The following is a 72,089-nucleotide window of genomic DNA, read 5'->3' as shown; positions in this document are numbered from 1 at the left end:
CAGTATATATATTAGGAAATATAAAAAGTGTATGCACTCTTGCAATTAAGATAGCATGGATGGATAAAAAGTGACTATCTCCAGGAATGGGGTCCTGAAGTCACAGGTAAGTGTTCTATCCAGTGCTCCATGCGCTGGAGCCTTTGCTGCATGTGAGGACATCCAACACTTCCTGGTTGTGTTTTTCTCAGGGTGCATGCGTACATTCACCAGATCCTGGCTTTGTGAAACAACCGAATGTGGTGCCAAGAAAGATTATAACGTGACTGCTGCGCATTTCGCACAGCTGGGCTCATTCACAATTTCGTGTGTCTCTTAAATACCCCTTCGGGCAAATAAAGTGAGATTAATTAGTAGTCAATTTCATAGGTTTAACAACACACAAATAATGACACATAAGTAGATATATTAAACAACAGATGTAAAATATGTTGATAGCACCGTTATCTAAATTGTATTGCATTAATGCATGTAATGAATTGTGTAAAAAGTATATAAAAAAAAACAAACTAAAACAAATATATATACATTATCAACCCTTCCATTATATATATATTTATAATGGAAGGGTTGATAATGTAAATAAAAAAACGGAGCGGGGTTGAGGGGAAAAAAACATAGAAGGAGTTGATGAGGAGGAACAATATTGTGGGAACTATTAGTTGATTGGATATATGCGAAAACTATGGATAACATGTGGGTATGTGGTAATATCTCCATTACAATGATAATACATTTGATGGAATTTGTTAATACTCAGGCAGCATGGCATGAGTTATCACTGCTATGCAGATGATACTCAAATCTACTTGTCCTTTGCACCACGTACGTTATCAGACTTGAATATATGTTTATCTGAGCTCCTAGAGTGAATGAGTGCAAGTTGGTTCAGGTTGAATTCTGATAAGACAGAAGTGCTTGTGGTGGATGCTCACCGTTGGAAGACAAGACTGCAGCTAGGTCAACCAACTCGCCTTAAGCTTGAGGGTTCCCAGTTGCTCAACTTTGTCCATGTGTGGAATTTTGGTGTCGTCCTTGACTGTGACTTGACCCTTAAACATCATGTGTCAGCCGTGATCAAATCTTCATTCTTCCACCTAAAGAACATAGCCAGGATTAAGCCCTTGATCCCCCCAGAGGATCTTAATTCACTTGTCCATGCCTTTGTGTCCTCGTGCCTGGACTGCTGCAATGCACTCTCCTTGCGTCTTTTGGAAAAAAAGCTGTGCCGCCCGCAGCTGGTGCAGAATGCCATGGCCAGTTTGTTACCTAATAAGACCCGTTCTTGCCACATGACACCTGTTCTCTGTTCTCTGCACATGCTGCCTGCAAAATAGCTTGTTGACATTCAAAGCACTTCATGACCAGGGTCCCAGCTTTCTGAAAGAACTTCTAGTTCCCTACATTCCCATTCGCTCACTTTGATCTGCAGATTCAGGTCTCCAGTTCACAGCATCTCCTTGACTTCTTTTGGGGCCTGAGCTTTTAGCCACACCGCTCCCACTCTTTGGAACAGTCTGCTCATACAGATCAAGAGACCCCCTCTCTGAAAATCTATAAAATCAGTTGCAAGACCTACTGTACCGGTTTACCCAGGCATATAATTAATGAAGCGCATCCTGGACGGCATTTAATAGCTACAGTACCGTCCCATCCTGTATTGTATCTTTGTGTTTTGTCTCTTTTACAACCTTAAATGTTTTCTTCTTTTTCCCTTTTTGTAACTGTGAAGTGCTTTGAGTCCCATTGGGAGAAAAACGCTATATAAATAAAGCTATTATTATCAATAAATAGGAGAACATTTCTGAACATTTTCTATTAAACAATAAGAAAAAAAGAGAAGAGACATGGACATGCAATAGTAGCCAGGGAGAAGATGGTCTGCCCTGTCTAGGCTGGTTGCCTCAATTGGAAAATCCAAGTCAGTGTGAAGAAGAGTTCACTTAGCAGCAGTATCAAAGAGAGAGAACTTCTCGATCGCAGTGCGCCAAACTGGATACGTGAGACTGCTGTGTCCCATAATGCCCTACACGTTTTGTGGAGCCGGTCTTCCTCAGGGGTATATCCCATTGCCAGATAGTTTGTTTCTTAAATAGCACCAGGGACAAAACCATTGGTCAAATTGGAAGTGAATTGGCTCAACAAAAAGTGAACTCTTTCTTCACTGCCACCAACAATCTGTTACATTTTGTATTTTGCATTTTGCATCCTGTATTTCTTTGCTGCCTATCTCATAATAAAAATTGCTAAATCATATTGTCTTATTTCTTGCCCTAATGCCACTTAATAAATATCTCTACTTCAGATGGAAATGTTAAAGCTGAATATATTGCAGTTGGCATGGATAACAGATTCATCATATTTTCAGACACAGCAAAACAGTTTAACTAAACAGGTTTCAGAAAAAACTGCAATTAAAACACATTTATCAAAGTCTTTCGGCTGCAAATAGATGTGTCAGTGCAACAAAACTATAAACAATTTATTTCCCATTGCTTTAAATAGGAGTTCTTTTTAGCAATTCATCTGGTATTGCTTTGTGAAAAAGAAAAAATGTGAACAAGCGCTAAAGACTAAAACACCAGTGTGACAAGTACAAAATATATATATATAAAGGCTGCCTAGTAATACTGTCAGTACTAACAGAAAAAGTGAAAACAAAGAAAAACCTGGCGCCAAAAGTTCATTGGATAATCCTGTACTCCTCAGGGGATCAGCACACTTGCTTGACAGGCCATGTAGGGGAAAAAACACAAACAGACACAGATCATAGTGCAACACTGTAGGGTTAAAACAGGTCTACACTAATACACACACTGCACATATAACATAGAGACTCCTAGTGACTATAAAAACTATTTATTAAATAAAAAGAACTATGCCATAAAATGGTATGGACAAATGAGAACACTGCTGGTCATCCAGATGGGAAAAATCAGAGCCCTACTTACAAGCAGCAAGGCAAATACAGGCAATGCAACAAAGAGTCCTCCAGGTGCTGCTGATGTCTTTGCAGAGATGTGATTCCTGCTGCACTGTGACTCTCGTGCTGACCCTCCCTCCAGGGGTTAACAGGAACAGTGGCAGTGTTGGAGGCCCGCTCCAAGCAGCAAGGCAAATGCAGGCAATGCAACAAAGAGTCCTCCAGGTGCTGCTGATGTCTTTGCAGAGATGTGATTCCTGCTGCACTGTGACTCTCGTGCTGACCCTCCCTCCAGGGGTTAACAGGAACAGTGGCAGTGTTGGAGGCCCGCTCGTGGGGCTCACAGCTCTACTCCATGTGAGGCTACTCTCCTCACTTCCTCCTCCGGTTACACAGGCTGTCTCAGAGAGTGCCCGTGCCCTTAAAGGGACAGTACAAGCATCCTGTATGCCAAGAACTAACGGCTGCAATGGGGCTCAAATGTGACCAAGTGTCCCAAAAAGTCCAATACCAAGCTCAAAGTGACTGTGTCACCTGCCCTACGCGTTTCGTGGATGTTACTTCCCTGAGGAAGTGGAGTAAACTTGTACAAACTTGTACAAACTTTTGCTGCCAGAAAGTCTTGCAATGCAACAAATTGGTTAAGGTTTGAAGGTTTGAAACACAGCTACCGTAGTTCACCTGTCGAGAAAGGGTTGGACTAGATTCATTGTTATCATGTAACTTCTCGACTGGGGCATCAACCTAAGTATTGCAATATATAATAACAATAAGAAGCCGTGGTGGAACCACATACCATACTGTATGTGCAGCCGATTACCACTAGAATGCTGTTCCAGCACTGGGTTTAGCAGTTGGAACAGTGTTCTGGCATTTCTAAAAAAAAAAAAAAAACTCTCCCCCGAGGCCTTACCTGCAGCGCATAGAAGTTGGGGCTCAACAGTAGTCGGTCCCAACTTCCGCAATCACCGTCTGGGTTGGGCCCCGGGAGGAGATGGGGGCCTGTTTTTAAACTTGCACCAGGACCTTGTTTTACTACTGAATTGCCTGGGATAAAGGATTAAATTGATGACACAGTCCTTGCCATTAACAACATCAAGTATTACAGAAGCCATTTTACAATAATGAAAATGACCATCATTCGTTTAATTAATGAAGCAGTTTCTTATCCACAAATCAACCCCTGGTTGCAGATTTTAGACAAATTAATGCTGTGTAGTACAATTGGGTTAAATTCTTTGTGAATAGTGCCCCTCCAAAAACACACACATTCAATTAATTATCTGATATTATGAAAATATATTTATAAACCCCCTAAAGATATCACAAAATATGTTTTCTATATTGTATTGCAATTAAAATGTGTGACAGAACAACAATGACATCTATTGGCCATTTTAGGGAAGAGAAAAGTTTAGAAAAGACATTGGGTCCAGATATTGTAAAGTGCACTAACGTGGAAACCGACAGCTTTCCCGGGGCCCAGGACTAAAGTCACCCAGCCCCCGTGTTGGTGGCCCTGCGAGTCCCACTACATCTCTTATACGCTCACTCTCCCCCTCACTTTTTACTCTCTCCACCATTGCTCTTACTCCCCCTCACTCCTCTCTCTCATTTTGCTCGCACTGTTCCCATCTCTTTTTTACTCCTCTTCCCACCCCCCGTCCCCCGTCCCCATAAATTTCTCACTTAATTAGATTTTTAGGGGGCATCAGGCTTTGAATACTTTGTTAGTTTTTTTTCGTATTTGGACTAACATTTTTTTTTGGGGTGGGCGGAACAGGGACTTATCACTGTTGAAAAAAACTTGCCTCTAATCCAGCAGTGTGCTGGTTAATTGCACACCAGCAACCAACCAGACTCCACCTGGCTGATTAGGACTGTCAGAAAAAGCCTGTTCGGAGAAACAGGAAGCAGATTTATTAGCCCACAATAGAGTTGACCAAGGAAAAGAAAGACTGCAGAAATTTCCTTACCCCACAATGGGGCTGACCTAAGGAAAAGAGGGCCTTGATTGCATTCACAAGACAAGGGGACAATACCTTTATACATGGACACAGAAAGTGCAAAGATGCTGACCCATGGGAACAGAAAGAGCTTCCCCTACAGAAACCCCCAGATACAGATAAGAGACTTTCTTTTTGGACTGTTGGGTGTGTGTGTGTGTGTGTGTATATATATATATATATATATATATATATATTCCTTTCCTGTAACGTGTATATATATATATATATATATATATATATATATATATATATATATATATATATATATACTTAGTTAAGTTATGGTGGGTAAAAAAAAGTGACAAAAACCCTCCACAGTAAAGCATATAGCAAATGGAAATATTACTGTATGCTCATTTGCATGTCTCAGACATGTCTGCAACCCTGCATTTCATCATTATCACCCAGCATACAGTGCTTCCACTGCAGCAAGGCCAGTATAACCAACCCCACAATGATGAAACCCATTAAGGTCAAAACGGCTATCTGTGGGTGGGTTTACTGGCTATGCATCTTAACCCAGGCTGTGCTCAAAGCTGTGAAATGCAGCAAGCCTAAGCTTACAGGGGACCATGTTATGTGGTTTTGAAGCAAAAGGTGGCACTGTGTGCTCATTTGCATGTCATTTCCCAGAATCCCTTGCTGCAATGGAAGCACTGTGTGCTGGGTGATAATGTTGAAAGGCAGGGTTGCAGACCTGTCTAAGACATGCAAATGAGCATACAGTAATATTTTCATTTGTTATATATATATATATTTGGGATGGTAAGCAGCTTAGCTACCCACCCAGTTAGATAGGGCTGGAGTAAAATGTGTAGTGATTTCTCAAAAGTGGAGTAGGTTTATCTTTTATGTTTGTGTTTGCAATATTTAAAGGAACAGGTGCAATAAAGCCTTATTTTAATTTCACCTTTAAAACGATCTCCATTGTATTGTATTATATGTCTTTATTTATATAGCGCCATTAATGTACATAGCGCTTCACAGTAGTAATACATGTGGTAATCAAATAAATAACAGATAATATAAATAACAGATCATGGGAATAAGTGCTTCAGACATAAAAGTAACATTAAGGAAGAGGAGTCCCTGCTCCAAGGAGCTTACAGTCTAATTGGTAGGTAGAGAGAACGTACAGAGACAGTAGGAGGGAGTTCTGGTAAGTTCATTGCATACCTCTGCACACATCTCTTACATGGGGTTTTGAGTGGGTTTTTTTTGTTAGCCACCTGGCTTAGATTGTTTTTTTTTGTTATTGTTTGGCCATTGGCCCTTTTTGGATTTTTTTCCTGGTGGTTTCAGCCATGAAGATGACAACCTTCAGCCCGCCGGAGGTAAGTAATCACATTTTCTTTAAGGTAAACATTCATTGCCAATGTGGCTATCTAGGTCACAATTGAAGGCCTAGGTAGCCACAGTGACAATCAATGGATTTAAAGTCTTTTTTTTAATATTTTGGTTGTTTTTTAAAATATATATTCTAATAAATATTTGTATACCTTATTTGTTATTACTTTTAAATCTCCAAAAGCCCTATTTGTCCAATAGGGCTATTAGCCATTAGTTTAGTGGGGGTGGAGGTTTGTTGGAGGGTTGGGGGTATAGGGATAGGTGATGGGGATAGGTGATCGGGATAGTTGCTCTGGGGTGGGTGGTTAGAACTTCCAGGGGGGAAGGGGAGCAGGGAGTTGAAGGAATTAACCATTTACTTACCTTAGCACTAAGGTGGCCAAAGGGAGTAGGTAGTCCAGTTTAATTTTGATATTAATCTCTTTGTTGTCAGCTAGTCATGGAACCCGAGACTAGTTGACCACTTGGACTACTAAAGGGTTTATATTTATTATAATGTATTTAAAGTTAAATTTTATCACTGCATTTTTTCTGCCGTTAATCACGTTCCCATAAATATCAAAACAGGATGTATGGCATGAAAATACCAAAAAAATGCAACATTAGTCATTTTTTGTAACAGATTCGATATCTTTTACGGATCCAATAAAAAATATGTAATTTTTAGCAGTGCAACGTTGATGTATTACACTATAAAAATACATTTTTGGGGTATATTTTGAGTACCACAGCTTGATGTATCTGGGCCATAGTATCCAAGTGTCATAAAAATAAAACTAATACAACTATACTAACTATTCTAATTAGAGATAAGAGACGGATGATTAGAAATTCAGTTTATTAATTTAAGTAGTTACACTTTCACACTATTTCTGAAGAACAGCAGGGCTTATTGAATATATAGAGTAAGTACACTCATCCAGGGCTGTAATATCAAAGGTATAAACTTTCTGTTCTGTTTGTTGACAACCTAATTCCCAGTAGGGGGCACTGCTGCTTTACAATATAAGGAGCCGAGTGAAATCACTACAATACCTCTAATCAGAGCAATACAAAGTAACAGGGAACTCTTGAAGAAAAATACAGGATCACATTATATCTGTATTTTATGCCTCTTGCATTTAGATTAGAAACCACCTCTTGATATGTATGTATCTTACTTACAGATAAAATACTCCGGTAATGTGCAGTTAATATAAATCAACATGTACAATTCAGTACTGCAGAACAGAGTGAAAAAATGTACGTGTGTATACATGCTCTCTCGAATATCATAATAGAAATCAATAACATATTTGTAATCAAATATTTCTGGCTACTAATCTTATATGTTAGTCCAGTACAGTTCTCTTTAGTGTTGCCTCTTTCCAAGACATAACAAGGCTCTGTAGTACCTAAGGACTTCCTTTCCTGTAACATCAGACTCTCTTCACATCTCCTCACTCTTCACATGTTTAAAGGTAACCTGGAAACTCACTAGGAAGCCTACATGACACCTTTCTGATATCAACAGGCCTCTTTCTCTAGTCCTGACTTTACCCGTGCCTGACCGTTTTTATGGGAAACTGGACAAATTTCAAGTTTTCTTTAACTAGTGCGAAATCCATTTTCGTTTTCTTCAGACCATTTTTCTGGCCAATCATGCTAAAATGGAGCAAAGTATCCGGCCGCACCTCTTTCTCTTACCGTGCACCCCAAAACTGGAACAACCTACACAGTTACCAAAACTGGACACTCACAGTGTACAAAACTGGACACTCACAGCTACCACCAGTGAAAGTTCTGTAACTGTTGCATACGCCTATAATATATACTATCTCTAACTGTCCATGCAATCTCTTGTATATAATGTATACCCTGTTCACTTACAGTATGTAACTATGTATTTGTAATCATGCATTATTTGTCATCTTAACTCTATGCCCAGGACATACTTGAAAACGTGAGGTAACTCTCAATGTATTACTTCCTGGTAAAACCTAGAACAAGCTCACCCCACCTCAGAACCAGCGCAGCCCTCCAAGGAACGAGCTCCAGTTTAACTGTTTCTGGTGCCTTGTTCAGGGATAACACGGCATTAACAAGTCTTTTATTTTTTTACAATTGTGATGCTAGACCTGCCACTGATCATGGAGCAGAGACTAGAATTAATGAACAAAAAAATTGATCTTGTGTAAAAGAGGATGGACCATTTGGCGAGGATGGTCTCTATGCGCTTGTGGCTAAACTGCTGCAAGAGTGATCACGACATCTGGTGGAAGCCTGTTCTATACCAAACATATGCACAGACTCAGTGGATGCATATACGTTCCATATAGTAGATAGTACTGTATATATAGAGCACGCAAAGCAGCACAGTCTTCAATTAATGCATATATTTCTTCTCCATTATCTCAGGCCTGGGACATAGTGCCTCTCAAACGTGCTGAGGCGCGCTGAGGCTCAGGGAAAGCGGTGCTTTCCCTGGCCTTACACAACGCGCCATCAGGGGGCGGGCCGGGGGCGGGCCAGTGACATCACGGAGCTGGTTCGCCCTCATTGGGCGAACCGCTCACATGACCGGCCCTGCGCTCCGTCAAGCGGGGAAATTTCAAAACGCCGTCAGACACACGCTTCCCCAAGCGTGCGGACGCGTGCGTGAGCCCCTGCTAAAGCCGCTCTCAGCACGGGTCATCGCATAAGCGCTGACCATGTCCCAGGCCTTACATGTGAAACAGTACAAGAGACAGCCAGCATGCTGGTGGAAGACGATTGTATTGGAAGAAGATTGTATTATTTTGTCAAGCCTTTCTTATTTTTGGTATTGAACAAAGCTGTAAATGTTTTTATAAATCTTACACCATAGTACAATCCATATTTCTCTAATTTAATTGAATAAATATGTCATCATTTACAAAGACTGGCCGTGTCTGTTATCTGAAGTTTCCTAGTATTGAAAGGGTGGATGGGAATAAGGGTTGGGCTACATTACACAGAACAGTAGAAAAGGGGCATTACTGTAGCAATAGCCTGGAAATACTGTGCATTGAATGTAGATTAAAGACACACTAGCACCTCTTAGCGTTACTGCAAAGTACGTACTATGACAGCCGCAAAACACCCTTTGGCAGCCGCGGTCATGGGCCCGCAACAGGCAAATAAACGCCGGGGAGTTGCACTTGGTTCTCCGGGGTAACAGATTACTATATCTGTACAATGTTTACGTCTGTCCTGGAGAGCTTGCAAGCTACTTTTTGAATCTGGAGCAGAGACATTACTACAGTACTCTACTACTCTTCAACTGCTATTTGTGTTTGTCTGTAAGGAAATAATATATTGTTACTGATTTGGGGTCAGGAGCAGTGTGTGTATGAGTTAGTGAAACGTGTTTACTTATGAGGAAAGAGCTTACTTTGAGGTTTACAAAGAAACTCAAGATTACATTTGCATATCAAACACACACACACACACATATCCTTTTCCTTCCCTTAAATGTACTTTATTCATCCCATTGTCATATCTCAGATAGCGGCTAAACTGCTGGCAAGAATTGAAGGAAATTAAATACAAGTAAACACACTGAGCGTGTCACTCTTTACCTTCATATACATTTTTAAAATGTCAGCAGTGGCTAAAATAATCCTATTTATAATATAACCCACCAGGCCTTGAACAAATCCAAGCAAATTGTTATTTATCCTAAAACTCATGTATTTTTTGAGCCGTAATATTTTAGTTCCATAACCTTCCAAAGCTATATATAACTGTGGGATATCAACTTTTGTTCTGTTCTGACAGAACCTCATTTACCGAGAAACTTGCCAGCTGGATTACTAGATGTTATGCTGCCAGAAGTGATGGGTACAGTATCTACAAGAGAAAAGACACTGTGAACTAAGAAATAAAAGTAGTGACTATAATAAAACATGTGACAACCATGAATCAGAGAACGTTCCCAAACAAAGGCGTGGGTATGGCTCACTGTTGGACAGCTTACACATTACAATAATGTTAGTTTTCCTTTTTCTGCTTCTATACCTACTTCAATACTTAGTTTTTTCTTAACTAGCAGTATTCAAGGAGAGTACATTGACAAAATAGTTTATATCCTCTTTCTTCCATTGTATGTTTTTGTTATACAACAGGGCATATTGAATATGTAGAATAAGTTATTCAGAGCTGTAATATCTAAGGTATACAGCCAGTGCCGTCTTAACGCATTGGCACGCTGGGCACGCTGGGCAGTTTCCCAGGGGCCCCACGAGCATAAGGGCCCCATGCTAATCTATGCACAGACATTCAAATCTCTCGCTAACCCGGTAGAAGGAGAAAAATTACGACCTGTAGCGGAGAGTTGGCAGGGCCCAGTGCACTGCTTTCCCCGGGAGCCTATAATGCTGTTAAGAACGGCCCTGTGTTCAGCACACAGCCATATTGTATATATAAACCTACAGAGTCTTGACGCTTCCTCAATCCTTTTAAAGTAGTATAACTTTAAAAAAAACATAACGTTACACAATAAAAAATAAAGGAAAAAAAACACTTGCTTGGAACTGGAGGTTAGTAGCCTGTTTTAACCACTTCACCCATAGCAGTTCATTGGTTTGCTGGAGGAACTTGCCACACATGGCAAAGTAAGGAAATGTGCAATTAGAGAACCTCCTAGTGTTGAGGGGATTCATGAACACTTCCTTATAACATGCTCACATTACAGGGCGTACCCTCCTTGGTCACTATCATTGGGTCTTTATCATTTGCACCTAATCAAGGTAGTGGTGCCATCTCCTATTTACCATTAAAAAGCTTGCAATTTAGGCTCAAAGTCTAAGTTACCATTGCTGCTAGAAGATGACTAATTGAACTTGTGCAGGCAAAGAAAGATAGTCAGACAGCAGGCAGCAGCACATCATATCAGAGAAAGATTATTCTGGAAGATGTCATCAGAAAGACTTGTGGAAATGATAGCAGCTTGTATGCTTTTCCATAAGGCGTGGTTTGATGTCACTAAGAGGGTTTAGTAATTGCAGCTGAATGCAGGGCCGGTGCAAGAGTATTAGGCGCCCAAGGTGAACCTTCAACCTTGCTGTCACGGTAGCTTATGACAAGATATAATGACCACCAAATATCTGGGTTGAACTGAACGAGGCTTAGATATAATAAAATGTCATTTTTTCCTTAAAAAAGGTGAACACAGCAATATAGTACAATTAACAGACAAGAAGGTAACACTTACTTAGGGTTGGGGGATGGAGAAGTATCAGCTAGCAATTCTCCAGCAATCCGGTGACATCTCAGGTGGAATCAGAAGAACAACTCCAACTGTAGGGTTAACACAGTTTATATACCTGTGTAACCCTATTCTTAACATTGAATACAGACTATTGGTGAACAATTATCTGTATCCAATCCCTAACGTGGAGACACAGATTAACCCATGCCCCCCAGCTAATTAGCCCATGTGTACTGGGACTCTGAGGGTCTTATTTCTGTAGCCCCATAATTAAATCAGGGGCAACGACCAGTCTACCAAATGAAGTATCTGATAGGATCTTCATTGTTTGTAGGTGTAGACATAACACTTACAAACCACTCCAGTTTGAGTGGCAGAGTCTGTTGATTAGTACTTAGGCTCAATCATCCGGCTGCCCTTCCTGACCTATTTAGCATAGCAGATGGAGTCTGCATTTTTCAGAGCAGATCCAAAATACCATATATATACTCTTTAATATCTACACATATTAATAAGTTCCATTCTGGTGGGCTCAGTGGGTCGAAATTTGCCAGTTTTTCATGCCTACAGTGACTCCACATATTGGCCAAATATCAACTCTCTGTGTCCTCCAGAACTTGCACCCTCCCCAAAAAATTGCCTGGACAAACACAATTACCTATCTCCCTCACACACATGTCCCCCCTCTCTCCTTCACAAACATTCTCAGCCCTACCTCAGTTGCTCTCCCTCAACTCAACCCCATCCCCCTCCCCCTCATAATCCCTCCCTCCTTCTCATTCTCCACCCCCTCCCTGTTATTATTCTCCCCATCCCTCTCATTCTCCCTCCCTCACATTCTCAACCCCTCCTTCCCTCTCTTTCTCTACCCCTCCCTTCTTCCTTTCTCCCCCTCCCTCTCATGCTCCCTCTCCTCCCTCATTCTCATTCTCCCCCATCCTCCCGCTCATTCTCTCCCCCTTCTCATCCTCTCTCCCCTCCTTCTCATCCTCCCCCTTTCTGCCTCTCATCTTCCCCCCTCTCTCCTTCACATTCTCTCCCCCTCTCCCTCCCTCATTCTTTCTCCCTCTCCCTCCCTCATTCTCTTCCCCTCCCTCCCTCTCATTCTTCCTCCTTCCTCCCAGTTCCCCTCCTTCTCTTTCTCCCCCCTCGGATTTTCTCCTCCACCTCCCTCCCTCTAATTCTCCTCCCTCTCCCTCTAATTCTCCTCCATCTCCCTCTCATTCTCCTCCCCCTCTCTCATTTTCCTCGCCGCTCCTTCCTCTCTTTCCTGCCCCCCTTCCTCCCTATCACCTTCTCTCATTCTCCTCACCCTTCCCTCCCTTTCTCATTCTCCTCACCCTTGCCCCTCTCATTGTTCTTCACCCTCCCTCCCTTTCTCAGTTTTCTCCCTCCCTCCCTCTCATTCTCCCCCCCCTCACCTCTCATTCTCCCCCTTTCCCCCCGCTAATTAACCCTCCCTCTCATTCTTGCCCCTCCCTCTCATTTTCCCTCTCCCTCTAATTCTCCTACTCTTATTTTCCTTCCCCTTCCAACCTCCCATTCTTCTTGCTCCCTCCCTCCCTCTAATTCTACCTCCTCCCCCCTCCTCTCCCTCTCATCCCATTCTCCCTCATTTACTCCCTCTCCTTCATTCTCCCCCCTCTTCTCCTCCCTCATTCTCCCTCACTCCCTCCCTCTCATTCTCCCTCCTTCCTCTCATTCTCCTCCCCCTTCCTCCCTCCCTTTCATTCTCCTCCCCTCCCTCCCTCCCTCTCATTGTCCCCCTCTCATTCCCCCCTACCTTTTTCATCCCTCCCTCTCTCCCTCCCTCCCTCACACCCTCTAATTCTCCCTCTCCCTCATTCTCTCCCTCTCTCTAATTCTCCGCCTCACATTGCCCCCTCTCTCCCTCATTCTCCCCCTCTTCCTCATTCCCCCTCCCTCTCTTATTCACCCCATCTCAATCACCCCTACCTGTTTCATTCACCAACCCCCTCCCTCCCTCGCTCATTCTCCCCCTCCCTAACTACCTCCCTCATTTTCCCCATCCCCCCCTTATTCTCAACCCTCCCTCATCCCCCCCAGTATCCACCCTTATCCTCCCTTATTCTCCCATCACTCCATCTACTATTCTCCCTTCCCTCCCTTATTCTACCTTCCCTCCCTTGTTCTCTCCTCCTCCCTTATTCTCCCCTCCCTCCCTTATTCTCCACTCCTCCCTTATTCTCTCCTCCCTCCCTTATTCTCCACTCCCCCCCTCATTCTTCCCTCCCCCCTCATTCTTCCCTCCCCCTCATTCTTCCCTCCCCCTTCCTTCTTCCCTCCCCCCTCATTCTCCCCTCCCCCCCATTCTCCCCTCCCCCCTCATTCTCCCCTCCCCCCTCATTCTCCCCTCCCCCTCCTTCATCCCTCCCTCCTTCATTCTGCCGTCCCCTCCATCTCCCCTCTCTCTCATTCTCCCTCCTCTCTCCCTTATTCTCCCCCCACCTCATTTCCCCCCCCTTCTCTTTTTCTACTCCCTCCCTCATTCTCCCTACCTCCATCCCCCCTTATTCTCCCATCCTCCCTCTCATTCTCTCCCTTCCTCTCATTCTCTTTCCCTCTCCTGCTCATTCTCTCTTACCCCCCACCCCCACCCTCAAAGTCTATCTCTCCCCATCTCCCTTTTCTCTATCTCTTCCCCCTCCCCCTCAATCTTATTCTCTATACATTACCCCCTACAAGGCAGCCACAGAAGACACACACTAGCAGCAGCCCTGCTTTGGGAGTTCGGCGAAATCCCCCGCCGGTTAGGAAAACGCATTAAGTAAACTAAGTGACCGCTGCCCCCAAGCTTTTCCACCCTAGGTGGCTGCCTAGTTTGCCTAATGGTTAAAACAACCCTGGCTGATTGGCATCTGTCATATCACACCACGTGATCTGGTCATACCATGCAATAAGTACACATTCTAAGTAGCCCCACTTAGTAACCTGCCCTAGAGTGTTCAATATAATTTGTGATACATACTGGTAAGGTTAGTTAGTTAGTTAGTTAGTTAGTTAAAACCAGAAACAGAACATGAAACACAGACAGAGCTCAGTGCACATCCAGTGAAACTTATACACGGTACAGTGCCTAAATATATATGTATAAATATCTATTAAATAAAATGGTCTTTTAGTTTAACATTTTGGCCAAAGTGTTGTAAGCCCCTGAGCCACTGCACGGCAGACCACATCTCAAGGGTCCCTAACACTAATATAAATTCTTAATAACCTGTGCATTACCAAAAACAATGATTTATAATAAATCTGTAAAAATGAGTTGCATAGTTCTAAGTCTGATTGAAGCTTTTATTAACCTGTACATTACCAGGAAAAGCACTCTGTGTTAGATTTGTCACAATCACAATGTTGTGGTTATTTTGGGGGTTCAATATGAACTTGTAGGTGTCCTATATGTTTTAGTTAGTTAGTTAGTTAGTTACAAAGGAAAAGGGAATAGTGCGCTACAAACTAGTGGTCAATTGTCAATGATACAGTATATGTAAAAAATTAGGGAATACATTATCCAACAGTGAATACTAAATCAGCATATACACACAATAGCCAAATAAAAATTGCATCAGTGCAAAAAAAGACAAAACTGTAATATGGAAAAAGTTAATATGTGTAAAAAGCTATGTTAGTTATGAATACCTAACTTTCCAACACCCCTTTATTACCTTCACGTCGAGGAATAAATAGGTTTCTATGTGCATGTCCCTCCAAAAGAGCACCGATAATGGACAGAGTTAGATATGTTTTAGAAAAAACTGAAATAAATGTTAAAATGACCATACAGTAATGAAAAAATAGCTGCAACATACCCTTATATATTAAAACATACAGACTCCATACATTATACTAACAATCTTTCACTACAGTATATTATACCACTAATCCTACCACTGAAACAATGCAAATCATGTTTTTTTGTTCCATGTAATGGGCAACACATGCTTAAGATAGATTTGAAATGACCTTGACGCTGTAACTCAGACAGAGATATAGCAAGAAGATGTGGGGATCCAGAAAATGTCCTTTGCCTTTGATGTGATAAGAAACGCAGTAGACAGTGCTGGCTCCATAATGCGGAGCAAAATCCAAAGTTAAGCCAATGCAGGTGATCCACATTAGATGCTATTACAGTGCATTAAACAGAGTCTGGTTTACTAAAAAAAACTATTATAATTGTGTATAAGTTTAATTTGTTTTGATTGTTTGATTTTAAAAATGAAAACTGTGGGAATGTGTTAGTTTACCATACTACAGTAACTATGCTTAAGTATGTGTGTTGTTCAAAAATGTATTGTACTTTAACATGTGAATTTTTTTAAAATTACACAGCACATACTGTAAGCATGTAAACACTCTAAAGACATTCGGAAAAACAATTTGCTGCCCATAAATTGAATGAGAGTGAATACAGCCAGGCAAGATGTAGAAAATAGAGGAGGAGAAAGGCAAATCTGATATTATACTGTAATTTAAGTATGCCAATGAGAAGCTAAAATCTGTATAATAGATGACACACTGGCATCAGAAAACCCTCCAATCTGTAATGTGCCTATCAGATTAAAGGAGTGTAGCCAGGTCCCCCTCTTACCTCCTGGGCATCATGAGGGGGACGGCTGCGGGAGCGCTCGGGTGCCGCTGGTGCGGTATGTGTGTCCTTTAGGGGCTGCTGACGGTCAGTGGGGTGACCGAGTCACCGGAGCTCCGCCGCAGACGTCAGGACAGGGCGCTGCCATCTTGCCAATACTGGCACATGCACATTAGAGCATATGTGCATGTGCAGTGCCCCATTAGTTGTGGCGGTCATTAGGCAGGCTCCGCAAGGGACTACAAGTTGCAGCAGCCTCTGGGGCTGCTAACAGGTTATGCGCAGTAGCCAATAGTGCTGCAGAATTCTCGTAGGCACCACATAGATACATTTGGCGCATTGTAAAGACCATGCCAGTCAGAGCAGGGATCAGTAGTGGGATCACTACTCTCCAAACCCTGAACCTGGCTACGCACCTCGACAATCCGCAACTCTCCTCTCCTGAATCCGGCAAGTACCTCACTAATCTCACATCTCCAATCCTGACCTGGCCTGAACGACTACTCTACATTCTAGGCGCGCCCGCGTGGCTGTGGGTCAGCGTTACTCAATTCTCTGCCTCAGCACCGCTGTCGCGCTTCATTTGTGGTGACCTACACGTTACACCCAGAGGAACCCAGGCAGAAGATCGCCACCCCACGGACACGATTCTGCAACAAGTGGACGTCCGCATGCGAACAGGAATTCACCGGCTTATGCCGACCCTGAGAAGCCATATATTCTGCACATGGATGCCTGTTTCAAAAGATTGGGAGCTGTACTGCATCAAAAGTACCCTGCTGGTCCCCGCCCAGTGGCTTGTGTGAGCCAGAGCTTGACACCATCTGAGCAGAACTACCCAGTCCACAAACTGGAGTTCATCGCAATCAAGTGGGCGGAAGTCGACAAACTCCATGACTACTTATACAGAGTTTCCTTTGAGGTACGGACAGACAACAACCCGTTGACTTACAGGTGCGCCGACGAGTATTCTAAAACTTGCCTTGGAAAATCTGGGGCTATCACCAACAAGATCCAGGTACATGCTGGGTACATGCTGCAACATTTCAGTGACATTTCTGCAGACAGACTAATGTCCCATCGGATTAACACAGCAGGAGTCACTGGCAGTCCCATTCAGTTTGAATGGGACTGCCATGGACCCCCCCGCGGTTAATCCGATGGGCCATTAGTCTGTCTGCAGAAATGTCACTTAAATGTTGCAGCATGTACTCAGCATGTACCTGGGTCTTGTTGGTGATTGCCCCAGATTTGTTTTATAATACTCGTCGGCACTACAGTATATCATAACATCTGCCAAACGGGATGCGACCAGCCACAGGTGGCTGGCGGCCCTCTCAAATTACCAGTTTACTCTGAAGTACAAACCGTGTCTTTAAACATTGGAGCCGATGCCCAGTGCCAAAGACCTGGACTAAGTACTATGCCATAGGATGGGCCTTGGGAAGAAATCCCTGGACCTGGGATTCGGGCAATGTGCTCGACTGCTGCCTTAGTGGTGGACAAGGTGGCATTCTCTGAACTGGGTTAGCTGATTCGCTGGGATGTCAGTCCAAGGCACTCCTTGCCGCCTACTGCCATCCAGACGGCATGGCCATCACCCAAAACACCATCATGAGATGGAAGGAATTGATAGAACACCAGATGTGTGATCCGGTGGCTAGAGTGATCCGCCAGGCCATCCAACAAAAGAAACCCGCATTGGTGAAGTGTGCTCCCACTGACACAGTTGCCATCCTAATGAGGGAATGGGACAAGTTCCGCATAGAACGCATAGACTCTTCTACAGAATTGTCCCCTATCACAATCATCCCGACAGAAGACAATTAGGGCTGCCCAGAAGCCTGCAGTACCCTGTCCTACGGTCCCTACATGAGGACCACGGACACCTGGGTGTAGATAAGACCTTCGGACTAGTGAGGGACCTCTTCTTCTGGCCCAAAATGCGGTACTTAGTAGAGCGCCATTGTCTGAAGTTCCTGTGGTGTATCCAGCGAAAGACATTGCCAACACGCACAGCCCCAATGGGCCACTTAAAAAGCTCCGGTCCCATGGACCTAATCTACATAGACTTTCTTTGTATTGAAGCAGACTCAAAGGGCATCGGGAACATCCTGGTAGTGACCGATCACTACACCTGGTACGCTCAAGCGTTCCACAGTTGACACAAAAAGGGTTTTTTGGGGGGGCTCAAACCCCATATCACAAACAAGCCTATAAGGAAGCAAGCCTCAAGATTCTTCAACTACACAGGTTCACGTTCCCGGAGGAATTTGTCTGGGGACAGCTAGCACTCTTTCCTTGTCCAAAGTAAGGAAATTCTAGACTGTTCTTGTTGCACTGCCTTTGAATCAACTATCCTTGATAACCTGTGTAGCAGGGTATTCCTCCACAACTCTAGGGGCATTTTTACAGCTCCTCAGGCTGACTCTGAGGTGGCAGAGGCAGACTACAGAACTCGATGTCCTTGAACTGTGACACAGAGCAAGGGTTACATACACTGGGAAGTCAGTGCTGCCTGAGCACGCGAGGTGCAAGGACTGTCCCGGGAGCCAGTGAGGCTGTTTGGGATTAGATTAGTGTTATTCCTGGAGTACCCAGTTAGACCCCGGCCATGGTAGTCTGAGTGTTGTAGGGCTGCCCATAAGTTAGGGACCCTTCACAGTAGTGATATCAGCGGAGAAGCTGCGGAGAAAGACGAACTTCAGGAAGGAACTCCTCAGGCCCAGAGACCACGTGAGCGGCTGACGGTTGTAAGGAGCGAGGGGAGTTTATTTGGCGGCCCGCATCTTGGACACCGCACATGCCTTTCTCCTAAGAGGGAGGCTACTGTTGTTGAGCATCCAAAGGGAATTTACCCACCATGCACCAACGGGGGAGTAGCTCTACCTCACACACCCTATGTCTTTGCGGGGACATAGCTCTATCCCTAATATCCCTGAGATACTGGATCAGGAGGGAGGAGACGTATGATCATCCTACCTGTGAGAGGAGAGGGGATGGTGTCGGTATCACTGCTGTTACTTTTGCTGTGTTATTATGCATATGTGGTACCCTACTGGAATTCTATTGTTTATACTGTTGTGTGAGTGGTTATTCATGGGATATATATAGGTTCCTGTGAGGGGTCAAGAAAGAAAAACTTGGGCGCTAATCCTATATAGGAATATAATAGGAAAAAATTATGGAACAATATTACCGTAATGGGTTAGATCTTGCGACCCCGGAATGAGGGGGCGCGTTCTGGAATGCAGGCTCCTACTGCTCAAACCCCACTATGATTTATCCAAGATCCTTGGTACATGTGAACAAGAAGAAAATGGGGGAGCAAAGGACAAATCAACAATCTTTAATGGGATTAAGAGCTCAGTGCATATACACAGAGTGTAAATGCATCACAATCAAAAATCACTCAATAGACAATAACCAGAGTAGGAGGAAGGGGCATGGAAATGAGCTGATAAATGAACGGCCATGTGTAAGTAAAGATGTCTAGAAAGTTTTCTTTGCTGTAGCCTTCCTTCTGGTCTGCAGGGCTGTGTTTGATGTCTATCAATGGTGCTTTATTTGTAGATACCTTGGTGCCAATTGCACCTAACTATCACGTGGTCCTCCCATGGTTAAGTAGAGTATATGGAAAGCATATTAGGTAAAATGTCAAGCATTTATTTGCATAAAAATCATACACACACATATACGTAGGTCCGTTTCGCCGACAGCAGAGTCCGTATGCATTACCGCCCCCCTGCCTGCTCTCCCCCACTGCTCGCGCCCCCTTACCTTACAAATGATGCCGCAGGATCATTTGATGCCGCGTTGCCATGACGATATGTCACCCGAAGCCAAGATAAATGAGTTCTAGAGGCCTCGCACGCTCCCTGGCATATAAATTAAATGCTTTTGGGAAGATCACGGGGGCTCTATAACCCCCACCCCACCCCAAAAAAATCCTGCACTCCCCAGTCTGCGCACCCCTGCGCTAAGGTAATGAAGGGGTTAACCCCTTCCACAACCTTCCTGGTAGGCCTAACTATCCCCTTTACCCACCTCTCTACCTCCAAAAACCAGGTACTTTGGTTTAACCACTTCATTATGGTAATGTAGCTGCTTTTATTTTATTTTAATGACCTAGGATAGAAGCATGGGGTTTCCAAAGCTGAACCACATTCATTTCAGCCCTGAGGGCTTATGTTTCCCAAGACGCCAGCCCCGATATGGAGTGCTGATATCTCCTGCATGTATAATTCTCCCTCGTCACGTGATCGAGACATTTAAACCTGGTGGAGATACAGGCACTCCATACCGGAGCCTGTAACTCGGGAAGCAGGGGAACCCTAGGGATGAAATTAATGCAATTCACCTCCAGAGACCCCTTATTCAATACTATGCCAATTCCATCCACAGTACAGTAACATGTCAATAGTACATTGGAGATGAACCGGCAAGAGGGCAGTGCAAGTGTGTTGAATGCATCACACAGGGGGTTACATAGGTTTGAAACATTCCAAGATATTGTACTGAGAACTAAGACTATAATAAACACAATCATTTTGAGTAGTAGCAATATAGTAGATTTTATTAATTTCTTATGCTCTTTTATGAAAAATGTAACCCCTCTTTACTTTACCTCAGACTATTGAACCTGTTACTGAGGTGGGGGCATGAGTCCTATAAATTGGGTGGTACAAAGAGTGGGAGTCAGGAGTAATTAGACACAACAGAACTGTGAAGACATGACAAACTTTATATTTCTTTATCTATAACTTTGAACAGGGATTCCCACAGGATCACTAAACTCATGTGACCCCAATGATCAGGGACACCACATAACCACACAGTATTGCTACAATCCTACTAAAGATTCCTAACGCTGCACTTCTGATTTTATATATTACAGTCAGTGCAACTGAGATCACATACCCTGTTGATCATACAGGGTATTTGCACTTTCTATTATACAAAAAATAAGCGCTCTAAAAGTTCAAATAAGTGTCTAAACAAAACCGGAATTGATTTGGTGCTGCATGAAGAAAAAAGAGCTGTTCCTAGTTCTTTTGATTGAAGATTCACCCACGAGTACTTTCCCCAGATTGCGATCCTCGCCGCTTCTGTCGGCATCTTGCGTCACTTCCTGGGTTGCCGTGGAACTGAGTTACAGGAACCCAGAGACCAAACCGGAAGTGACGCAAGACACCGACAGCAGCGGCGAGGACTGCGATCTGGGGAAAGGACTCGTGGGTGTAACATCAGTACCTCTGCTTCATTTGTGGTGTATACCTGTACATCTTTTAGTAAATTGGTTTTACACTTACCAGAAAAGCTCCAGCTCATCTGTACACCCGCAAAGCTGTGAAAAGAAACCTTTACGTGCCTTGTCACCAGGCACTTAGAACTAAGTGCATATCTCACCATTTTTTATTTTTTCTCAATCAATAGAACGTACTTCACTATTTTTTGCTTTTTCTGTCTTTATTTCTTGGAGGTGCGCTGATTTTTTCCTGAGTGAAACAACAACACTTTCGTTGGCGCTCTTGATTAAACAAATACTAGATGCAGGCCTTTTCTTCTTACAGTTAATGTGATAATATAACCTTGTGTTCCAGTGCAAGGGAATCTCTTTCTTTCCTCTGGGCTGAGAGCACTCTGGGACTTTCCTCATGGGCTGTGTGACTCCTGATCCTTTTCCTCTGAGCCGGGCAGTGCTCACTAAGGTGGGTCACTGTTCTTTTATACTGGCCAGCAACTCCACCAGTCTCCTCACTCCATGGCTCTGTCAGACGCTTGCAGAGCACATTTTTTTTTTTTTACAATCTTTTTTCCTTTATTGGAAACAAACAGGGAACATATACAGGTACATTGCATTCGTATGCACATAACAAGTAAAGTACAGTCATTGAATCCAAAAAGGCATTTTCGTTTTTTTTGTTGGGGGGGGGGGGGGTGGACAAACAGGGGCGGGGGAGGTGTAGTGTGGTTGACGAACAGAGGGGATGGGGGAAAGGTTTGGGGGGTGAACTGTTGGGGGGGGTGAGACGACTCCTTTTTAAACCTTTTCTTGCTGGGGGGTCCGACTGGTTCGGGAACTTGTTTATGGGAGAGTTGGGCCTTTGCGGTCTAGCCATGGCCCCCAGATGTTGTAGAACTGGGGGATTTTCTGTGTGTGCATGGCCATAAGTTTTTCCAAAGTTATAACCGTAGTAATTCTTTTAGTGACCGTTTTTTTTTAGGGTGCTTTTACCTGCTTCCAAGCAGCTGCAATAGAGCACCTAGCAGCAGTTAGAAAGGCTGAGATAAGTTTAATTAGGGGAGTGGGAAGACCATCAACTTGTTTTCCCAACAGAAAGGTCAGAGGGTCCAGGGGAATTTCCAGCCCTGAGGTTTCACAGAGTAGTTTCTGGATTTTAGACCAGAACCCCTGGATCTCTGGGCATGACCACCAGATGTGGGCCATGTCTCCTCTTTGACCACATCCCCTCCAACACAGATCTGGCGTGCCGGGGAAGATCTGGCTCAGTCTACTCGGGGTTAGGTACCACTGGAATAGAATTTTATAAATATTTTCTTTTGTAATCGCGCAAATTGAGGTCTTGGAGGCTGCCTCCCAGACGTCCTTCCAATCATCCATATCTAGTTGTAGGTTAAGGTCTGCACACCACTTTTGCATATATGCGTGGCTTGGATTCTCCGATGTTGACTCTAACCCCCTATAGGTCTCTGAGATCAATCCCTTCCGATAAAAACCACTGATACAGAGGGACTCAAATTTGGTCGTTTTGGGGAATTTGGCGTTTTGGGAGAGCGCTATAAGAAAGTGCCTAATTTGAAGGAATTTAAACGGGTTGAGGTCTCGTACTTGATATTTAGCTTGGAGCTCTTGGAAGGACAGGATTTCTTCTTTCTTCAGCAAGTCTGCTACCCTCCTAATATTGAGGTCTTGGAATTGTTGAAATTGTCTCTGAGAGCACCTGGTGGGAAGTCCGGGTTATCAAAAATGGGGGTAAGTTGAGAGGGAGTGGTTGACAGGACGTACTTCCCTTTGTTTCTAAGCCAAATGCCCACGTACAACTCATTGCTCCCAGATCGTATTTTCTAGACCCTTTCTCCTTATCATTCTGAACCCACAGGATCGCCGATAGGGGTAAAGGCGCCGCATAGTGGGATTCTATCTCAAGCCAACATGACGTGGCCGGGTTGCTGTTCCAAGTCACCGCTTGGCGTAGCTGGCCTTTCTGGTAGTATTTAATCACGTCAGGGACCCCCAGTCCCCCACTCAGCTTGGGAGATAACAAGACCGACCTCGGAACTCTTGGTTTTCGATTATTCCATATAAATCAGAATATGTGGGCTTGTATATTTTTAAGTTCAGACATGGGAATGTCTATAGGGAGCGCTTGGAAAAAATATAGAAGTCTAGGGAGGATATTCATTTTGGTTGAGATAATCCTACCAAACCAGGAGATTTGGAGTTTATTCCAGGATTCTAGATCCTTTTTGATTTGGTTGAATAACGGGAGGCAGTTGACCTGGTATAGAGAGTTGTAGGAATTTGTTATTTTAACTCCAAGATATTTTATCTGGGAGGAGTTCCATCTATATTTATAGTTAGATTGGAGCATTTTCCAGGTCGGCTCTGAAAGGGAGAGATTTAGGGCTTCAGATTAGTTTGTGTTATTTTTGTAATCGGAGATTCGGCCAAATTGGCCCAAGAATCTTGGACGTTGGGGATGGTGGTATGGGGATCCGCGAATAGCGAGATTTTATGTTCAGTCTTGGCAATCTTAATGCCCTGTATTCTTGGGTCGTTTCTGATTTTGTCTGCCAAAGGCTCAATAGAGATCGCGAATAGTAAGGGCAATAGGGGGCAGCCTTGTCTGCAGAGTACATTTTCAAGCACCCTTACACTCCAAACTCCATTCAGCTCTGAGCATCACAAGATGGCTGTCTCTCCCAGATTCAATGTTTCACTCTCTCATTTGCTGATTCCAGTCACTTGTCAATTAGTTAGCATAACTGTTAAAAGGGGCAATGTCCTGTATAGCATAACAGTTAAAGGGGCAATGTCCTATACTGTTAGCAGGCACAGGGGGTTACAAACATATAGGAGATATGAGAATTAATATCACTTAATAATATAGTGTGGCACAAGGAATTTACCTATAAGAACAAATATGCTACATACACCAGTCTTAATAGACAATGGTGCCACCTTTTTGCTTCTTAAACCTTGCTCTCTGGTATATAATTATAATATAGTTATAGCCAAGTGCCCCTGGCTATAGCCTCTTACTGGCCACAACACTATAAATTCTGATTGGAACAGGCAATTTTGGTGTTAATCTCCATCGCAGGGCCTAGCCTGCAGTTGCAGCCTGGATGGGTACTATGTTGACAATACCCATGTAGTGGCCAGATCTTTCGTGGCAGTGGGGAACAGGTGTAGCGCTTTCTGTGTGATTTATAGCAGAAAGTGCAGACATAGTGTGGATGTGATCCGTTCCACAGATTCACAGTCATCATGGCTAGTAGATAAGAAATCCATACCAGACTGTATAGTGGTGGTTCAGGTTCCCCCTCACCTGCTCACCTAATTACAGGAACAGGGAGGCTGGGGGCATGCTGCTCCCCTGTATCCAGTTCGGGGAGGATGCCCCGTGTTGTGGTATCCGAAAAGACAGCATACAATCCCTTGGGACGCTGTCCTCCAACGAACAGTAGCTGCACAGCCTGCCTGCCTGCCCTACCAGGATGTGAGTATTTGCATATTTTTCAGGGGAACCTGCCAATGAGACTGATGGTGAGTGGGTTGCACCACACACACCACCTGTCTTCAGGAGGATAGTACCCATTATATGACACAATAGGTACTATATCAATTGTTAGTACCCTGGTACAGTGGTCTGGCTTATTATCATTTTGAGATATACCTGCATTTGAGCGCTTCAGCTATTTTCCACCTAGCCTGCAGTTCCAGCCTGGATGGGTACTATGTTGACAATACCCATGTAGTGGCCAGATCTTTCGTGGCAGTGGGGAACAGGTGTAGCGCTTTCTGTGTGATTTATAGCAGAAAGTGCAGACAGTGTGGATGTGATCCGTTCCACAGATTCACAGTCATCATGGCTAGTAGATAAGAAATCCATACCAGACTGTATAGTGGTGGTTCAGGTTCCCCCTCACCTGCTCACCTAATTACAGGAACAGGGAGGCTGGGGGCATGCTGCTCCCCTGTATCCAGTTCGGGGAGGATGCCCCTTGTTGTGGTATCCGAAAAGACAGCATACAATCCCTTGGGACGCTGTCCTCCAACGAACAGATAAGACTTAAACAAATGTTACTGTGTCTAAAGACTGTGGATATCAGTGTGTATATAGTTTCTCTAAGTGGGAGTGTGTTATTTAAAGCTGGGAACCAGGTTAGTTGGCCAACCAATCGTAGAGAGAGAGAGCTACTGTATAGTTAGTTTCCCTAAAAGGGATAGGCTTTATTTTTATGGTTTTGTTTTCTTAGAGACAGGCTGTGTGAAAAATGGTGTCACTGACATAAGAGCAAACTGCTGAAGGTCAATGGCTGAGTACCTCAGACATGTATCTGTTAAAGCTTCAGTCCCTTAGTGGGATGAAATAAAGCAGGCATAAGCCCGAATTAAGCAATGTAATGCTTCCTATTATCTGTTTGTCTCATTTATAACCCTAGAGGACCGTGTCGCGAAGAGCCCAGAAAGACATCAGCGCTACATAAGAGGGCTGTTTGTCACAATATATATATATATATATATATATATATATATATATATATACTGTATATAGGGGAAAGAAAAAACAAAAGGCGCAAACCACTGGTAACAATGTTTAAACTAATAAACACTGATTGGGATATATTGTGATGAAAGTCCAATCTGTAGAATCCGAGACTGAGTGAGACCTATAAATGAAAAAGATAACCAAATATGGTGAAGTAAGTATGTTTTAGTGACACACAGCGCAAGCACAGATTTTACTTATGAAGCGGAAGATGCATATCAGGATAAAATCCTAGTGTTTAACAGCAATAAAGGAACTGGTAGCCGCAGGATCCGTTGCACGATCACGAAGAAACGCCGTCTGCTATCCGACGCTTGCGCTCCAGGTCTCTTGCTCCTCGGTTGCAAAGTCATGTGGTATTTGCGCGATGACGATCAACTCCCACCTATAGTATATGGAGATGCTTCCGTTGCTGAAGTCGGCCCGAGAATGAGGATTAAAGTCCCAATTGCCTTCAATAAGGCATGCAGTAAAAAAGGCTAGTCAAATTTCGGCGACAAGACTACCGTAGCCCTGCGCGTTTCGTCTAAACAGACTTTTTCAAGGGGTATATTATCCCGAGGAGGAAGAGACCTGGAGCACAAGCATGTAAACGCCAAGGATGTTGTCCAACTAATGGCTAGAATGACAGTGGACATGTAATCTTCTTAATTCATATGTAAAATGCCCCATTGCATGTACCGGAGCAGGGACGGGGCAGTTAACAAGATATATGCTACTGTGTGGCAAAATTTGGTAACGCAAAATGACACACGAGGTCACAGATCTATATCGCTAGATAGTATGCGGCTAGGTAAATGGCAGAGCATAAAGTCCATATTACCAAAATAATCCGCTTGTCCGTACCTTGATTCGCACAGCAGCCCAGTCCACATAGCCACCGCTCACAATAGGGGAAGAAGATATCGGTCAGATGAGGCTGGACCCCCGCGAGAGACACTCCGATGGCCGTGATTGCTCTTGGGCGACAGTAGGAATTTGTAGTTTGCGTGCTGGCTGACGTCATCAGTCATGTGTTCAGGAGAGGCCAATCAGAACACTCCTGTAGTGATCACAATCTTCCTTAACTCCAAGAACTAATACTTGTAGAGAAAAAGAACCCCAGCGGAGAGCACTCAACAGTTTTGGAGTCTTAACTCAATTAAAATAAAGTGGACACTAAGTACCAGGGTGATATGTGCTAGTAGGCCAAAAAAGCGCAGCGAAAATAAAAGGCACCAGACTCGTGTGTTAAGTGTTGGCTCTACCCTTGATCATATATGCAGGGTAAAGTCAGGTGTTATGAACAGCCACAGGTATCTGCGTAATAAGTGTATAGATAACAGATAGAGCCCCTATCTACTTAGTTACATGAACCAAGTGAGTATATACCACAGTGGGTTAATGTTGGGATGAGCAGATCACTGCTTAAGTCCCTGAGTGGTGCTTCTTGTGTCAAGACACCATAGTTGTATAATGTCACACACACTCGCTATAGACTCCCCCCACGTCAGTCTCCTGGGGGGGGGGGGATAGTATATATTAATGGCAGAAAAAGGATTGCTGCAGACCTGTGAATAGAAAAAATGTAGATCACAAGTAGTGTCTACTAACACTTGAAAAAATAAAAAACAACACGAGGTACTGGTAGCATAAAAATGGCAGCAACCGCGACCAAATTGTATCAAACATACACACTTCTGCTGATGCCTGGTGTGTCACAGGTCTCCGCGGTTTCTGCCTATTCAAGTCAATATCGAGCTAATGCTCACATGTAACTCTCTGTAAGAGAGTGTTACTCTGGGTCAGGACCCGCTCCGATCACGAGCGTTGGTCCCGCCCCCTTGACGTTAACTCCAAGAACACAGACTATATATATATTTACTGGCTTTGCAATACAACCAACCTCACACTGGTGAGACCCAAACAGCTGTCTGTGAGTGGTTTCACTGGCTTTGCATCTAATCCCAAGCTGTGCTTAAAAGCTGTGTTAACAGCGAGCATTAGCTTATAAGGGTTCCATGGAGAAATATATTTCAGGCAAAAGGACACATGGTGTGCCTCGTTTGCATGCCATTTCCCAGAATCCCTTGCTGCAGTGGAAGCACTGTATGCTAGGTGATAATGGTGAATGGCAGGGTTGTCATTTTATTTGCTATACGGTGGAAGTTTCTTGTCGCCTTTTTCACCCACCATAACTGAAATAAAAAAATAAAATTTTATATATATATATATATATATATATATATATATATATATATAAAAAAAAAAAAATATATATATATATATTGTAGGTACGGGACGTCCTCCCTGCCATTAATCTTTTAAAAATGATTAAAGAAGGATGTGGCTAGAATTTGGCAAGGACTGGTAACATTTCGGCCTAGTGAGCTGCCTGTCCGTGTGTTGCAGAGGAACTTTGATAATTTGTGGGTTGTTGAGACATGCATGGATCTGTAGACACACAGTAGAAATCAATGCTGACAGCAAGGGAGGAGCTGTTGCCTCCGTGCTGAGGGCCAACTTGATTGCGACGCAGTCGGTACTACTGCACCAAGCCCCACATTTACAGAGGCCCGCTCTCTTCACCACAACAATTAAACTGATTGCTGAGGCAATCAAATAATATGTCTTTATAATAAAGTATGTAAAAAAAATCAATATACAGTATGTGTACAGTATGTATGTGGTGTAACCAACACCATGTAAAAAGTGAAAATGTGACTAGGACAAAAAAAGAGAACAAGTGAAAAAATTAAAATCATATAAAATGAATATCATAAAATATATATATATATACTTGTACTTTTTCCTTTTTATGTTTATTTTTTATATTGTCTAACAAATTATTCTAATTATTTATATTGTATTTCCCTCTTTTATAGGATCTATTGGGGAGATTCACTTCTGAGCTGCTACGATACAAGATATTTGACCCCAATCCGCCGTTAACTACAATCCAATGGCAGCTAACACCTGATCGGGATGCGATACCCCACATTAGTGTTTAGAGAGTTCTGACCTAAAACCCTTTGGATTTTTTATTGGTAAAATATTAACAATTTATTTTTAAGTGAGTATTTACTGTATTGAACAGTATTTGATCATTACATACATTTTTCTGTGTGTTGTTTTTATATAGGTCTGCATTCCTCATACGTTGGTCCTTTTATAGTTAGATGACATTTTTTAGATTGATTGTTTATTAAAGGATTCTGTTTTATATTGACCAGTGGGCTCAGTTTAGCCACTATACAGAGGACTAAGGAGAGGAAGTGAGTTATTGCCTTATGTCATTGTGGTCTTGCATGGACACTTCTGGGCTGCAGTGGGTCCTTCTTTGCTCCCCTTCCATACCGCACAAGATAAGTCACCATCAGATGACATCACAGAGCCATATTGTGCTCGGCAGCAACAGAGCTAGTTAACTCTAGAGCAGTGTAGCAGAAGGATGGACCCTAAAATGCAGGGTGTGGTGATACAGTGTGCCTTGACAGACATCTTTTATCCTGTAAGGGTATTATCTACTGTTTATTTATGTTATGTTCAGTGATTTAATACACTTTGATCTTCTTTTCCTTTTCTTTTATGTGGTTATTTACTACTGTACAATTACTTAACCTGTTTATGAACATATTTTCGTCCCCAGATACCAACACATATACTTTGTATAGCTTTTCCAATAGCAGACTTCCCCTAAATTGCTGATTTTTTTATGGGTAAACACTAATGGGGTCATTTATCACCGTTTACCAGGTGCAAAACTGGGACAAAAACTGCATTAAATGTATGAAAAACAAATATTCCCATTTCAGTGGGATTTTCTTTTATCTTTGATAAATCTGGTGCAGTACCTTTGCACCAGTTTTGCCCCAAGATGCAGCCTAGAAAATGCATCCGTGTTATAAAGGACAAAGGAAAAGTCTGTCCCAATTTTTTAAGGATATTGGGGGAGAATTCCTTTGGTTTTTGAACAACAATGTAAAATAGTTGAAAAATGAATTAATTTCTGTTATTGAAAAATACAAGCTAGAATTATTAAATAGGTATGAAGAGTTTTACAACAAACATAAAATTCAGCATTCTTGTGGATTTCATCTGCTGACAGACATTCAGTATTTCCATTGATATTAACCACATGCTATGAAATATCTGTCTACCTTTCTGTTTTTGAATCACTTTACTAAAAATGTTGGCAAAGACTAAGCATTCTTAGAACTGTCAACTCCGGCCCACTCTACTGCATTGACAACTCTGCTTAAGTCCTGTGTCCCAGGAAACCTGTTGATGACCCTGTTTGTTTGGTTGCTACTGAAAATATGCATGCATTTGATATGAAACCACTTTCTCAATAGGACTTTTAACATAGTGCAAATATACAGATATAATTTGCACATCAAAAGGGATTGCAAAGGTCACAACCCTATTACTAATGACAGCACATCCAAGAAGGGCTTTACGTAACACGGAAAGAATGAACATTAAGTGCTGGATGAAGTAACCGATAATTCTTTATGGATTGTATAGCAGATTACTTTAAAAATATACAGTCTACCAGAGTTGTGATCTCACATACTGTACTTTAGGCCCCAGTACTAGAGATGAGAGAACTTTTCTCTGGAATTCCAATTAATTCGTGGAAATTCAGTGGATCAGTCACAAAAGAAGCAGATACATGTACAATATTTTTTTTCTAACACTGCAAATCGGTTCTGCGGATTCCGGATTTGACAAATTCACAGAATGGATTCACAATTCAATTCCCTGAAATACAGCTTTTGCAGGGAGGAGGAGGCGGAAGACTTCAATTTAGTGGTATCTACAGTTGTATATATGCACAGTGTTCAGGAAAAAAGGTGCCCCTTATAATGAAAAAACAATCTTTAATATTTCTCGCTCAATCACCATGAAAATGTGCCCAATTGTAGGTCTGATGTAGATTAACACTATTTAAGAGGCACAATGTAGACAGTCAACTGATGTTAACTAAATTGATGTCGCTTTATTGTGTCAACAGGTCAAATATACAAAATAGGGGAAGGGGGAAGGGATAGAGACCCTCGCATCAGCCTATGATATAAGGTGTAAAATATAATTCACAACGGTGCAAAAAGGGGGGGAGGAGAACAAAATTAATACTAAGAGACAAGAACACCCTATTGACAGCACTCGTTGTGTATGATAATGTAATGATGAGTTACTTAAAACATAATACTTTATTAATATCAATTAAAATAAATGTCAAAACGTTGAAAACAAAAACAATTGACATTGGTGACAAAACACACAAAACAGACAAAAATACGCAATACTAAAACTGAAACCTAGGGGGAGGAAGGAGATCTAACCAATCTGCTGAATAGCAGAAAGAAGTTCACAAATACACAAGAGTTAACCCCCTAATTCAGCAATGATAAAGTTTAAAAAGCCTGTCTACTTTGAACAGGTAACGGAGGACTGACCATGCACATGTATATACATCAATGAAATGCAGGGTATATAACAGTTGAATGTAGACTCACTAGTGCACAAAATCGTGCAGACCAGAAAATATCATGTAATAAAAATGATCTGATATGTCTGAAGTTGCAGGACCCCTATAAGGAAATCTAGCATGCCAAAGATAGCTAAAAGCTAAACAAATCAATATAGATATCAGGAATATTAGTCGTGAATAACATGCATAAGCGCTCACAAAGTGTGATACCTGGCTCTGGGGCACGGATCTAGTCCGTATCCAGTTATAGCCCCCTAGTTCAATGTGCCATGTTAACACGCTAAATCAGAGGCAACAGACATAATAGTGAGAAAACAAACAGAGATGAAAGAGGGGAGGGGAGGGTTCGTCCGATGCAGCAGTTGTAATCAGCTGTTACAATGAAATACTCAGGGCAAAGTGATAGTACACACACGTGCGTCAGGTGGAAGGCGGCTACAGGACTGACGTCATGACGCTCACATGCCGGTGAGAGGCACCGCAAAGTGCCGGTTCGTTTGTAAGGGGATATCATGTATGCCTAATCGCTAGATATTATACTCATCGATGGTATTGTATGCTGGGCTATTGGTATCAAATCAGTTGCAGCGCTACCTTGTTTCTTCAGCCATGACGATGGCTCTGTAGATTTAATATATATTGCTGCAAAAGGGTATTGCTACTGTGTGTGAACATGCCAGTGTTTATTAATAATCTTATTTATATTACTTGCTTCTCTATTATATGTAGTTAAAAATGCTGTTTCAAAGATGTCAGTATTATTTTTCTCAATATTCTTTGCAACTAGAAGATCCTTTCTTTGTAATTGATTGGCCTTATCTAATGCTGTGTCCAATATCGTATTTCTATAGTTTTTTTCCCGGAACCGATTCTCTAAAATCTTGCATTGTTCCTTATAGACATTATCATCAGTACAATTCCGACGTAGTCTTCTGTACTGACTATACGGAACATTGTCCATCCATTGATGGTGATGACAACTGGAACGTAAAATAAAATTATTACTGTCTACGTTTTTAAAATGTGTTTTTGTTTTTATACAGCCTTCTTCTATATATATCACCAGATCCAAATATTCAACAGATGTTTTACTGGTATTGGATGTGAAATTAAGATTCATCGTATTAATATTTAAATTAGATATAAAATGATTTAGGCTATCCTGGTCGCCTTGCCAAATTAAAATAACATCATCAATGTAGCGCCGCCATAGGACCACACCCCCCCCCCCCAGCATGCCGTCAGACCAGATGGTATGGTCTTCCCAGAATCCCATGAAGAGATTGGCATAACTGGGGGCGAATTTCGTTCCCATGGCGGTGCCACATTTCTGAATGTAGAAGACATCATTGAATAGAAAAAAGTTTTTTTCCAAAATAAAAATAATGCTATCTAATAAAAATTGGACTTGTGTTTCATGTAGCTCCTCATCTTTCTCTAAAAAATATTTGACTGCTTTACATCCTAGATCATGAGCAATTGAAGTATAGAGGGAAGTAACGTCTATTGTTGCAAGGATATAGTCTTCCTTCCATTCAAAGGATTCTAATAAGAGTAAAATATCAGTGGTATCCTTGAGATATGATTTCAATGTCTTGACATATCCTTGAAGAAAACTATCAATGTATGCCGATAAGTTTGAGGTTAGGGAATTAATGCCCGAAATTATAGGCCTACCCGGTGGGTTCGTTAGAGATTTATGGATCTTTGGAAGTATATAAAATATAGGTATTTGGGGTGTTTTATTTAGTAGGAATTTATATTCTTTTTCTGTCAATATCCCTGCATCTCTCCCTTTGTCTAAATGTTTTAGAAGTTCAATACTGAAATTTTTTGTTGGGTTCTTAGTTAAAACCTCATAGGTATTAGAATCTCCTAAAAGGCGGTCACTTTCTTTTAAATAGCCTCAAAAGATAAAGGATGGCTGAAACCAATTGAGGGTTTCCACGGTTGCTCATTATGCAAGGCATGTGAATATAAACAAACAGACAAAAGAAGCTTTATTTGCAATAACACCAAAGAAACATTCAAAATTAAACAATATATGAACTGTTACACAAATTTTGTAATCTACATATTAGCATGCCCTTGCGGGCTACAATATGTGGGGAAGACCACAAGACCCATTCGAACGAGGATCTTGGAGCATTTGAGTAATATACGACGGGGAGTTTTGACACATAGTGTTTCTAAGCACTTTGCTGAACGCCATAATTCAAACCCCAAAGGCCTAAAATTTACTGCAATAGAAAATGTTCTACCACATTGGAGGGGAAGAAGTAGAGAGTTAGACCTAAGCAAGAGAGAAATGTTTTGGGTTCACAAATTGAACACACTGATCCCCAAAGGCTTAAATGCTGATTTTGAAATTATTCCATTTTTGATCTGATTTCTCTACTTCTTCCCCTCCACCTTTCCATTTTTACATACAGTGTGTTTTTTTACATACAGTGTTTTTTTACAGACAGTATTTTTGATAATCTTGTTCTATTCTTCTCTATTCCATTGGTGGCATTGCTATTCACTGTTTTGTGTGTTTTTTTGTGTGGTTTTTTTGTGTGTTTGCACTTAATGCATATTTTCTAATTTATATTCTATCCTGAATACACTTTATACATTGCATTTGCCTTCTTAATAACCTCTTACTAACTTTTAAAGATTTTTATAAGAACATATTTTTAAATCACATAATTTTAGGATATTGCTGTATAAACATTTATTAACCTGTTTGTTTTTTCTTTCTCTCTCTCCTCCATTCTTTTCCGTCGTTATTTGCCACAAGCATCAGTATATATTTTAAACACAAATATATTTCTTTATTAAACATTTTTTTTTTTTCTTTTTGATTAATATCCCCCTTTTTTAATATAACATTTTCTTCTTTTTTTAATATTTCTTTTTGTAATAAAATAAAATTTAATTCACCAATGTTATTTATATGTGTTTGCCCTTATTTTTGAACCACAGTGTGATGTGCCACTTGTGTGGCAACATGTGGGTTAACTTTGTGATCAATTAGTATACACACCCTGTCCTCCAATCAAATACCAATTAACTTGGGTATATAACAGCCACAATTCTCAATGGACACCATCTGCTCCTGAGGAAGCTGTTAGAGAACAGCGAAACGCGTTGAGCCAAGCCTTTAGTCCACCAGAGCCCTGCTGCAAGTGAAGACGTGTGAGGTGCCTGCTGCCTATACCAGCGATCGGCTGAGATTCATCTCCCCCGCTCTCCACCGGTTGTCATCCCCCGTGCCGCCGGAAGTGACGTCAGACGCCATACCGCGACGGGGAGGTGGAAGCGAAGGGAAGCTATCCAGCCAGCACACCATCGCCAAAAAGCCCTCTATTGTCTCACGAAACTGCTACGGGAATACCTTTCAAGTACTTATTGTAAGTACGTTTGTGCACCTTGCGTGATGAGATAAAAATCTGTACTTTATGGTCTATACTATAGTCCGTCTTTCTTTCATATTATCCTACGTGAACCTGAGCTGTTATACCTTGAGATTATCCCGCATGAAGTTAACTACTATCAAGTTCCCCTCTCTGTGTACACCCCACACCGACATCATCCTGACAGAGTCAGACCACTGCCTGTTTAAATCTTACATGCTGTAAGTAGGAATTGCATTAGAGCCAAGATTCACCCATTCTCCGCTTGTCTTAACATATTGCACTATCACTGTGTTTATATTTTTTATTTCTTGGTGTGTTCCTGAGAATACCGCTCCCTTCCCCCCCCCCTGTGGATCAAGGCTAAAAATATTCTACCCAGAACATGCTGAAACAAAAGAAAACAGTACAGTACACAAATAGCTAAGTGCTAAAAAAAACTGCTGTAATTAAATAAAAGATATTTTCTAAAAAAATTGTGTGGCGTTTCTGTTTCCAGAGGAACTTTCCTCAGGGTTAAAATATAAATGAACTAACATAAACCCAGAAGTACTGTAATAGTCCAAAAAGGAGTAAAAACAATGGCTATGTAACTCTGAAGCCCAGGAAACTGGTTGCTAGGAAACCAAATGTAAACACAATATAAGAAGGAAAAATAAATAGTAGGGAAAAAACGACGAACAATAGTCGTAATGATGAGAATAAATAAATAGTGTGACACATTGTGGCAGAGTATCAATCAAATCGGGAGAAACAAAAACAGCAGCAACAGTCATAAAGAAAAGAAATGTAATGAAAGAAAATTAAAGAATATTGTGGCACGACAGAAATAGAAGGAGGAGGACTGCTGTATATAAGTCATTCAGCATAGTAAATTCAGTATTGGTATCAATGTCATTTGGTCACAGCACTTACATGCAGGGCCGTCTTAACAGCATTATAGGCCCCCTGGCAAAGCAGTGCACTGGGCCCGGCCTACACAACCACTCACAGGAATAAAAATGTAAATTATCGATAAAATAAACTTATATATTTATTGTTACCTCCAACAAAATCAGTGTTTTGACATTAAAAAAAGAGATTTGAATGTTGAGGCGGGTGATCAGAAAATTAGTGTTAAATTCTGGTTTGTGCATAGATTAGCATGGGGCCCCTATACTCGTGGGGTCCCCGGGCAACTGCCCAGTGTGCCCATGCGTTAAGACGGCACTGCTTACATGGTTAAATCAGCAACTAACATCCCAAAATCCTGTCCAGAATTATATCGTAACTGGTTAAAAAGGAGTAGGTACATCTTGATCCAGTAAAGAAATGAATTCTAAAAGATGTTGTACAGTATACGTTACATATCAAAGTCATATCAAAATATCAACGTCCAGTGTTCTGCACTTTTAGGTAATGAATATCAACAAGATATTACAAGAAGATAGACTCACTTAAATATCGTACTTGTGGGCAGTCATAAAAGCACTGATAAAGTTTCTTTCTCTATCTAGAAATTATAGTTACTTCTAAAACATCAACAAGACAAACAAAAATAGGGGCATTTTTGTAGCAAATAATGTATATTATTGTAGCCAGGTCATCCGACGGCTACTATTCTGCCCTTGGGCTGGCAGTAAACCCTGGTACAATCAGGTTGCCAGTAGTTGACATGGGTTTTTCCCCCTCCGAGGAGCTGCATTTGAGTGACAGCGGGAGGCGTGTCATCAGGCCTCGGCATGATCTATCATGAGCCAGACCTGGGGCCCTCCTCCTGGCAGTACTTAAAGGCAGGACTGCCATAACTTTGGAGGTTGCCTTTCTTTACTGAGGAAGGCAGGTCACACAGTGGAAAGGCTGAGATTGTGCCTTCTCCAGTCCTCTTCCCTCTGGGGGAGAGTGAGTGTGGACCATACCTCTGCCTCTGCTAGAGAGGTGGGAAAGAGCAAGGATGGCTGCGGGTGCCTTGGCCTGTAGTGGCCTGTAGTGACGGTCCAGGGACCACCCTTGAGTGAATAGCTGAGAGTACTGTATCGGGCAGAACCTGCCTTGTTTCTGTAACTGTACTGAAGAGTAATAAACCCGCTCTTGTTGTTATACCTCCTGCCTGGTGCGTGACCTTATTGGGGGGGAGAGGTAATAAGTTCTATCATGGGAGATCACCTTCAGCTCCTGGAGCCTACGGCAGATGGAGGCACTGCACAGCTAAAGAGATGTGTGGGGTATGAACCCCAGAAGCCTAGTCCTGTGTCCCCACTACCACCGGCAGACGACTCAGCCCTCCTGTTACCAGCAGGTATCATGCACCACACGACCAGTAATGGCCAAATCTCCCACCGGGTGGGGGAAACACTGTTACATTATTTGCATCTGGATATAATTTGACATTCTGTATAATAACATGGAAAACAAAAAAACTTTGCCTGTGAGTTGTTCAAGCTGCTCTGCCCGATTTTGGGGAAGATGTTAGCCACCCTGAGAAGGACTGCCTGGTATCCTCCTCTGGGTCCCCAGATTTGGAGCTTCCTCTGGAGCCAATGTTATACCGCTGCACTCTCTCTCCTGCTGTAGCGCTTGTCCTCTGGGTTGCTTTACTCAGGGGGTGTTGACTCCGGGGACCCAGAGGAGGATACCAGACAGTCCTTCTCAGGGTGACTAACATCATCCCCAAAATCGGGCAGAGCAGCTTGAACAACTCACAGACAAAGTTTTTTGTTTTCCGTGTTATTATACAGCATGTCAAATTATAGCCAGATATACATAATATACATTATTTGCTACAAAAGTACTCCTATTTTTGTTTGTCTTGTTGCTATTTTCACTATAGTATTGGTTATCCTTGATTTTGGGGCAGCTTTACACAGCAAATTATTTACTTTGGATTGGACAGACTATACAGCAGTACCCGAGCAAGTACTGCTATACTGGACACTGCAGGGCATACAAATAACCCCTGTTTCATCTATTGTGTCTTACGTATTTATCCATTTTTAAGAAACCACTGTATTAGACACATATTACCATAACATCGTATGGTTTATATGGTTCATGTCACACAGCCATTATTGTGTTGCGATAGAGCACTATTATCTAGGGTTTTACTCTAGGAATTGTTACTCAGCACCAAGGTATTGTATTTTATGTCTTTATTTATATAGCACCATTAACGTACATAGCGCTTCACAGTAGTAATACGTGACAATCATATAAATAACAGGTTGTGTTTAATACCCAAACCACATTTCAAAGTGTAACCCATCACCAAACCAGTGGATAGTTGCGGAGTGCACATCTTTTTTCATTGTTTCTGTGTGACTTCTAAAACATCACAGTAAACGATTGGAATAAATTGTATTCCACCGTGAGCCATGAAATTGTAGTCTTCTAGTAGAACCATCACAATGGACTACCAACCCACTTCAGTTTATGCTTCATTGTTACCTGATGGAGGAATTAAGCTGTGGAATAGATGCTACCACCTATTTGGAATCTACAAATCAAAATAGTAAGTGTTCAATACTGGAATTTCCCTATTAATTGAAGAGTAGCAGCATTGATATACATTAGGTTCCAACCAGGGAGCATGGAGTGGGTCTCCTAATTAAATATCTACTGTAAATTTATTTATTTATTTATTTATAAAATATTTTACCAGAAAGTAATACATTGAGAGTTACCTCTCGTTTTCAAGTATGTCCTGTAAATGGAGTGCAACCCCTCTTCATGGACGTTATATGGTTAGGGACAAGCATATACACTTGTGTAACCAGGCAAGCATGAACACAGACACAAACAATACATGACCAACATATATCCATCCGCCTACTTGGATATACAGTATGTCTAATGGGAGAAAAGTTTATTCTGGTTGTGTTTTATGGCAATGTTTTCCCAATAAGGAAGATGTTTTTACTGTGGAAATGTAAACAATTTGAGTGATATCTTTTAAAAGTGGTGCAAAAAAACAGCAAACAGATCAAGCAAAGAAGTAAATCCTATTTAAATCAATAGAAAGTGTTATTATTGCCTCAGATGTGGAAGTACTGTATAAGCCCTATGTTTTGTTTTTTTTTTTTGTACGGGTCTATGTAAATGGTAAATTTTGGAGCACTTTTATTTTTCAAGTAGAATTTAATTGCATTTCTATTCTCACTCTCCAAAAATGTACCCCTTTAATGCATTAATAAATCTGTATTATGGCATTAAAGCATGTAAAGTGTAAGTGTAAAGTTTAAAAACGTATAGTATATTATAACAGAAGAGAAAAATATAATTAAGAATGCAAGATCATTTCTACTGTGTCCAAAACCTAAGCATTAATACCCTCCTACTATAAATGTGTTTAATAGATAAAACAAATCGAGTTATGAATGGAACATTTCTGGAAAAGACAGCTATTATTATTTATGTGTTCAATATTCCTAATATGACTGATGGATATTGTCTGTGAAATATTATATCACTAATAATAATTTGAAAAGATATGCAATAATTAGAATACATTTAATTGTACCATATGCAGTATTTGAAAATCTCCCTGTATGTAATTTTTATATATGTCTATTGATCATGGGTTGGGATGTTCAAGTTATGAATTAGTGTTTATATATTATATCTTTTAAGAAACAACATAAAAATAATATTGCAAGTTCCATATACAGTAATTGTAAAATATTTTTAAACCAGCAAGATTTGTATGATCTGTAATTCAAAAGCAGATGTTGGTAAACAACACAGATACATTAATAATGTAAGTCATTTTAAGGAAGGAGGTTGCTTTAAAAATTATTCTTTTTATAAACTGTTAGATTGAATGAGTCATTATTTAAAGAGAACTATACATTTGGGAAAGTTGGCTAACTTTAAGCCGAATAGGGACAAAAAGGAAGGAATTACTAATATCTCATCTATAGGTACCGATCATCTTGAGGGAACATTGTCTTCCCCCAATTGTATAAACACAGGTTTGTATGCACTCACAAAGACACTTATAATATACATTCTCACACATACAGTTCATACTGTCACATACATACAGGATCTTCACACATACAGTACACTGTGACACATAGAAGCACACATACATATGTAGCGCTGTGTCGCCCCCCCCCCCCTCCCCCGAGATCTTGCCTAAGCTACAGGTGTTGTGGTTCTGTTACCTGTGAGGGTCCAGGAGAGATGAGTGTCCGCGATGTTAAGGGGAACAGGACAGGCTTTTGGTGGTCCTTCATGTTCTTTCCGTGGTGTCTGTGCCTCCAGTCACAGCAGGCTCCAGGGTTCCTGGAGACAGTCCCCACCATGACAGACTTCTCTCATGCCCTATCCATTAGACCAGCGTTTCCCAAACTTTTTTTTTCGTGACCCGGTTATTTTTGAACTTCTCCTTCGTGACCCACTAAAAATGTTATCGCCTATAGGTAAAATAAAACAGTTATGAATGTCCATACAGATTTCATATATTCTCCCAATCCCCTCTATTCTCTCTCCCCCCTCTCCCATTCTCTCTCTGACCTGCACAGACGCACACAGACACTGACCTACAGACACTCACACAGACACTGACCTACAGACACTCACACAGACACTGACCTACAGACACTCACACAGACACTGACCACGCACAGACACAGCCACTGCTGCCCTGCACAGACACACACACACAGCCACTGATACACACACACACACACACACATGCAGCCACTGACACACACGCAGACAGACCAACACAGACACTGACTATGCACAGACACAGCCACTGCTGGCCTGCACAGACACACACACACACACAGCCACTGATACACACACACACACAGCCACTGACACATAAACACACACACACACACACACACACACACACACACACACGCAGCCACTGACACACACGCAGCCACTGACACACACACACACACACAGACACTGATACACACACACACACAGACACTGCTACACACACAGACACTGATACACACACAGCCACTGATACACACACACACACGCAGCCACTCACACACACGCAGCCACACCGAGACACTGCTACACATACACACACACTGATATACACGCAAACACACAGACATTAATAAACACACACACACACACACTGATACACATACACACAGAGAGACTGCTACAAACACACACACACACACACACACACACACACAGAGACACACATTGATACTGATACACACACACACAGACACACACTGATACTGATACACACACACACTGATACACACACACGCTGATACACACACAGATACACACAGACACTGATACACACACACACACACACACTGATACACACACACACACACACTGATACTGATACACACACCGACTGATACTGATACACACACACACAGACACTGATACACACAAACACACACTGATACACACACACACACTGATACACACACAGCCACTGATACACACACACACAGACACTGATACACACACACACACACACACACACACTGATATTGATACACACACACACAGCCACTGATACACACGCACACACTCTCCCCTATACACACACAGACACACACAGTGAATTACAGGCAGCGACGGATGTGAGTGACTGGGGGGGAGCGGGGGAGAGAGGAAAGGACGGCGATCCAAACAGGCGGCTCCACCGCCTCCCCCTGCCCGCCAGCTACCGCGCAGCCACCATTGCCCACCACCGCGGCCATCTCCCGCACCAACTGACTGGGTGGGTGGGAGACAGTGACTGGGTGACAGTGACTGGGTGGGTGGGAGACAGTGACATGGTTGGGGGGTAGACAGTGACTGGGTGGGAGACAGTGACTGGGTGACAGTGACTGGGTGGGTGACAGTGACTGGGTGGGAGACAGTGACTGGGTGGGAGACAGTGACTGGGTGGGAGACAGTGACTGGGTGGGTGGGAGACAGTGACTGGGTGGGTGGGAGACAGTGACTGAGTGGGAGACAGTGACTGGGTGGGAGACAGTGACTGGGTGGGAGACAGTGACTGGGTGGGAGACAGTGACTGGGTGGGAGACAGTGACTGGGTGGGTGACAGTGACTGGGTGGGTGACAGTGACTGGGTGACAGTGACTGGGTGACAGTGACTGGGTGGGTGACAGTGACTGGGTGACAGTGATTGGGTGGGTGACAGTGACTGGGTGGGAGACAGTGACTGGGTGGGAGACAGTGACTGGGTGGGAGACAGTGACTGGGTGGGAGACAGTGACTGGGTGGGAGACAGTGACTGGGTGGGTGACAGTGACTGGGTGGGTGACAGTGACTGGGTGGGTGACAGTGACTGGGTGACAGTGACTGGGTGGGTGACAGTGACTGGGTGACAGTGACTGGGTGGGTGACAGTGACTGGGTGGGAGACAGTGACTGGGTGGGAGACAGTGACTGGGTGGGAGACAGTGACTGGGTGGGAGACAGTGACTGGGTGGGAGACAGTGACTGGGTGGGTGACAGTGACTGGGTGACAGTGACTGGGTGGGTGACAGTGACTGGGTGACAGTGACTGGGTGGGTGACAGTGACTGGGTGGGTGACAGTGACTGGGTGACAGTGACTGGGTGACAGTGACTGGGTGGGTGACAGTGACTGGGTGATAGTTACGGGAGGTGGGCTTGGGAGGGGGGGCCACGGGAGGTGAGCTTGGGGGGAGCGCGGGAAGCTGGCCGTGGGGGGAAGCGGGCCGCGGGGGGAAGCGGGCCGCAGTATGAGCTAGTACTTCCCCCTCCGTCCCACGTAATGTGCGGGCCGCAGAGGAGCTGGTACTTCCTCCTCCGTCCCACGTTGGGAGCGGGGGGGAGCCCCTGCTTGCCCTGCACATGCGCGGGGAGGATCGCAGCCATTTTTGTTTAACTTGATGGGGACACCGCGCGGCCAGCCTCGCTGAGACCCGGCAATTTTGGTTCCGTGGCCCGGTGCCGGGTCGCGACCCACCATTTGGGAAATGCTGCATTAGACTGTTACTTGGGCAGGGGTATATAAAAGGATTCTTTATTGAAGCAACCACTGCAGGTGGTATCACAGTGTATGCATCATATTTTAGAATGGGTTCCAGACCTCTGGATGGTGCTAGCCTTCTTGCAATATTGAGGCCTTGTGCTCTGCACAGATCTTGGGCTGCACTCAGGAGGAGCTGAAGGCATGTCTCAACCAGAGGAGGGGCTGAGCTGGACTGAATACAATTTGTAACACTTCCTCCCCAAGGCACAGAGGGGGAGGGCAGAGGGTCTGCACCATGATTGGCTGTACACAGACACAGTTTCACCTCCACCCAGAGAGGCACCTCCACTCAGAGAGACAGCATGTTGGGGGGTGGGGGGGTTAATCCACAGGATAGCCTGACACTGCTTGTAGCTACCAGGACTTATATGTCAGGAGGCAGAAAGTATAGTCTGGACCAGCCATGGCTACACATACACACACGTACAATGATAACAAGCTCACAACCACATAGTTGCAGAGACACTAGTTGAAGCATATTAATAAGCATATTAATACACAAACACACTGACACCCATAATTTAATGGACTGGACCAAATAGGAGAAAAACAGGGGGGAAAAGCCTTGTCATGGTGTAGTCTTGTCCAGAGAAATGTATAGTAGAAAAGGGACGGCTCTCAAAGGTGACAAGACACAGAAGCTTCAAGGGTTCTCTTTAACTCCATCCAGTAATCATTAACAGAGCTTCACTTCAAGGTACTGTCGTTGAGAGAATCAGCTTCCCCTGCAGTTATTAAAAAACTAAAACTTATGTTAAGCTATACAAAATACAAAATAAGTTCCATTATTACTATGATTATTACTATTATTATTACTATAAAAATATTATTAATAACAAATACATACCCATAACATGTTGAGGTGTCTCTAATTCTTAAAATAAAAATATAGACTGGGCTGAGCCTCTTCTAGCCATTCTGGGAGAAAAATGGTTATTAAATAATCTATCATGGACTTCCATGAAGGTTGTTGACTATGCTGGCCTTTTGTTGTTGGAGCCAGGGGCATAGCTATATCCCGGGCAGCCGGGCAAAGACCGGGGGCCTGCAATCTTGTGTCTGTGTCACATTGCAGGGCCTGAGATGCAGGAAGACAGCACAGAGAAATCCTTGCCTCTGCAGGTGGGCGGGGACTGGATCAAGGGGGTGGGGCTGGAGCTGCAGCCTGAGAGACAGGCTGGGAAAGGTGAGGGGGAGGGGCAGGGCCTCGGTCAGTGGGTGGGGCTGGAGTTGCAGCCTGAGAGACAGGCAGGAAAAGGCGAGAGGGAGGGAAGGGTTAAATAACAGGGGTAAAAACAGACATGAAAAGGAAAGGATAGAGGAAGGAAGAGACACAAAGAGAAAATGAAGTACAAGAGAGAAATACATAAGAGGGAAAAGAAAGAAAAGAGAGAGAGAAGAGAGATACATATATGAGGGGGCCCTGGTTTTATTTTTTTGCCTGGGGGCCTGCACATGTCTAGCTACACTACTGGTTAGAGCTCTGCAGCAGCCTGCAGTCAATCCTTGGACCTCAATTACATCATGGTAATTTTTTCCCCTATGCGTAAACGTAAGCTTTGAGCATCTGAAAACCAGAGAATAGACTTTGTTCCCCTCAGTAGAGGGTATTCATACAGTACCATTAAAAAAAAAGCTGTGTGTGCTGTGCACGCGCATAGTAAGTGAAACTTCTTTGACTTTTGTCACAGAAATTGTATTTGTATTGGTGATGTTTTAATTAAAAATCAAAATACAATTTCATTGACAAAACGCAAATAAATTTGACTTAGAACATGCGTACACATCCCTTGTATTTGCACTAAGCGTGAATTCCTCGTGTGTGCGTGACTGTGTGTGTGCGTGTGACTGTGTGACTGTGCGACTGTGCGTGTGACTGTGCGACTGTGCGTGTGACTGTGCGACTGACTGTGCGTGTTACTGTGTGACTGTGTGTGACTGTGCGCGTGACAGTGCGTGTACGCGTGACAGTGCACGTGACAGTGCGTGTGCACGCGACTGACTGTGCGCGCGACTGACTGTGCGTGTGACCGTGTGTGTGTGCGTGTGACTGTGTGTGTGTGCGTGACCATGTGCGTGTGTGTGTGACCGTGTGCGTGCGTGTGACCGTGTGACGTATGCGCAGCCCCCCTGCACCTCACACATCCCCCTAACCTATTCACAGTCAGTGTGTGTATGTCAGTCAGTGTGTGTGTATGTCAGTCAGTGTGTGTGTATGTGTCAGTGTGTGTGCATGTGTGTCAGTCAGTGTGTGTGTATGTGTCAGTGTGTGTGCATGTGTGTCAGTCAGTGTGTGTGTATGTGTGTCAGTCAGTGTGTGTGTGTGTGTATGTGTGTCAGTCAGTGTGTGTGTCTGTGTGTGTGTATATATGTATGTGTGTGTGTCTGTCACTGTATGTGTGTCTCTCTTTCTGTGTCCTGCCCCCTCTCTCCTGACTCCTCCCCCCCCCCCTCACAGACAGGCAGAGCTGCGGACTCGCGGCGGCTCTGCCTGAGACTCTCCTCCCTCCCCCCCCCCCCCCCTCACAGACAGGCAGAGCTGCGGACCCGCGGCGGCTCTGCCTGAGACTCTCCTCCCTCCCCCCCCCCCCCCCCTCACAGACAGGCAGAGCTGCGGACCCGCGGCGGCTCTGCCTGAGACTCTCCTCCCCCCCCCCCCCTCACAGACAGGCAGAGCTGCGGACCCGCGGCGGCTCTGCCTGAGTCTCTCCTCGCCCCCCCCCCCACCCCCCGGCGAGACGCGGCCGCACCGGGCACCGGGCAGATACCTAATAAAGGCCCCCCCCCTCCGGAAGTGCTGCGTGGGCAGAGGCAGTGTCGGCGGGGAAGGGGGGCAGCGTGTCATCGTCAGCGGGAGCTGGCTTGGTGCTGTGGGGAACGCAGCTCACTCTACCCCCCCCCCCCCGTTCCATGCCTCGGCCGAGGGAAGTCAGCAGGAGTGGCGGCAATTAAATTTTGAGGGCTGCCGCCGCCGCATGTCAGCGGGTGGGGGGAGCAGAGCTCGTTATGAGCTGCGGCGGCGGATACCCTCCATGATCCCTGGGCTCCTCTCCTCGACCCCGGCGGCGCTGAGTCAGCGGGACGCAGGAAAGCGGAGGTAGGGAGGAGAGAGGCTGCGCAGCATGTCAGCGGCCGTTAGGAGCGGCGGCTATCGCCGCCGCATATGTCATGGTGTGTGGGGGGTGTGGGGCTGTGTGGGGGGTGATTAGGAGCGGCGCCGGCGGCTATCGCCGCCGCCGCCGCATCTGATTTGTGGAGCGGGTGTGATGGCAGTGTTGGGGTCGGGCTGAGCCAGAACACAGCCCGGCCTCAACTGCCAGCACTGACGTCACATCCGTTTCATTTCTGTCTCCACAATTCTTTTTTGCCCCATCACGAATGAGGTGCCACTAAAGAAGTTTCACTTCAAAAATAAAACAAATGTGAATGCTCATGGCCTGATGGCTATATCAGAGATGTCTTTAAATCTCTACATCCGTTTATTATCAATTCATCATCAATCAATTAACAAACTATGTTAGTGAAATTCCCCTGAAAGATCACACACTTCTTTTCTTTAATTCAGCACATACTGTATCAAATGTTATGCCCAAAAAAGATAGAGATCCGGAAGACCGGGCTTCATACTGGCCACTCTTAAATCAAGACTATAAAATATTTGCTAAGATATTAGCTGATCGATTGGCAATTGTATTACCAACATTTATACACCCAGATCAGTCAGGCTTCATAAAGGGCAGACATCTAGTGGCTAATGTATGCATAGCATAACTAGCGGTCCAATCTTATACTGTGTACAATTTAAATCAAGATAATTACTCAAACATTACCCCCAATAAATCTTCCTGTCTAGTTGGACTAGATGCTGGAAAAAGCCTTTTGCCAGAATTGCATGGAATAATCTGTTCAACATTATGAAAAAAATTAGGCCTTTTTGTAATTTCCTTCATACAGTTAAAAGCCTATACTGTACAATGTTTTTTCTGCTAATATTGCCACAGGATCTGTGCTTTCATAGTTTTATTGTAAATAAGGGCACTAGACGAGCCTGTCCCCTCCCCCACTTCTCTTTAATATTGCATATAGAATTGGAAACTCTACAGTTGATAGCGCGATATGTGAATGATATAATTGTAGCTATAGGAGAACCAAACTAGTATCCAAAAGTCATGGAAACTATTTAGCACTTTTATTCTTTCTCTGTGATAAAAATGAAGCCCCCATATATAAAAAAATATATATACATATATATATATATGTATATATATATTTATATATATATATATATATATATATATATATGACTTTAAGTGTTGTTAGGTCTGTTCTTTAGGCCGCGCTTATAGTGCTGGCGACGGTGACGCGACCGATGACGTCGCTGTCGCCACTGCCGAAAGTTGTCATTTAATTTTTAGCGACAAGGCCAGTGACGTCACTAAAAGGGGCAGGCCGCTCAATTTGATTGGTTTAGAGACAGTCACATGTGGCGACTGTCTCTAAAAAATCAAATTTTCCTGGCTTCAAAAGTTTTGGTCGCTCCGTCGCTCCATCGCTCCATCGCCATCGCGCTTACTATAAGCGCTTGCGACGGAGTCAATGTATTTGATTTGGAGCGACGTTGCGTCGCCATCGCAAGGCACAATAAGCGCAGCCTTACTTGGGCATTAGTGACATTATTAACCCTTGTGTATTAATACTAGTGTTGTTTAGAATCAGTGTGCCCCCCTTATTCCCGTTTTATCACCGTCCCCCTCCCCTCCTTGTTTTCCCTTACCTCACTTCCTTCCTTTTTTGCCTATCACACAGTATGTTATCTGGATACCATTTGTGGTTTGACTATATAGACTAGAATAGCATCATTGTCCATTGCATATTGTTTGCCAGATCTGTATTTAGCTTTGATAGTAACATTTGTTTTTTTGCATACCATCTAGTGTCTTTTTCACGCATTTTTCAATTTGAGTGTTGGGAACATTTTCTTTGTTTCTTATTTTTAATATAGAGGGAATCAGGGTCCCTCTTTTGTTCCTGTGCACCCCACTAACATTTATTAAGTTATTATTTCTATTGAGGTGCTGTTCATACTATATACTTTCTCTAAAAAAAAAAGCACCAAAAATATACAACAATTAAATCATGCCAAGCACCAAAACGACATAACAATAAAATCAAAACAAGCACCAAAAATATAAAAGTAGAAAAAAAAAAATCAACAAAAATAAACAAGAATTAAAACAACCAATCAACAAAAATACACAAAAAAACAGGCACCAAAAACACATAACAATGAAATAAAAACAAGCATTTGGCAAAAAAAATTGCATCGTTTAGCACTGTGCATATTTATATCATTAAAGAGCATAGATAAACACATTGGCAGTCAATGGACGGAAAAAAAAAATACATAAAAAATACCAAAAATACAAAAATAATATACAATCAATGTTCCTCAACTTCAGGTAACTTTTTCTTCTCTTCATTCTTCTTTCTTGAGTCTTCTTTCTTTGTAATCCAATACATTGGGCGGATGTGGTTCTGTCGTCTTCTTAAACTCAAATTAGATGGGACAAGCCTTATATAAGGCCTGTGATGTCACATTTGCATGTCAAATGATATACCCCCAATCCGATTGGATGGTGTACCATGTGACAGATCTTTTTTTTTGTTTAAAGGATGTGATGTCATCAAAAGGGAGGGAAGTCTGCCAATCAGAAAGGCTCTGCTTTCCTCCCTTTAAGATGACGTCACCTACTGCTGCGGCCACTTTAATTCTAACATTTGCCCGTAATTTCCCAGGGTTTAGTTCAGCTGGCGCCGAACTTGCCTGCGCGCCAGCCGCATCTCTTCCCTGCACTCCCCTCGTGCGCATCTTCTTCTCCCCTCCCGACCCCCTGGCTGCTCCTGCTCTGCCCCTTCTGCCCCTGCATCTTCCCTGTAACCCTTTCATGACGCTTCAACCTTCAGGGGATGTCGGGGAAGCAGGGGAAGCGGGCGCGCCACGTGACACCGGCACCACAGTGACGCGCGGACAAGCCGCGTCACCCTGCGCATTGCACGCGCATTGCAGTGGCGGCTGCATTAGAATAAAGGCGGCCGCCACTGTAAAACAAAATCCTGCAATTACATGTTACTCCAACCAATCAGATTGAGAGATATACTATGTGAAGCATGACATAATATATCCCCAATCTGATTGGTTATAGTACCATGTGACAGCTTCAATTTTTTTCAAAGGATGCGACGTCATCTGAAAGGGAGTGACGTCACATCCTTTGAAAAAAATAGAAACTGTCACATGGTTTACTATAACCAATCAGATTGGGGATGTATCATTTGATGCCTCACATGGTATACCTCCCTATCCGATTGGTTGGAGTAACATGTGATGGCAGCCATTTTGTTTTTGGTGACTACTGTTACATTTTAATTTAATATAAAATCTATTGCATTGTTGAGGTTCTGGAGTGGAGACACATCTTACATATTCCCTTAGCACATCTATATTTTCCCATGGTTTGGGCTGGAAGCCAATTCAAACTGTCACTGTTTTTGTTCTGAGATATGGGTCTCAATCTGCATATTGCTAATATATTTTAGCTTTTTTTTGCTCTTCTAAAAACTACTTTGGGATGAACTGAAATATGTGGCTTCAATACCAGATCACAGGTTAGTACAGTATTTGCCAATGTTGTCTTAATATTTTTTGGATGGAAGAAGCAGATTGGTTATAGCATGTTATGAACAGAGGTGGATTTTTTTGGCTGAATGGCAGCCTCATTTTCCTGAATGGCTATGTTTCAACTTGCATCAGTCTGTTTTTTTCTAACAAGACCTATGTTTTTGTTATTCTTATTCTTGTTTCTTGATTTTTCTAACATTTCAGTCCTAGTAAAGTTCTTTGTTTTACTATGGGATTCAATAATACCTTATTTGCTCTATTGTGTCCAATACAAATGGCAAGAGAGCTGAACACAATACAGTATAACAATACTGTACAATAAGCTTTAGTTTAAATGCATACATATATTCTACTGCACAGTAAGTAATACAAGAATGTACTCCTTCCTCCAACGGGTTCATCAAGCTGTCAACAGGGATGGACAAAAAGCCAGCTCTTTAGCTTAGTACTTGGAATAGGGACAGGGACACAGTCCCCATGTTGTAGGGAGAGTGGGATGTTGTGGGTGGTAGGTGGGTGTGTGTGTTATGGGTGGTCTGGATGAGGGTGTTGTTGTGGGTGAATGAGAGTTGATGTGGGTGGTGGTGGTGTGGGGGCAGGGGTGGTTGTGTGTGGGTGACTGTGTTGTGGGTGGTGGGTGCGTGAGGGTGTATTCGGTGGGTTAGTGTTTTGTGGGTGAGGGCATGGTGATGTTTTTTTAATATAACAAATATTTTCTATTTTTCTATTTAATTCTATTTATATATTTTTGAATAAATAATTTTTGGGACATACCATTGTTTGAAGAGTTTACTTGAACGTAGTGAGTATTTGCATTGTAATTTACCTGGGTGGGTGAGAGGGAGAAAAAGAGAGAGGGGGGAGAGAGGAAGATACAGTACTGTGGTTTGTAAAGAGAGGTACATACTGAGTTTAAGGGAACAACTATTTAGTGTGCTGTAAACATTATAATACGCGGTTTGGGGACTGACCAAATAAAACCTAGGCTTTCTACTGTACATTATTGCTTATACCCAACAAATGAGTTAACAAATCTTGGGCTTCCATTTTGCCAGCTTATGGTGAAATTCTGCATTAAAATTAGGTTTCATTCCATAGTTTAAGGCAGGGTCTTGAGTACTGCATTGCATTTTGTTCAAGGAACATACTGCCCTATTGGCCTTCATCCATTGCCATTACAACCAAATGCCAACCCTGAACGGGGTCATTATGTATCTGTCCAATAAGTCTAAGTGGAAGAATGAGGTGTCTTTTTAATAACTCTCAGTAGTCATGTAGTACCTGTAGGTGCATGTTTTTGTGATGTTGACAGAGTTTTGTCTGTACTAACATTTGTAGATAGCAACAGAAGAGGAATTTCACAGGCTGTTTCTCCTCTAACCCACGAAGTAGAAATACAGCTCAACCCCGTTATAGCGCGATCTGCTACAACGCAAATCGCTTATAACGCTGTCTGAGCATGGCTCCCGATTTTAAAACCACCATTTTGCCGCGCGAGGACATATTGGCATCTAGATCTCTCTCCTCACTTCATAGGAGCCCACATGCTCTCCTCTCTCTCCTCTCTGCAGCTGTCGTGTGCGGCATCGTTTTTTTTTGTTTTTTTTAAAACATTCAATTCAATGCTTTATGACTACCGGATACATACACACACCAACTGGGAATTGAACATTAGTACATTTTGTATAATACACATGCAGGGATCAAACTCAGGACCTTCCATATACTGATACTAATGCTTTACCTCTTACCTCTACACCATAGGCTGGGTAGGCTTCTGACCTTTGGAAGAAGTTGTTTTCTTCTCTGAACTTTCTGTCACCTTATAATAGCTGACTCTGAGCTTATTTTCCTGAGGTGGGCCCCTCAAGTTCTTATCTGTTAATTGTCTCTTTGTAGAGTTAGTCAACATATATACTGCTCTTAGCCTTGAAGGGGGAAGACGAGATTGCCAGGCATTATAAGTTTTTCTTTGTGTTTAGTCATCTAAAATATATAGCAAATGTATAACCAATAATGACATATGAAATGGCATGCCCACCCCTTTTTGGGGTATAAAATAGACTGCTTTGGACTCTTAATAGTGCGTTTTGTGTTAGTCAGACAGCAATGTTTGATTCGTATTAGATGCACTCTTGCATACAACTGTTTGCAATAAAAATTCTCAACCAAATAGCTTACCCTAAAAGTGACAAGTATGAACTCAATTTTTCCACGACAACAGTAAGTAATACACAAATGTACACCTTCCTCCAACAGGATCATCAAGCTACTGCATACCAGTCCATGGACGAGGGCAAGCCAGACAATACATGCCAATAATACCAGATGACCCGTAACCCCTAAAAACACTTATATAAAGAATAACGTGAGAAACAAAAACCCAGCTGAAGCATCCAAATCTCCAAAGGAAAAGACTCTAGGGCCAATCTGGAATAAGAAGCAAGCGAGTCCCATAGCCATTGAATTTTCCAGAAAATTAGGATCTGCTCCAGGTACCCCAACCACCGTGTTACCCATCGTACCACACCTCAGACCAATCGCACCCCCCTTCCCACCCAGCACACCCCAACTTAGACCCGTCACACCCCTCTCCAGAAACAGCTCACCGAGCTCACGTCTAACGTAACTGTTGCCTTGTTCAGGGATAGCATGGCATTGTCAAGTGTGTTTTTTGTTTTTTTAACAATTGTGATGCCACTGTACCTTGCAGACCTCAGGAAAAAGCTGCAACAAATTGTGCACAGATACCAGAGCAGAATGAGAGACTGGACTTAATGGATGAAAAAATGTGTTACAGAGGATGGACCATACAGTGAAGGAAAGCAGACTACACTACTACAGAATTCAAGAACAGGAAAGACACAATGAATTGACTTTTATAGCATGTGAGCACATGGAGTAATCAGTTACTGAAACGAACTGATAAAAACATGATATTTTTTAATAAACACAAGGTTTTTTTAAATATTTTATTTAGAAGGGCTGTGCAATTGTTTTGCCATTATTTTAAACCTTGTTTTCATCCTTGTTTTGAAGATTCTGAAGGTTTATCAACGTCAACACCTTGTTCATATAGAGAAAACATCTAGTGAGACAGAATATCACTATTGGATAATTAAGGCAATGTATGCATTCCATTCAATTGGCATATACCTGTAGAACGCATGCGCACAAATGTAATATAATGCATGTGTGTTCCATACAGTTTACAAAGAGTGCTCATGTACCAACTCGTATCCTTAAATCCATTTTTATGTATAACTTGCTTAAATATTGCTTGCTTGGTTTTACTAATTTTCTTATCATAATAATGCCCCGTCCCCTTCTTTATTATGTATTCCTTTAAATCAATTATCTTAAACTGCTCAAAAAATAGCGTTATTAAAAAAAAGCAATCTGTGTTTGGTTACATGATACATTTTTAACCAAGCAGAGATCTACAATACGTACATTGTTCAAGTTCAGTTACCTGGTTGGAGAAGACCTTAAAAACATATTTGAATGCCATGTTGCACTTTGACACTACGTTTGATCACCACAGGGGATGTGTTTTCTGGAGCGATTGTTTCTCTGCACAATGCAAAGAAATAACATACAGTATTATACCATTTTGAAGCATTAGACCGATATATAAATAAATTGTAATGATTGAATAAGTCATCCACAGACAGTGTTGAGAAATTTCAATTTGCTGTGGTTTCCAAAAGTAGATTACAAATTGACTGTGAATTTTTCTGAAAATGTTGCAGATTTGGCATACAGTAATCAGAGAGCACTTCTTGTTTCCTAATTTAAAATAGTAAACTTTTATTTTCTTTTGCATTTTTCTATTAAAACAGCAAGGTTACTGCACGTGGGACGTTTGGCTCAAAAGCAAAGGGAAGTACGGCCTGTTAGCTTCCCCCTCTCAACTCACCCCTATCTTTGAAGACCCAAACTTCCCGCCCAGGTGTTTTCAAAGACAATTTGACCAATTCCAGGGTCTCGGTATAAGGCTGGTGGCCGATCTGCTGAAGAAGGGAGAGATCCTGTCCTTCCAGGAACTCCGAGACAAATATCAATCCCAAGATCTCCATCTGTTCAAGTTCCTGCAAATAAGGCACTTTTTATTATCACTCTCCCGAAACTCCAAATTCCCCATACTAACTGGATTTGAGTCCCTGTGCATTAAAGGCACCTACTAGAGGGGTCTGATTTCGGAGATCTATAGGGGAATGGAGTCGGCATTTGACCCCCGACCCACCACTCTATGCAAAAATGGTCCGAGGACCTTAACATACCAATTGATAGGGACGACTGGGAGGATGTCTGGGAGTAGGTCGCTAAAACTTCAATTTGTACAGTAACAAAAGAGAATATCTACAACATTTTATTCCAGTGGTACCTGACCCCGGCTAGGCTGAGCCAGATCTTCCCCGGCACGCCTGACCTGTGCTGGAGGGGATGTCAAAAGGGCGACATGGCCCACATTTGGTGGTCATGCCCGGAGATACAGAGGTTCTGGACCATGATCCAGACGCTTCTCCGAGAGACCTCAGGGCTTCTCTTCCCCTTGGACCCTTTGACGTTTGTGCTGAGCAAACCTATTGGCGACCTCATATATCTCCCCCAGAACCCCTCACTATCAACCTTTGCGATACTCCCCATCTATCTCTCATACCCCCATCTCTCCCCCTCACCCACACACATAATACTCCCTCTCCACATCAAACACACAATACCCCCCTGCACACCACACACATCCCACCCCCCCTGCACCTCACATCCTTCTCCCCCCGTGCACCTCACATCATTCTCCCCCCCCTGCACCTCACATCACTCTCCCCACTGCACCTCACATCACTCTCCCCCCCTGCACCTCACATCACTCTCCCCCCCTGCACCTCACATCACTCTCCCCCCTGCACCTCACATCACTCTCCCCCCCTGCACCTCACATCACTCTCCCCCCTGCACCTCACATCACTCTCCCCCCCTGCACCTCACATCACTCTCCCCCCTGCACCTCACATCACTCTCCTCCCCTGCACTTCACATCATTCTCCCCCCTTGCACCTCCAATCACCCTCCCCTGCACCTCAAATGACCCTCCCCTGCACCTCCAATGACCCTCCCCTGCACCTCCAATGACCCTCCCCTGCACCTCCAATGACCCCCCTTCACCTCCAATCACCCCCTGCACCTCCAATCACCCCCTGCACCTCCTGCACCTCCAATCACCCCCCCTGCACCTCCAATCACCCCCCTGCACCTCCAATGACCCCCCCCACTTCACCTCAAATCACCCCACCTGCACCTCAAATCACCCCCCCCTGCACCTCCAATGAACCCCCCCTTCATCCTCCAATGGCCCCCCTTCACCTCCAATGACCCCCCTTCACCTCCAATGACCCTCCCCTGCACCTCCAATGACCCCCTGCACCTCCAATCACCCCCCCCTGCACCTCCAATGACCACCCCCTTCACCTCCAATGACCCTCCCCTGCACCTCCAATGACCCCCCTTCACCTCCAATGACCCCCCTTCACCTCCAATGACCCCCCTGCACCTCCAATGACCCCTGCACCTCCAATGACCCCCCTTCACCTCCAATGACCCACCCGTGCACCTCCAATCACCCCTTTACCTAACCCCCTGCACCTCACATCACCCCTCCTGCACGACACCTCCCCTGCACATCACCCCCCCCTTTACCTCACCTCAATGCACCTCACCTCACCCCCTGGCTGCACCTCACATCACTCCCCTGCACATATCCACACTGGGAGCACGGGGGGGAGCGGCCGCAGAAGAGCTCAGCTGGCTGTGACTTCCCCCTCCGTCCCACGTTGCGAGCGGGGGGGGGGGGGGACTGAGCAGGGAGGGGGAGGGTGGGCACTGCGCATGCGCGCCAGGACTGTGGGGAATCGCCGCCATTTTTTTAAAAACTTTTTTTTTTTAAATTTATTTATTAAACTGGCGCCCAGCCGGACTCACCGCGGGCCGCACAGAGAGGCCAGGCAGGCCGCATACGGCCCGTGGGCCACATGTTGTGCAGGCCTGCTCTACAGCCTCTACCTCTGTCTCTCTCTCTGACTTTGAATCCTGGCTTTCATTCTTTCTCTCCTCTGATTCTCTTGTCCTTTTACTGGGGGACTTCAACTGTTATATTGATGACCCCTCATTCTCTCTTTAACCTCCTCCTTTGGCCTCCACCAGTGGGCTATCCAGCACCCGCAAGGATGGTCACTATTTAAAACTGGTCTTTACTAAAAACTGTTCCCTTTCTGATTCCTCCATCTCCCCCTTCCACTCTCTGACCATAACCACCTATCATTCACCACACTCATTCCCCTCATCCCCTTCCTGTCCTACTTGCTACGCTCAAGACCTCCGCGCCATTGACCTCTCTACTTTGATGTCTACCCTAAATGCAAACCACTCTTCTCACTCTCCTTCCTCTGAAACTGACAAACTTGTCAACTCCTACAAATCTAGTATCTTCTCCTCGGTTGATCAATATTCCCCTACTCAGCTCCGGCACACCCTTCCCTCCAACCCACAGTCTTGGCAAAATTCACAAACACACTCCATTTGCACTTGCACTCGCTCGTCCAAACGCCTATGGAGGAAATCTCCCACTCTGGCTGATTTTCAACACTATAAATTTCTCCTCTCCTGTTTTAACTTTGCTTTCTCTCAGGCCAAACAACACTACTTTTCCTCCCTCATCAACACTCACAAATCCAATCCACACCATCTTTTCTCTGTATTTTGATGCCCTCCTCCGTACTTCTCCTCTGACTCACTTCTCCTCTGACTCCTCTCACTTCTGCTCAAGTATTCTCCAACTACATAAAAGGCAAGGTGGATGTTTATCCACAAGAAGATCCCTTCTGTTCCTTCCCACTCCTTTCTGATTGTTCAGAAACTTCCTTCTTCCACTTATGACTCCTTTTCTCCTCTTACAGAGTTGTCAGTTTATAAGCTTACCTGTTCTTGTCCCGCTACCATATGCCCTCTCGATCCCATCCCCTCACACCTTATATGATCTCTTACTTCTGTATAAGTCCCCACTCTCACCCAAATCTTCTATTCTTCCCTGTCCTCCGGCACTTTTCACTCTTCTTTTAAGCATGCAGTGGTAACACCTATTCTCCCCCCAAAAAACTAGACACTACATGCTTTACTAACTACGACCCTGTATCCCTCCTGCCGGTTGCCTCCAAATTGCTCACATATGATCAACTTTCATCATTTTCATGCCCTTCTTGATCCTTTAAAATCTAGTTTTCATACAGCTCACTCAATAGAGACTGTGCTTACTAAAGTAGGCAATGACCAACATGAATCTAAATCTTAAGGTCACTTTTCCCTACTTATTCTACTTGATCTCTCTGCTGCTCTTGATATAGTTGGTCACTCTCTTCTCCTGCATATTCTAAACTCTTGATATCCTCAACAAAGCCCTATCCTGGATCTCTTCTTACTTCTCTCATCGCACATTTGCTGTCTCTGTTGCTAGCATGTTTTCATCTTCTGTTAATCGGTCTGTTGGTGTATCTCACGACTCTGTTCTGGGACCTCTCCTTTTCTCTATCTACACAGTATCATTTGGTGACATCATCAACTCTTTTGGTCTTACGAATCATCACTGTGAAGATGATATACAAATATATTTATCCACCCCTACCCTCACTCTTGCAATCCAGTCCCAAGTCTCGGATTGCCTCCTAGCTATATCCTCCTGGGTGGTGCTCCCCACCTTAAAATTAATATGTCTAAAACGTACATATTTTCTCCTAAATCTTTCCTAATACTCCCCTTTTCCATCACAGTAAACAGTACTACCAGTAATCCTGTCGACAAAGCATGTTGCCTAGAAGTGACATTTGACTCTTCCCTTTCCTTTTCCATTCACTTTCATGGTTTGACCAAAATTTGTCGCTTCTTCCTCTATAATATTGCCAAGATCCACCCTTTCCTCTGTTAATCTACTGATAATACTCTAATGCAAGCATGTCAAACTCGCGGCACACGGGCCGCATGCGGCCCACAACGATCATATTTGTGGCCCAGCCCAGTGGTTCCCAATCTGTGCGCTGCGGCGCCCTGGTGCGCCGTGGCTTGCCTAGAGGGGCGCCGCGATTATCCCTCCCCACCATCCCTCCCCATTATCCCTCCTTCATGCCGGCCGGGCCGCAGGGGATTGGCTGCAGGCAGAGAGGAAGCCGGGGCGGGGCTTCCACTTTGTGCAGAGCACACAGTGAGTGTGTGTGTCTGCCTTCCTGCTCCTGGCTCCTCTGTCTGCTGGTGGCTGCACGGTGTCCCATCCCCTTCTGCCCCGGGTGATAGGAGAAGGTAGGTGGAGTGCTGGGGGGGTTAGTTGTACATTTGTCTGTCCTGCACGGATCGCATGCCTTTCCTCCCTGCCCTCCCCCCAGTCACTCACATCCGTCGCTGCCTCTGCTCTCCACTGCTCTCCTGTGTGTGTGTATCTGTGTGTGTGTGTGTATCTGTGTGTGTGTATGTATGTGTGTATCTGTGTGTGTGTGTGTGTGTGTATATGTGTGTGTGTGTATGTATGTGTGTATCTGTGTGTGTGTGTGTATCTGTGTGTGTGTGTGTATCTGTTTGTGTGTGTGTGTGTGTGTGTTTCTGTGTGTGTGTGTGTGTGTGTGTGTATCTGTGTGTGTGTATCAGTGACTGTGTGCAGGGAGTTGCCTGCATGGATCTGCTGCCTTTCCTCCCCTCCCCTCCTCCCCCAGTCACTCACATCCGTCGCTGCCTCTGCTCTCCACTGCTCTCTTATGTGTGTGTGTATCTGTGTGTGTGTGTATCTGTGTGTGTGTGTGTGTGTGTGTCTGTGTGTGTCTGAGAGAGAGAGAGTGTGTCTGAGCGAGAGAGAGTGTGTCTGAGAGAGAGAGTGTGTGTCTGAGAGAGAGTGTGTGTCTGAGAGAGAGAGAGAGTGTATCAGAGAGAGATAGTGTGTCAGAGAGAGAGTGTCTAAGAGAGAGAGAGAGAGTGTGTGTCTGAGAGAGAGAGAGAGTGTCTGAGAGAGAGTGTCTGAGAGAGAGAGAGTGTCTGAGAGAGAGAGAGAGAGAGAGAGTGTGTGTGTGTGTGTGTGTGTCTGAGAGAGAGAGAGAGAGAGAGAGAGAGTGTGTCTGAGAGAGAGAGAGTGTGTGTCTGAGAGAGAGAGAGAGTGTCTGAGAGAGTGTGTGTCTGAGAGATAGTGTGTCTGAGAGAGAGAGTGTGTCTGAGAAAGAGAGTGTGTCTGAGAGAGAGAGAGTGTGTCTGTGAGAGAGAGTGTGTCTGAGAGAGAGAGAGTGTGTCTGAGAGAGAGTGTGTCAGAGAGAGAGATAGAGAGAGAGTGTGTCTCAGAATGTGTCTGTGAGAGAGTGTGTCTGAGAGAGAGTGTGTCTGAGAGATATAGAGTGTGTCTGAAAGAGAGAGAGAGTGTGTCTGAGAGAGAGAGAGAGAGTGTGCCTGAGAGAGAGAGTGTGTGTCTGAGAGAGAGAGAGTGTCGGTCTGAGAGAGAGAGTGTGTCTGAGAGAGAGAGTGTGTCTGAGAGAGAGAGAGAGAGTGTGTGTCTGAGAGAGAGAGAGAGAGAGAGTGTGTCTGAGAGAGAGAGTGTGTCTGAGAGAGAGTGTGCCTGAGAGAGAGAGAGAGTGTGTGTCTGAGAGAGAGTGTGTGTCTGAGAGAGAGAGTGTCTGAGAGAGAGAGAGAGAGAGAGTGTCTGAGAGAGAGTGTTTGAGAGAGAGAGTGTCTGAGAGAGAGAGAGAGAGAGTGTCTGAGAGAGAGTGTCTGAGAGAGTGTGTCAGAGAGAGAGAGAGAGAGAGTGTCTGAGAGAGAGAGAGAGTGTCTGAGAGAGAGAGTGTCTGATAGAGAGAGAGAGTGTCTGAGAGAGAGTGTCTGAGAGAGAGTGTCTGAGAGAGAGAGAGTGTCTGAGAGAGAGCGATTGTCTGAGAGAGAGTGTCTGAGAGAGAGAATGTCTGAGAGAGAGTGTCTGAGAGAGAGTGTGTGTCTGAGAGAGAGAGTGTGTGTCTGAGAGAGAGAGTGTGTGTCTGAGAGAGAGTGTGTGTCTGAGAGAGAGTGTGTGTCTGAGAGAGATAGTGTGTGTGTCTGAGAGAGAGAGTGGTTGTCTGAGAGAGAGAGTGTGTGTCTGAGAGAGAGAGTGTGTGTGTCTGAGAGAGGGGGAGAGAGTCGGAGAGGGAGAGAAAGTCGGAGAGGGGGAGAGAAAGGGAGAATCAGAGTCAGAGAGAGGGAGAGATAGAGTCAGAGAGAGGGAGAGAGAGAGTCAGAGAGAGGGAGAGAGAGAGTCAGAGAGGGAGAGAGAGAGTCAGAGAGAGAGAGAGAGTCAGAGAGAGAGAGTCAGAGAGGGAGAGAGAGAGAGTCAGAGAGGGAGAGTCAGAGAGGGAGAGTCAGAGAGGGAGAGTCAGAGAGGGAGAGTCAGAGAGGGAGCGTCAGAGGGAGAGATTTCAGAGGGAGAGAGTTCAGAGGGAGAGAGTTCAGAGGGAAAGAGTTCAGAGGGAGAGAGTTTAGAGGGAGAGAGTTCAGAGGGAGAGAGAGTCAGAGGGAGAGAGTTCAGAGGGAGAGAGAGTCAGGGAGAGGGAGAGTCAGAGAGAGGGAGAAAGATAGAGTCAGAGAGAGGGGGAGAGAGAGGGGGAGAGAGTCAAAGAGAGGGGGAGAGAGAGTCAGAGAGAGGGGGAGAGAGAGTCAGAGAGAGAGTCAGAGAGAGGGTTAGAGAGTCAAAGAGAGGGAGGGAGTGAGAGAGAGAGAGTCAGAGAGAGAGTCAGAGAGAGAGTCAGAGAGTCAGAAAGAGAGTCAGAGAGAGGGAGGGAGAGAGGGAGGGAGAGAGGGAGGGAGAGAGAGTCAGAGAGAGAGAGAGAGCCAGAGGGAGGGAGAGAGAGAGTCAGAGAGAGGGGGAGAGAGAGTCAGAGAGAGGGGGAGAGAGAGTCAGAGAGAGGGGGAGAGAGAGTCAGAGAGAGGGGGAGAGAGAGTCAGAGAGAGGGGGAGAGAGAGTCAGAGAGAGGGAGGGAGAGAGAGACAGAGAGAGGGAGGGAGAGAGAGTCAGAGAGAGAGAGGGAGAGAGTCAGAGAGGGGGGAGAGATTGAGAGAGAGGGAGAGAGTCAGAGAGAGAGGGAGAGAGTCAGAGGGAGGGAGAGAGAGTCAGAGAGAGAGTCAGAGAGAGAGAGTCAGAGGGAGAGAGTCAGAGAGAGGGGGAGAGAGAGTCAGAGAGAGAGGGAGAGAGAGTCAGAGAGAGAGGGAGAGAGTCAGAGGGAGGGGGAGAGAGTCAGAGGGAGGGAGAGAGAGTCAGAGAGAGAGGGAGAGAGTCAGAGAGAGGGAGAGAGTAAGAGAGAGTCAGAGGGAGGGAGAGAGTCAGAGGGAGGGAGAGAGTCAGAGGGAGGGAGAGAGTCAGAGATGCCAAGTGTCAGGAAGAAAACATTAATTTTATCGTTGTTCTTGTTCTTTTTTTTTATACTGTACTTTTCGAAATAAACCTAAGTTTCTATGAAAATTGAAGTTTTTGTTTTTTTGTGGCCCACCTAAACTTAAACCTTGTTTATTTGGCCCGTGTTAGCCTTTGAGTTTGACATGCTTGCTCTAATGCATGCCCCTATCCTCTCCTGTCTTGATTATTGTAACCTACTGTTAACAGGCCTCCCTGCCTCATAACTTTCTCCCCAGCAAGCAATCCAAATTCATCTCCTGGCTTACCATCATATTTCAGATCATCTACAAAATTCTCCTCATAACCTTTAAGGCTCTCCACTCATCTGCTCTTCCTAAATAGCAGCTTTGATCTCTCCTATTTTCTATCTCTAACAGCATGTCACAGAAAGGTTTACATCATACAGATGCAGTGGCCGTTATCTGAACATTTCACGATTTGCATACCCAGGTTGTGCCACATGATTTCTTCAAACTTTCCCGCATTAAGACGTGTGTTTACTAGTGTTTTTACTAGTGCCGGCGCGCATTCACTGCAGCGTTCACGAAAGAATAACGAGTGAATAAGTCTATATATATCGAGTGGACAGCACTCCCAAGACTATAGTAATGAAGCTGCAGGGTGCCACGGAACGAGGAGGACCCAAATCCCCCCTAAGCAATAATCACATTCAACAGTTCCAGCACTCACTGACTATCTGAAAACAGTACTACGGATTATGCCACAAAAAATAATAATTTAATGTATACACAAAATAATAGGGAGTAATGCAGCACAGTAGCAAACAAGTGGTAAACAAATACAGTTATGAACAAATGAACACTTCCCTTTACCCTAACACACCAAAAACCAGAGAAACACTCAGAGACCTATACACTGTCAAATGGAAGCTCACATAAAGCACAGTCAGTCCTGATTTCACCAGAGCAAACATAGATAAAGAAAATCAGACCATCCAGTAACATGACCAAGTATCTCTCCTATTCTCTCTCTCTCTGGGAAGTACCTTATGGTCTTTTCAGACCTGAGGGAACGGGCCTTAGGAAGGGGTCCCCCCCGAAACGTTGCCCCCTGATTACCCTACCTGTGTGTGTGTTTTGTCCCCACTGTTTGTTCCCTCATGTTGTTGCATTCCCTTTTCCTTATTGTGTTCACCCCAATCACCACCTAATTTTATGTTCATTTGTTCATAAGTGTATTTGTTTACCACTTGTTTGCTACTGTGCTGCATTACTCCCTATATTTTCTTGTGTATACATTAAATTATTATTTTTTGTGGCATAATCCGTAGTACTATTTTCAGATAGTCAGTGAGTGCTGGAACTGTTGATTGTGAATAACGAGTGAATGACGCGTGGGGATACAGCAGAGTTCACGAAAACGGCTTAGTGAAATGTTCGGATAACGGCCGCTGCATCTGTATGTAATATCTGGAAAGTTAGACAATTTAATGTAAACTGCAGCTTTTTGTAAGCATTTGTAACTACTCTTCAATATTCCTGTGTAATTGCTTATTGGCTATTTTGCTTATTAGAATTTAAATCTAAAATACCATGCCTGACTGAAGAAGGACATGAGCAGACTTGAGAAAACCAGGCGTTCCGCCAGAAATAAAGACTCATTTGAACTATTCTAAAGGTTAGGTAGTTCACACAGTGCCTTTTTATTTCTCTTTCCCCTCATTATACTTTACGCTGTTTTGTCCAGAAGCAAATAGAAATAACTAATAATTGACTAAGTGGAACATTTTTAAAGATTGCAAAATACTGATGGCATTGCTGTACATCTGGTACGTGATGCATGTGTGCCTTAGACACTACACATATGTTTTATAAACTGTCATTATTTCATGGAATAAGGGAGAGTATCAGCGCTCCTCTAATAGGCTGTAACATTATTTCTAACGTGTTCAGTGCTCGTGATTAATATATAATGTTAAATACTAACATACAAATAAAATACACTGAATAAAAATATATACAGTATGATGTAAAAATATATAAGCCGTGTGAAAAATAAGTCCATAAAGAATAATAGAAATAGTCAAGCAAGGGAATGACAAAAGCATGCTTGAGGGTGGTAAAGTACGAAAAAGGAATTTTTATCAAAAACTTTAGACAAATGCCCACTCACATGATCTATGATAAAAACTTGCATAGTACAGGTAAACCCCTTATAACGCGACCCGTTATAACGCGGTTTTCACGTGGCTCCCGTTTTAAAAAAAAAAAAAAATTAAAAATTTTTTTTTGCACACGGCACACACGGCACACACGGCACACACGGCACACACGGCACACACGGCACACACGGCACACTCTCACTGCACACACTGCTCACTGCACACAGCACACACTGTACACTGCTCACTGCACACACTGCTCACTGCACACACTGCTCACTGCACACACTGCTCAGTGCACACACTGCTCAGTGCACACACTGCTCAGTGCACACACTGCACACACTGCACACACTGCACACACTGCACACACTGCACACACTGCACACACACTGCTCACTGCACACACACTGCTCACAGCACACACACTGCTCACAGCACACTGCACACACTCCCAGCACACACTCTACACTGCACACACTCTACACTGCACTCACACACTCTACACTGCACGCGCACACTCTACACTGCACGCACACACTCTACACTGCACGCACACACTCTACACTGCACACACACACTCCCACTGCACGCACACACTCCCACTGCACGCACACACTCCCACTGCACACTCCCAGTCCCACTGCACACACTCCCACTGCACACACTCCCACTGCACACACCAGACACTCCCAGCACTCACTGCACACACTCTCACTGCACACACTCTCACTGCATACACTCTCACTGCACACAGCTCTCACAGCACACAGCTCTCACAGCACTCAGCTCTCACAATACACTCACATGTCAGCAGCCCACCCCCCCCTCACATGTCAGCAGCCCACCCCCCCTCACATGTCAGCAGCCCACCACCCTCACATGTCAGCAGCCCACCCTCCCCTCACATGTCAGCAGCCCACCCTCCCCTCACATGTCAGCAGCTCACCCCACCCTCACATGTCAGCAGCCCACCCCCCCCTCACATGTCAGCAGCCCACCCCCCCCTCACATGTCAGCAGCCCACCCCCCTCACATGTCAGCAGCCCACCCCCCTCACATGTCAGCAGCCCACCCCCCCTCACATGTCAGCAGCCCACCCCCCCTCACATGTCAACAGCCCACCCCACCCCTCACATGTCAGCAGCCCACCCCCCCTCACATGTCAGCAGCCCACCCCCCCTCACATGTCAACAGCCCACCCCCCCTCACATGTCAGCAGCCCACCCCCCCTCACATGTCAGCAGCCCACCCCCCCTCACATGTCAGCAGCCCACCCCCCCCTCACATGTCAGCAGCCCACCCCCCTCACATGTCAGCAGCCCACCCCCCCTCACATGTCAGCAGCCCACCCCCCCCTCACATGTCAGCAGCCCACCCCCCCCCTCACATGTCAGCAGCCCACCCCCCCCCTCACATGTCAGCAGCCCACCCCCCCCTCACATGTCAGCAGCCCACCCCCCCCTCACATGTCAGCAGCCCACCCCCCCCTCACATGTCAGCAGCCCACCCCCCTCACATGTCAGCAGCCCACCCCCCCCTCACATGTCAGCAGCCCAACCCCCCCTCACATGTCAGCAGCCCACCCCCCCCTCACATGTCAGCAGCCCACCCCCCCCCTCACATGTCAGCAGCCCACCCCCCCCTCACATGTCAGCAGCCCACCCCCCACCAGCCCGTTTTTCACACACACACACACACACACACACACACACACACACACACACACACACACACACACACACACACACACACACACACACACACACACACACAGCCTCTCTCCCCGGTACTAAGCCTAAGCCCCGCCCCCTCATGCTCTGACCTCTCCGGAAGAAAAAAGAACACGGCTGCCGGGGGCTGAGAGGGAGGGGGAGGGAGAGGGAGAAGGAGGGGGCTGGGAGGGGAGAGGGAGGGGGCAGGGAGGGGAGAGGGAGGGGGCAGGGAGGGAGGGGAGAGGGAGGGGGCAGGGAGGGAGGGGAGAGGGAGGGGGCAGGGAGGGAGGGGAGAGGGAGGAGGCTGGGAGGGAGGGGGCTGGGAGGGAGGGAGGGGGCTGGGAGGGAGGGAGGGGGCTGGGAGGGAGGAGGGATGAATCGCTGCTGTTTTTTTAAACTTTTTTTTAAAAATTTATTTCATTAACTGGCGCCCGGCCAGAGTCATCTCGGGCCCCACATAGAGGCCAGACGGGCCGCATGTTGTGTATGTTGTGCAGGCCTCTTCCTTCCCCGAGGACCGCGCTATAACAGGGTTTACCTGTATATAGAACTAGCAGAAGATTACCGGAACACCATCTCATGTATAGTAATCTCAGGTCTCAACAATATGCGGGAGCGAAAGTGGAAATGGGAATCCTTGGCATACTGTATATGGAAATTATCCAAATTCTGTGTGATGGGGATTTAAATCAGGAGCCAGGTCCTACATACGATAGTTTATTAGCTTAAGGACTCACAAAACAGTCTCTGCAGCTTGTAATTCATGCTGTATGCAGGGTTGGTAGTTGCAATTAGTCTCTGAGAGTGTGTTCAGAATGCAGAAGTCCAGCGTAATCATGAAATTATGTGTCCCCATGCGTTTTGTCACTGTCAAGATGACTTCATCAGGGCTGTGTCCAAATAGAGAATATAGGCGAGTATATATAGCGATCAATGTAATGGTCATCAATTAATCAATTGAGACAATATTATGATAATAAGTAGAACCAAAAATTCTATTACATAATATATCACATACAAAAATATAGCTAGCTAGTATAGCTAGCCGCAAGGGTAATGAAGGGATTAAACCAGAGTATATGGGTTATTGGGAGTAGAAGGGGTGGGTGAAGGGGTTAGTTGCCCCAGGGTGGGTGGTTAGGCCTACCGGGAAGGTTGTGGGAGGGCTTAACCCCTTCAATACAATAGCGGTAGTAACATCCCACTACCCACCTTAGAGATCTAACCTCCCACCCTGGGGCAACTACCCCCTACACCCACCCTCTCTACCCCCAATAAACATTAAAATACAATACAAACACCAATACTAGCCAATTCACCCATTGGTTGCCAGTGTGGTTACCTATGCCCTCAATGGGAGCACAGATAACCCCAATGGCAATGAATTGACACCCTACTACCCCCCCCATTACTCCCAACAACCCCCCCAACACATACGGTACAGTACAGTAATGGGAAAATCCTTAATATCCAGATCTGGATAATAGCACTTTTGCCCATTCTAAATAAAACATTACCCAGCCAGCATATAGTAAATAAAAGTAACACTTACCCCCTGCCAGCGAGTATCTTCGTCCTCCTTGTTTTCAGTGGGCACCAACAATAAAATAAAAAAAAACTAACTTCTGGCTAGTAACCACTTAATCACAATAGCGGTTATTAACATTTGCCAATAAACCCATTGATTGTCACAGTGGTAAGCCATGCCCACAATATGGGCATGGATTACCATTGGCAATGAATGAGCAAGTTAAAAATGAAAAAGAGCCATTAATTAAAATCCATTACATTTAAATTAAAATAAAAAAAATTGCCAATTAAGATAGGCCAAACATCCACCAATTAGTGAGCCACTAAGTTAATGAAGCTGCTTTTATTTTATTTTACAGGTATTAACACAGTATTGAAACAGTGAGTCTCTGGTGCTGAGCCACATTAATTTCAGCCTAGGGGACCCCCTGCTTCCCAAGTTACAGGCCCCGGTATAGGGTGCCGGTATCTCCTACATTGTTTAAATGTCCAGCGTCATGTCACTGGTACATTTAAACATGATGGATATACTGGCACCCCATACCGGAGCCTGTAATTTGGGAAACAGGGGGTCCCTGAGGCTGATATTAATGCGATTAAACTCTGGAGACCCCTTGCTTCAATACTGTGTTATTAGTATAAAATAAAAGCCGCATAATCGCCTGTTACAGGTACGCAGGGAGAGTGGCTGATTCTGTCTACTCTCAAAGCGTGTCTCTTACAGACTGATGCAGCCTGGTAGGATTCACACAGCGGGAGTCCCATTCAGAAGCAGGGACCCCTGCTGTGCTAATCCTGATGGGCCTTTCCCCCCTGCCAAGCACTGTGCCGTGTACGCTCAAGTCTTGGCAAGCGGTTCATCAACACATGTCCTGTAGCTGCTGATACATACTGCTGCGGCCGAGTTTATTCGAGCATTTGCCCGTTCTCGGCCGCAGCAGTTACCTGGCGCGCGCCGGAGGGTGCCGGGCGCGCGCCGAAGCAGCGGAGGAGAGGCCCGCCGATCGCGGCTTCCCCCTCTCCTCTCCGGGTCCGCCGGGTCCCCCGGAACCCCCTGCCGCCGTCCCCCACATCGCGGGACACCAGGGCTCCCTCGGGGAGCCCTGGACGCGCGTGCAGGGGGCGCAGGCACCCGATGACGCGTGACCGCGCATCGGTGACGCGCGGCACGCCGAGGGGATGCCACTTGCAAGCCGGGAAATCTCCCGGCTTGCGGAACTGGCCACACTTCAATAAAGTGTGTCGCCAGTGTATAAGATACTACATATGTAGGCCTCTTGCCAACCTCTGACCCCAAAGTCCAAAAAGGTTTCCGGATCTTGGTTGGTGTCCATTGGGGGGTCACCCTCTAGTGCTTTTCAATGTCTGTTGTGCTCTGGAATAGAGGGTCTGGTTCCCTGGGAAGCTTTTCCTACAACCCAATCCCTCTGTGCTCAAGAGATCTATGCAGTTTGTGCAGCACACATTTAAAGCTGCTTGATGAGCCAGATGGAGACTGGCTAATTGACTGTAGTTACAATTTACCAGCTCTCTGCTGGACTCATCAGCTACAGACAGGCTCTATGTGTGCTGCCTTTTTAAACCAGGGAAAGGCCCTGTCACATCACAGTATAGGTATTGACAATTGAAAGAACACATACATTTCCTTCATTATTCATTATAACTATTGATGTTCATAAGCCTGCCAAAAATCTGCAAAAAAGAAGGAAAACAAGTATTAACCAATGACTACAATAATGCAAATAATACATTCTTCTTCAACAAACTTCTTCTTGCTGTCTCTTTTACAGGTTTAAATGCTAAATAATTGTGATATTGTTATTCAGAGAAGAAAAAGATGCATGAATTACATTTTATTACATTACATTCCAGTATCGCTGGATGTGTGTTGTTGATGCACATCTGCCTGCCAAACCTGCAAAACAAGGATGAAAACAAGAATTAAACAATGACTAAAATAAATTACTGAATTAAAAACTTATTTTGAAACTGTATTTATTGAATTACAAACTTTTCTAAAAATCTGTATTTATTCAATCCATCAATTCTTCACTTGCATGATTCCTGCTCACAGTTCACTGATGCTGTTAAACTACATTGATTGCGTCGTTCAATGTCTTGAATTGAACAGCAGTGAGTTTAAACTGCTTCTTCAGTTCAACTAAAATGGCTTTTCTTAAATTGTTGGGAATAGCCATGTTACCTGTGGAGTTGTCGAAGTTGACTTGTTTGGACCACTGGGAATATTGCTGAAAAGTCACATGGTTGTGACGATAGCCTGTCACAGGTATTAAAGGTTACACAAATCACTGGGTTGAACTGAACGAGTCTTAGATATAATAAAGTATATTTATTCCTTTGGATAGGTGAACACACGAATAATACAGTAACAAACAAGAAGTACACTTACTTTGGGGTTGGGGAATGAGAAGTATGAAGCATAGCAATTCTCTCGCAATCAGGTAGCATACAGATGATGAAGCCTATTGCGAAACATGTTGTTCCCTGCCGGAGCTCATTGAGAGAGGGACCCAGCACACTACAGGACATCCGTTGCAGATCCCCTCTTCCGGTTCCGCTGCCGGACGCGCCAGTGGGAACAAGAACGGAGGAGGAGACCGTGCAGGAGTGTACCGAGCGGCTGAGGCTGGGCCATTTTATCTGACATCAAGTACCTTTTTTATTGTTGTTAACCCTTGTTGGCATACACTCCTTTTGGTCATCTGGGAAACGGGGAGAGGAGACACTCACACACTACACCCATCGGGGGATAATTCTGCTGAGACAACCCAGACACCATCCATACAGGACATCACCCTCTGAGGACAAGGACTCACATCAGGCCGTGTGAGTTTTATGTATATTGAGACTCCAGCATATGAGTCTGTAATCAATCCACTACAGTCAGCGTTGAGGGAGAGACACCACACAAGCCCGTGTGAGTCACTGAATCCATAATTTTATGTATTCTTTGATTAGTTAAAGTGGAAAACCAATTATCAACCCCCCAAGCATTATCCTCCTCCTTGCTTCCACACCCTGCCCTTACCCCCCTCCCCCTCTCTCCACCCACCCCCCCCCCCTCTTCCCCCATCCCCCACATGTGTATCTAATACACTGAGATTTTAATTCTCATTTATTTCATTCGGTTCCATCGACATCGGGAGGCCCATGAGGTTTGCGCTGACAATCTTCACACTACAACAGCATACAGATGATATTAGAAGACAAAGGATACAGGGTGGACATCAGTTTATAAACCTTTTGTGCCCTATCCTTAACATTGAGTACAGTGGATTGGTTTTCAATTACCTCTAGCCACTCATTAACGTGGGAACACTTTTTGACACATGCCCCCCTGCTAGTTGGTACATGCGCAGTAGAGCTCTGGGGTCTCATTTCTATAACCCCTCCTCTACCTCAGGAATGCCAGCTAGTCTACCTGTTTTGGATCCTGGCAGGATATTCTTTGTTGTGAGGTGTGAAATGGAACACTTGAAGACTGCTCTGGTTTGAGTAATCTCCGCCCTCATGCAAACAGTGGAGGTGACAAAATCCTTTGAAACATACTCAAGTCCTAGACATTGGGTAGCCTTTCTGGCCATATGCTACCCAGGTATGCAAAGGAATTTCCTCTGGGTTTTACCCATACCTTGAAACACAGTATGTTAGATAAAACATGAACATATTAAAATATCTGGTTTTGTTAGGCCCAGCAGGTCCAAACTTCCCAGTTCTCAATGCCGGAACTGGGACACCCTATGGTCCAATTTGTGACTTGCTATGACCTTCGGAACCGGAGATACACAAATACACTTAAAACCGTTTCACATTTTAATACACAAATCTCCGCTGTAACTTAAATCACGTTTTTTCACTAAATCCCCATTGAAAACAACGGGCTTCGCCGCCATAGACGTTCAATGGCAAACCGCCGCCGTTTGCGTCTATGGGAATCCCTGCCATAGACTTTCAACGGGACGATGCCGCCGTTGAAGTCAATGGGGTTTTTCCGCCGTAGCCAGTCAATGGGGTTTGGCCGCCATTGGAGTCTATGGGAAAAATACCAAACTTTCAAGGGGGTCCATACTCCGTCGGGTTGGTCCAAGAGGGTCAAGGATGGTTCTGCAGTGATGCCGGAGCAGTGGCTACAGATACCCCAAACCCTGATCCTCTGGGCCCTCCGGAACCGGAGCTATGGATTACCAAATTTCAGCTTTTGACACTTAGCCGTTTCCTGAGCTGTTTCTGCCACCGCCATTGGAACCTATGGCGCGGCCCGCTCTTCTCGGGTCGACCCTTACCGGGGGTCCAGGATACGGGGACCCGGTTGTGGTCGAGTGGGGGGAGGTCTAGGACTAGGGACAGAAAGAATTTTATTTCTAGGTGCCCTAGAACTGTTTATTCCCACGCCACTTGTCGTTGAACTTGACTTATCAGTGATCAAAGCTCTCCTATTGAAAATGTATCCGCTTTGCGGTTAAGCGGTTTGGTCGGCAGCCAACTCGTTCTTGGAAAGCTCTTTCGAGGATTTCCCCATTGAAGTCAATGAGCCCATTGACTTACAATGGGAAACCGCCGCTCTTCCTCTCGGACGCCATCTGCTGGTCTTCTCAGGAACAGGACTCCACAGCAAGATTTGCCATTGAAATACATGGAGTTCCAATGGCGGCCTATGGGAGCCTGCAAAATGGTGCCTGAAAAGGCGGGAAAATTACACAAAGGGCTATAATCACTATACAACTATTAACCCTTGTGCTCCCGGATGGATCCCAGTGTGTGTGTGATGCAGACACTGATTAACCAGATGTTACAATAAACAGGGGGAACAGGGGAATACACATTTACATGTCATAACAGGAGGTAAATCACAGTTCTGGGTCTCAGCCCATTTAACCCCTTGTCTCCCTGGTGAGGTCAGGGGATGGCCAAATGGGGTGTAACCCCTTTAATACCAGGCCACCCCCTCTCTCCCTCTACACCACTCCTTCTTAATGGGTGACCTGTGGCCCACTGGCCCTAACGGGGAGTGGGGCACTGCTGGCACCATTAATGAATTCAGTCTCAGAGGGATAGTCCTGGCGTGAAAGTCCGTCAGCATTGCTGTTTTCACTGCCCTTTTTGTGTTGAATGGTAAATTCAAACTCTTGCAAAGCCAAGCTCCATCTCAGCAACTTGGCATTCTCCCCTGATACCCTCTGTAGCCAACTCAGGGGATTGTGGTCTCTGATGACCGTGAAAGCCCTCCCATATACATAGGGCTGGAGCTTTTTGAGTGCCCAAACAATGGCCAAGCACTCCTTCTCAATGGTGGCATATGCCACTTCCATGGGGAGCAGTTTGTGACTGAGATACACCACAGGGTGCTCTTTGCCGTCGTCCCCAACCTGGCTCAACACAGCCCCCACACCAAAGTCTGAGGCATCAGTTTGTATAAGAAAATGCTTGGTATAGTCTGGGGCAGCCAGTATAGGGGCTCCAGCAAGCGCAGTTTTCAGGGCCTGGAAAGCAGTTTCACAGGCAGGAGTCCAGGTAATAAGCACAGGCAGTTGCTTCTTAGTCAGATCAGTCAGGGGTTTGGCCACGGCGCTGTACTGTGGGACAAATTTCCTATAGTACCCTGCGGTGTCCAAAAATGCCATGACCTGTTTCTTGGTTTTTGTAACAGGTCACTCAACTATGGCTTCTACCTTGGCTGGCTCTGGTTTGAGATGCCCTCCACCCACCCTGTGCCCTAAGTACAGGACTTCTGCCATCCCTACCATACACTTAGTGGGTTTTAAAGTAAGCCCAGCCTCCATAATCCTATCCAGTACCGCAGACACATGTCCTATGTGGGATTCCCAGGAATTACTAA

General features: G+C 44.5%; 1 long non-coding RNA gene across 1 annotated transcript; it reads right to left on the bottom strand.

Moving 5' to 3' along the window:
* Window positions 1-25,930: 25,930 nt before the first annotated feature.
* On the bottom strand, window positions 25,931-43,881 carry LOC142502652 (uncharacterized). The gene is made up of 4 exons (XR_012803818.1): window positions 43,600-43,881; window positions 39,913-40,164; window positions 26,744-26,939; window positions 25,931-26,018 (listed from the first exon to the last, which is right to left on the bottom strand). It is a non-coding gene; the product is annotated as an uncharacterized LOC142502652 (long non-coding RNA).
* Between the last annotated feature and the right edge of the window lie 28,208 nt (window positions 43,882-72,089).

This window comes from Ascaphus truei, chromosome 1, assembly GCF_040206685.1.
Source record: "Ascaphus truei isolate aAscTru1 chromosome 1, aAscTru1.hap1, whole genome shotgun sequence".
Classification (NCBI taxonomy): domain Eukaryota; kingdom Metazoa; phylum Chordata; class Amphibia; order Anura; family Ascaphidae; genus Ascaphus; species Ascaphus truei.
The sequence above is the reverse complement of the archived record's forward strand: the minus strand, read 5'-3'. Positions and strand labels throughout refer to the sequence as shown.